At 39.5% G+C, this 71,207-nt stretch overlaps 1 pseudogene; it reads right to left on the bottom strand.

The window, feature by feature from the left end:
- Positions 1-15,178: 15,178 nt before the first annotated feature.
- Positions 15,179-48,379, bottom strand: LOC139449057 (sodium-dependent multivitamin transporter-like; annotated as a pseudogene).
- Positions 48,380-71,207: the final 22,828 nt, after the last annotated feature.

The following is a 71,207-nucleotide window of genomic DNA, read 5'->3' on the forward strand; positions in this document are numbered from 1 at the left end:
GTCATTAAAAGAAGGGGGATTTCAAAACTGTGATGTGTATTAGTTTGCATGATGTATTTGGATTTTTATTCGACTTCGAAGGGAGTGTTGAAGAGGAGGGACAAATATATATATATATATATATATATATATATATATATATATATATATATATATATATATATATATATGTCGCTGTGGCATTCAGGGGGTTTACACTCTAAAAAAACGATAACGTTGACATAACAACAGATAATGTAACTGATAATAATAACAAACAAACTCACAGATGAGGACGAGTTTGTTTATTATTTTTATTATTATTATTATTATTATTATTAATAATAAGTGCACGGTCCTGTGTTTCAAAATACATATGTAGGTGAACATTCGGCTGAAGCACGAGCAACTTATGAATGACTTACACTCAGGAAAGTAGGCCGTCATCTGACCTCAGGTCATCACCATGGATTAGCCAATCACGGGCCTGGAATTCGATCTCACACATATGTTTGATACCAGTTATCTCAAATGGGTTTCTCTCCCACAAGTGTGTAAAAAAACAACCTTTGAGATGATCCTGCAATAATGTTTTCATGTGATGCAACGCGAATTGACACATTTTGAAACTCGGATCACTTCAGTGACATTTAGAACTAGTTAACTTTCGTCTTAAATATTAGGTTGTTTACGACTGTTTATTTTGTAACTTTGGGGCAACAGTTTTCTCATTATTTGGCTTTGGGTTGAAATGGGCAAGTTGTGGTTGTTTTAGTGTTTCTGTTTAAGAAAATAAGGAAAATAGGTTCAACAGACTGTTTTTTCAGTGCGTTATCTAGTTACAGTTTAATAATTAAAAAAAATTATATAAATTAAAGCAGACAAAACTGATAAGATTGATAAACATTTCAGGCGTAGGAATACACACTGTGGGGTATGAATGTTGCAAGGGAAGTGTATGACGAGAAATCACGAGCTGCGGGTGTGTGTGGAGGTGACATTTATTCCATCGGACATGGTAAAGTGTACTGAATCAATGAGTGACCCAGTCTATCAATCTATCACCCCTGTGGCGGACACCAGGGTGTGTCTACAGACCAACATCATGAATATAGGATTATGGCATTGCTGCGCTATTTGTTGTCAATGTATTGCCGACCCGTGAAGATTCGGGTAGAGAATAGGTATTCAGCAACCCTTGCTTACCGTAAAAGGTGACTATGCTTGTTGTAAGAGGCGACTAACGGGATCGTGTGGTCAGGATCCCTGACTTGTTTGACATGATGTCAATCACTGGATTGTCTTGTCCAGACTCGAATATTTACAAACCGCCGTCATATAGTTGGACTATTGCTGATTGCGGCGTTAAACAACAAACAAACAAATCCACGTCTTGTCTGTGCAGATTTTATAAGCAGAATCACTGAAAGTGTACAAATGCAAAATAACAGGAATAGAATAACCTGTCCACCCTTAGATAAAATGGACCAACCGCTTCGACTCTTAACCCAAGCACATAAATCTTATACTAAAACTAATAAAGCTAAAAACTTCTTGAAATGAAAAAGCTAAAACAATATCCTTGAAAACGATACAATATCCTGTTACATGCATCAGGTAATTGTTCAATTCAAGCACATAACTTGACACGCCCACAGAGTCAGCAGCCAATCAACGATGAGAAGCATCAACCAGAGATCAAAGGACCAGTCAGGCAAGAGGCGAGAACAGCAAGTGTCACACTGTATACAACGAACTGGAACAAATATGTCAGAGAGAAGACAGCTGATTCAAATAACATGGTCAGTAACGGTCAGATTCAAACATTAGTCCCATGAGAATGGGAAGACACAGTTGGGAAAATGCGGGTAAGAAATGAAACCAGATGACATGAAATTTGTGGAATCAAGACGAGCTGTTTAATTCATTAATTCAAACTTTACCAGGAAGTCTATTTTTAAGTGAGTCTTAACGCAGAGGGAAGAGTTCATCCATCCATCGGATTAAATATCATTTAGTTTCGACCCCGCTGCATGGTTGTAAGGGAGACAACTCCTCCGACCCTCTGACCGACAGCGGCAGTTCATGTCCTCCCTCTGTTGGCGTCATCAGCCGAGGCCCCGCAAGATTCTCTGCACTCTACAACACACAATAAATATTGTCAATAAAGGCATTTATTACTTGCCCGTGAAGAGTGACAAGTGAATAGTTGTGGTAGTTGTGGTATCTGACTCGCTTTCATAAAAATTGGTATTACACGGGAGCTCGTATAGTATTCTATATATATATATTTTAAATAACTTCTAAACTTTATAACTTTATGCATTCTAAACTGCGAGGTTATGTTTGCTTCAATCTTTTTTCTCATTATTTACTGATTAAGCGACCCTAGAACGAAAGCTTAAAATTTGTCTCTCTCTGGGCAACCAGCAGCTAATGTCGACAACCAATAGATTATTAGCATAAATTTGCAAATTGGAAATACGTTTTGACCCGCGTAATCTGCACCACCTCCGCAGAATATATAGCAGCAGAACATATTATTTTACTGTCTACAACGGACAGTATAGTCCATTGTATTGTGTACGTTTTTAATTTTTCGTTCAAAAAATTTGGAGATTTGCATCTGTATATATTTTTACATACTATAGAGCCTACTCAACATAAAAACCAATGTTTCCAATTTTTGGGGTCCATAGTTTGCGAATAAATGACGCTCAAACTTGACCACTTGATGCCAGGGTAAATGACAGCAATAATGACTAGTTGTAGGTAAATATTATGAAAATGAGTTATCTCCCCTTGTGACATTGACCTTTCAAGTCAACATGGCTGAAACAACTCTGACAAGAAGAGTTTTTCCATCATCAAGGAAGGCTTATCATCAACCAAGACCCGCTGAAATTCATCTAAATAGGTAAGTGAATATTTATAGAATATTATGACGCGTGCTATCTATGTTGGTTCATTGATAATTATTGAGAAATTGAATGGCAATGATTTCTTCATAATAACATGACTGACAACATAGGCTTGATCTGTTTCATTAAAAGTACATTGCAACCATTTGCTACATGTTAAACTTAACTAGAAATGCTTCCTAGCGTATATTCAGTTTCAGGAAATTTCAATTTTAGTGTAAACTATCCTATTTAGCTCAAGTTATGCTACATAAAAGTTATATGATGTCTGATACCTTGGGGCCCGTTTAGGGATTCAGTATAATTATTTTTGTTAAATATTGCAATTATTCTTGTTTCTTAAATTTTTCATAGATAATTTATATACTTTTACGTAGCATGCCTATCTTTTAAACGTACATGTAAAAATTATATATGCGTGCATTAAAAACAATTTTCAATACATCCTTAAAAGGGCCCCACTGCAATGCTCTGTGCATGTCACATATTGTTGTGTCCAGACAACTAATTACTTTTGCTTGCAGACCTCAGCTGATACGTAAAATATTTTGGTAATTTCACTTGCAAAATAAAACCCATAAGAAATTGTAGTATACATGAAACATTTTTAGTAATGTTTTCCTAACAACTATGAATAATAACAAATTCTAGTATGAAGACTTGAAATGATTTTTTTTACTAAAGAGCACAAACACTTTTTAAAAATATTTCTCGACATATATTTTTAATAAAGGATGTTTGATTATAAAAACAAACAAAAAATACTATTTCTATTTTCTTCTATTTTTACTTTATGATCAGTATTGTTTGTTTCAGGAAAATTTCAACCTAAATGATGATATCATTACCACAGCTTGGGCAAGTGAGTCAGAAGATATCAACATCAGTCACTACAGATTGGAATCTTTGTATTCTGTGCCAAAAGAATGCCCATCATGGATCATCCATACTAGTATCGCAACCAAGATTGTATTCTTACGACCGCTTGCTCCATGTTTTGTTTGAACGAGCGAATGTCCATGATGGTGAATATACTGGTATATGGCGAAGACTTGAAGGCTGTGACAGAGAGACTTTATCATCTCACAGTGCTGCCTGGCATCGGACTTGCTACTCCAATGCTACCAACAGCGATCAAATACAGCGAGCACGAGACAGGACACAGAAAGAAATACTTGATGATTCCACACCTTCAAAAAAGAGAGGCCGTAAAAGGAAAGGAACAGATCTCCATGAGGAAACATCCGCACCATTTACACGGTCGTCTACAATGCCATTGGTCAAGGACTTGTGCTTCTTTTGCCAGGAAGAGGACAGACAGACACTTTTTAATGTCAGGACCTTAAATGCTGGGGAAGATTTAAGATATGCCGTTGAAATTTTCAAACAATCCTGCCTTAAAGTCCAGACTTTATTCATCAATCTCTCCAAGTGATGCCCATTCCATTGATGTAAGATACCACAAAAACTGCTGGACTACAAATGTATTTCATGTTTTGCGCCAGGAAGCCCTCAAAGAAAACAAGCGATCTGAATCTGGACATCAAAGTGCCTGTTTAACCGAACTTATTAATCTGGTATGTAGACAGACAGACAACAAGGCCTATCTGTCAATGGGAGATATTGAAGTTACATATATCAACATGCTGGGTGGTATAGACTGCTTGTCTGACCATGTACCTACTTATTCCAGGCAGTGGCTGAAAGATAGGATACTTACAGAATTACCATCCGTCAGATCTGTTCTGCAAAAAGACCGAAGAAAACCGGCTGTTCTCTACTCCCCTGAAGCCTGCGAGAAAGAGATGGTGCATGCTGCAATTGAGAACGACCAGGGCATGGACAACATGAAGGTTACACTACTGCCTAGAAGTTCATTCCCCTTACACGCATGGGCAACGCGTTACGCAACCAGTGTGCATCGGGTTGGTCACGCGTGTGATACCCGTGTGCAACGCGTTGCACACGGGTGTGCACCCCGTCCGCCACTCGTGTGCAACGCGTGACACACTCATTAGAGGGGGAACAAACTTTTGACCAAAGGAGGACCCGTCTTAAGCTGAACCTGGAGGTGGTAACAAGGAGAGAAGATTTTGTTATCCTGACGAAAAATGATAATGCACATGTATTTCCTAATGTCTCCTTTCTTTATGTGATTTTGTGGGAATAACATGAATACTGTTGTGATCAAATAGATGTGTTTTGTTTTATACGACCATTGCTTCTAAATCCGATGGTGTTAAGAGAATACATGGTCCTGGAACATGTTATTGCAATTGAAATGCTTTTATTGTGATTTGACATTAACCGCCTGTAGTACGACTTTCAGGGATAATATGTATGAGGTTTGGCGGCGCATTGTTTTTATTGGACCCTAATTACTTTATGATGACTTGGACTCTTTATCACAGCTCCATAGCCGTGAGGCTGGAAAAGAGCAGCATGTAATTAATGAGGGTGGGTTATATCATTGAGGATACACTTGAGGGAGAGAATACTAATTACCGTACTACAGGAAGAGACCTGTAGACGTAAGCGCGGGGTGGTGTTTTAGCTGGCCGTTCGATAATGGCCGCCAGAAGTGAGCTTTGACTGCGTCATCTAAAATAAATAATAAGATACAGCAGTGTTATTTTCACGGTCTGTTGAATAAACTCCCAGTGCAACGGTCAATGTATCTTCTACTTGATCCTTGATACATCATTTTGGCATTCACAATATATAGTATTTCAACGTACAAAAGAGCACTGATCTAAAGCAATTCCGCGGGAGTAGTTGTTACCTGTGCATTACTGTATTTTCTCAGTGAGTACCCGGATGATATAGCAGAAATCTAGACTTGTTCGCGACTTGTGCTCGCCATTCGTAAGCGCATTTTTATTGAAAGTAGAAGGACATATGGTCACACTGATCAACAAAAATGAAATACAGTTTTTGAAATGTAGGTATACTTGTGGGGAGCATCGGTAATGGTGATGCAGTTTTGATAAGTCACTTGCTTGGTAATTGTGCGATCTTCTGTACACTATTTTGACTTGCAACACAAAGTAAATATTTCATCTGCACATTGCTTATTTTACCGTGTGTATATGTTTACATTCAAAATGTAAACAGATTTCACTAAGGAAATGTATTAAACGCCTAAATATTCAGTTTATTTTACAAATTAACTGAAAAATATGTCCATCTTTATTAATATGACAACGAATTCCAAATATTTGTTTATGTTTAATATCATCACCAAGTACAGTTCTGTATTGTTTGGCTTCTTTTCTTAGCATAATTAATATATTGTGATGTGTTTAAGCTCTTTTGGTCGTCTTTATCATTTTTAGTCAGTCGGTTAAATAAATGAATGGATTATTCAGTCAATTTGTAAAATGACTGAAATATTTAGATATTTAATAAATTGCCTGAGTGAATCATATTTTACACATTGACTGTAACATATACACGCTTACAAAAGAAAATACTTGTGAAAACAACGTCTATCGCGCATCGAAAAACTTCCCAACCAAACGGAAAGGAACAAGAATGATTCTGTTCAAAGCTGCAGCGAATGAATGAAAACAAAATGCAAATATCATTATTACAACCTACCAAAGTTATAATGTATCCGGGAATATCAACATAAAGGAACAATATCCATTGCATCTGCAGCTGTACAAAAATACTTATTCGATGTCAAATGTCTATGTGAGAATCAAATACTTTAATAATAATTATTTGGAAACAATATTTGGAATATATATGAAATATATTAAAATATTTAAATATATCGTTTTTAAACGTTATTTAAATGTATCGAATATTATAACCCGTGTCTGTTTCTTAACTGATCACTTAGTTTGTTTCAGATGTTTCACATAGGTGCCAAGTTAGCTGAGAAAGCCCACGTGACAACTATTTTTATAATGTCCACGGTTCTTAAAAACATACATTGAGTTAGATAACAATGAACAACCAGTCAGTGTATTATCGGTTACCCTTTGAACAAAGTATGTTGTTTTTACATCTGTACTTCACGCCATGATATGAGTGTATTCCCTAGGTTTAGTAACCCTACCTTCACATGTAAACACTTACTTTTGACATATCCACTGTGCAAGATAACAGTAATTAATCAATCAACGTATTTCCTGTTGATCCTTTGATGTCTGGGAATGATCAGTTGATTTACAAAAAAAGTAAATCAACTGATCATACATCTCTTGCTGGGCTGCCACGTGCATAATTCACATTCCACCTCACTTCAAACCTGGATTTAGATTAAATAATTACCCCAGGTACAAGAAAGACCAAATTTGAACCTTTATCCGGTAATCTGAGTGGTGCTACAACTGAGTATACATAATATAAATTCATTAACTGAGCAGCATGTGAATTACGACAAATACAGAAGTGTAGGGTTATACCAGAAAATGTGGATGACAACAAGGGAGTAGTAATTGTATCATCCACGCAATCCGAAATCCGCAAATGCTTTCACTCAGGGATATTTTTTTTATTATCAAACTGTAACAATCAGGGGTATTTCCAAATAACGACATCCGATGAGCTTTCGCCGTTATTTGTCTGTTTGTTTAGGCTGAAGAAATTAATTACCATGCGCCCTTTGTTGAAATCTTCATAGATCACGGGTAACCAATCAGTTTTCAAAAATGCGTAAGTTTATTTAGCTGTCCTTGCAGACTGGTAGCCCAGTCTCTTGTCACGCTCGGTTGCGTTAACGAGCAAATTGACTCACGGCAGCTAGTAAGCCCAAGCGGAAATCCAAAGGTCGTATTACCTGAAGAATCAACCTTCATTTGCGAAATATCTACTGCTCTTAAAATCAATATTTCTCCCAATACTAAAATTCAGAACTTTCTAACCAAGGATTACCAGTTGAAACTGCTCGATGGCTGAACATTCCCAGGGAAGACAGCCAGTGTCCACTCTGTGATTCTATCGCTGTGGGAGATGAATTGCATTATTCATTCCGATGTGAAGCTTTACACCAACGGCGATATGAACTCTTAAATAAGCAATATCTTAAGTTTCCAAACATTTAAGAAAATTATGACCACTAACAGTGTAAGAAATCTAAAAGGCCTATCTAAATTCCTTAACAATGTGTACAATACAATTAGTAAATTGTATTAGTGTCCACGTATCCTATTTTTATTATTTTTGTTAAATTGTACATAATAAAAATTGTAGATAATTGTATGTCATGTTATTCTAAGAATAAATGAGTTTGAGTTTGAGTTCGACACCCGAGAAGAAGCCAGAGATTAGTGCTCCTTTTTGAATAGTTTACAATCATGTGTTTTAGGGTTAGCTGTGTTGGCTTAAACGTATTTTTATTTCAAAAGAAATCTGGATCGGTAAACAAGCAAAACTTGCTTATGTAATACCTCTCCAGGTAACAACTTAACAACAGCTGGATATATATATATAAGAGAGTGATGAACATAAACATACAAAACACACAAATGAAATACACGAAGCCAGTACACTGAAGCAAGTGGTGTCTGTGAAATAAGGTAATGCAGTTTTCCTTTACTACATGCATAAAATTAAGCTACTCAAACCTTTTGCTTTTAACAATGATGTCATGAACTGATTTAAGAAGAGTCATGTTTGTAGAACTGCTTAACTACTGCCACGTAATATCCTTTTTAGACCATACCCATGTGTGTAGAAATACACAGTGTTTCTGATATTATCGTATTTTTTAACAGTTATAGAAAAAGTGAATTGCATCTTCAAGGTGATATCCACAAGTGCAGTCTGGTATGTCTGATACATGTCGTCTAAACTTATCAGCGTTTAAGTCACTGCAGCCGAGCCTAAGGCGACAGTGGACAATTTGGCATGATCTATGAAAATATTTGAAGTCAAAAATATTAATAATTGCATCAGAACGATTAATTAAGGATTTGATTTCTTTTAATGAGCGAGCATTAGTTACTTCATCGGATAGAGGGTTCCGCAGGTTGATCATATCCAGAAGAAATGATAATAAGCATAGGTCTGTGTTCTACATTTGATTGTTTGTATGTTGAATCTTTTTCTAAGGTTATATTTGCTGTTATCAGAGAATTGAATATACACTTTTCAAATATTTTGGCTAAGCAACTTGTGAGTGCTACAGGTCTATGATTTGGGCATTCATGTTCATCGCTGACACTGACACCGCATCAGCCCGGCAGTGGACTTGACACAGCTATTTGCGCACTGATTATATAACTCCTACAGACAGGTGGGGTGGTTGTTCAAAGCGAAACGGACGACCCCATCTGTTATCTAATAAATGCAGTGCGGCGCCTTTGATCTTGCCTCCAACCATACACCTTATAGTAGTAAACGACGATCAGGATGGCCTGGAAATAAACACAATTCTGTCTGCCCAGTGTATCCACAATTAACTAGAATGCTTCATATCTACAAATATATATATAGAAAATTGCATCAGTGTGGTTTATCATGTACAATGCTTTCTTACGCTTGGTGAGGCAGACTGAAACTGAACATTAGGATAACGTCAGCAGGGATAAAAGAGGTCATACCAAAGAACTTTATTTACTAGTGGAAAAATCAGACATTCCGATCAACCACTACAAGCCCCGGCCAGATCTCAAGGTTGACCAGATCAACACCCCAAAGGAATATCTCTACGCCAAACAAGGAGTCCCTTTCGTCATGGTGCACAAGAAGGGGGGACAGGACATCGAGTAAGACATCACAATCTACACAGACTTGTACCACTTCTTCCAGAGTAGTGGCGTACCGACCTCAAACCACTTCGTCGCCAATACCGCCGCCCTCCTTGCCAAGAGTCTCTACCAGAATCCCGACACTCAGGATGAGAAGCTGACCAAGAGACTACTACAAGGACTAAATGTTTTTTTTTTGGGGTGGGGGGGGGGTGGGGTGGTGGTGTTTGCACTTCTTTATTTAATCATTACGCTTTTTTACCCTAATAGTATAAGTGCTTCCCCGTGTGCGAGATAGGCTAAAGTCGGAAAGCGCATGTTAAATCTACGAGGTACCTATCTACCAGAACTTTATTTGCTGTTCTGGTCATACATAAATATATGTAAGTTACGTACATTGGGAGGCTAGATTATTTACAGCTTACAGCAATATAGTGCAAATATTATGTTCAATAAAAGAAAACGTTGATAGATCTATAACACACTTTTTGTACTTTTAAACAAACTGTGGACTTTTAAGACATTTTCGCTTATTGTAATAACATCTAGCTAACCAATCATGTCTATCTATGAAATCTACAAGCATAGTTGCTGTCAAACCTAAAAAACATATACAGGGAGGTAAGTTTTGACTTGCCAAGCACCTTAAGGTGAGTTTACTTTTAAACTGTCAAAAGCTATTGTCCCTTCAATACTAGTATAAGTCTGGAAGCTGTCTCTCGGACTGTTATGAGTTATGATGTATTTTATGATATAACTGGGGAATGTTCAAATTAGTTACTGTCATTTAATCCAACGTTCTAACTGTCAACTGTCTCAACAGGATCATAGGTTTGGTTATGTATCTCCTCCCTGTCTCTATGTCTTAAGTTGGTAATCGGTAACTGCGGTCCAAATGTATCAACTTATTCATCTATTGTTGCAAACTTGACTGATTTAAACATATCTTATTGATCATGAACTACTCAGTCAGTCAAGCACCTGTATCAGAAATGTAAAACCAGCCATGTTTCATGTAGTCCCAATATCACTGAAAAATGCCGTGACATATAAATTTACTCACAGACAATATATTTTTCGTGAGAGTGAAGCACAATTTTATTAAAGTTTTATTAACAATTTCATAAACTATAATAATATTAATATTAAAATTCATCATCACTTGCCAAGTTTATGAAAATGTCCCCATTTGGGAGATGTCACATATAAACAAGGATTCGAACTAAATTTGATCGTCTTTGACACTGAGGTTTATCCCCACTTTGCCAGCAAACTGCAGAAGATTAACAGTGAGTGAGCATCGTTTCTATGTTTATACAAGAAAAGATGTCATGCCAAAAACGCTCACAGTAGTTAGTGAGTAAACTCACGACCTGTCATGACCTGGTTGAGTGACTTCCTCCAATCAACATGAAAGGATTGCCCACAGAGAAAGAAAGGATTAAAGTCACCCATAAATCTTCTCCTAACGTAGTACTCCAACTTCTAAATGCCTCTCAAAGAAGGATTAAAATCCTAAAGATATCCTATCTACGTGGTATAGGTACTCACAACCTCTAATAATAAACTGTTACGTTTGGTATCCCCAGCAATACTCACCATGGTCATTGGGCAAATGTAAAAATCACAAACCCTAACGAGATTCTGTCAACATGGTCACACCCGGTGATTGTGAAGATCTCAAATTCTATCAACTGTCAGACAGCATGGCTGTTCATATTCATTTACAACATCCTCTTATAATTAGTATAAAAGTGTCCCACACACCTTCTTTTATTTATTCTTTCAAAAAAACACACAGAAAGTGGGGTGTGGGGAAATGGGACATATTCCTACGTGAAATAATGAGACATTAGTAGTGGTGACGGCTATATCATAATTGTACTGTCTAAAGCATAAATTTGGCGAACGAAAAACGTTATATTTGCAATCAAATGGAATGACTCGTGTGGGCAAATGAATATGTTCGCAATCCACAAACAATCATTTTATTAATGGCGAACATTTACCAACCCGCGACAATCGTGTCAACACGGGGGTTCCCCTTGCAATAAACTCGCATCTAAATTCACTACTGTTCTACTGTCAGCTAGCCACAATGGCTAGACTGGACCCTAGTGGAATGGTTCATGCCATAAAAGTCTAGCAACCGAACACTAATTAAGATGGGCCGACCTTGTATTCACGGTCTGGTGAGCACAGCTCAATGGCCGCTCATTAACTCAAATTTCACATCTCACTGTTTTGTTTTATCTCACTATTCATTTGATAAATTTGTCAACTTCAACTGGAACCCGGTCCCGTGTTACACGCGTGGCACACGCGTGTGCAACGGGTTGCACACGCGACGCACACCCGTTGCACACCCGTGTCCAACGGGTGCTCACCCCGTGTGCAACCCGTTGAGCACCCGTGTCACTTGCGTGTTACACGCGTTCTCAACGCGTGTTAGGGGAATGAACTTTTAGGCAGTAGTGTATATACAAATCAGCACAGCTTGTACAAAAGAGTATAGAAGCCTTTGACAGAGATGACAAAATCAACAATCCCCTATCTGTTACAAGTAACATTAATGACGTCCCAATCGAGCTGTACACCCTGATACGCTGGATGATGGTGGGAACTGTTGAAAACCTTCAGAATGAAGCAAAAGCCAGCGTTGTTGACAGAACAGTACTGACTGTATGCCAGAACATAATGTACGGTTTCAAGTCAAGAAGACAAGTTAAATATACACAGAAAAGAGAAGGTGAAACATTCAGATCTCACAATGGAAGAGAAAATCCTCAAATAATAGGATTAGGCCTTACAGTCCACCATGACACAAGAAACAAGATGATCATGGATCTACTCAGTGCACACAACTATTGCATTCCATACAGACGTTCTCTAATGTTGGAAACAGCTCTGGCCAATGCAGTTGTGAAGAACACCAGACAGTTCCAAGGGTTATATGTTCCACCATTTCTGAGGAAAGGTTCGTTTGTCTTTTTTGCTGTTGACAACACAGACTTTGATGAGGACACTCATGATGGCAAAGGCACCACACATGGGACTATTACTGCTGTATATCAGAGCACTGGAGCAACTGGACAGCAGATATCACCACCCCTTGAGATCACTGAAGCAAACAGTCTCTCTGTGGCTCCCTACCATACCAAGATGCTTCACTGTGAAAAACCAAATCCAAGAAACCATCCACATTCAAAAGACAAAGAATTTATAACCAACAAAGCAGGTATTGGAAAGTCCTATCACTTGACACACTTTGGCTGGGTTGTTGCTTCCATGATAGCCAGAACAGATGATGAGAAAGAAGCTAGCATGATTCCTGGATGGGCTGGCTACATGTCTTTGTTGTCAGAGAGACAATCAACAACTAGAGTAGGTGCCCTACCACTCCTTCCAAAAGTAGCACATGAATGGTCTACACTGCTCACTGTCATATTGCAAGCTAAGAAGTTGAAAGAACTAGCAGTTGGAAATGAACATCCTACAGTCATCACATTTGACATGGCCCTTTATGAGAAGGTAATCAAACTCCTAGATGCTAAGCCTGAACTGAAAGAAAACATAGTGCCACGACTGGGAGAACTGCATGTTGTCATGGCTGCGCTGAGAGCTTTAGGCACGTCCATAGAAAACTCTGGCATTGATGATGCATGGATGGAAGCTGATGTCTTTGGCCCCACAACAACAAGACAGGTTCTTACATGTACGCATTACAAACGTTGTCTTCGGGCTCATATGTATACCTACATGGCACTCTATGAATTAGCATTACAAGAGTTCTTCAAGGAATATCCTCAACTTCAAGAAGTTTGTGTGGAAACAGCAGCTGAAATCGAAAGAGCATGCAGGAAGACTGATAAATCATCAAAGGCTGAAATTGTCAAAGATGAACATTCTAATCTGATTGGTCAAATTCAGAATGAAGAAGTCATGGAATGATTTCTGAAATGGGAGACTGAGAAATCAAAGAATGCTATGTTCAAATCACTGATGAATTATCTACATCGAGTTGAGACAACTCTGTTCTTCATAGCAGCTTCTCGCAATGCAGATCTGAAGCTTCATCTTGAGGCTGGAGAAGAACTGAGCGGATTATTCTTTGCTATGGACCGACTAAAGTACAAACGACTGTGGCCCCGATATATTGCTGACATGCATGCCCTGAAGATCAACTTCCCCGAGACTTGGAAGGAGTTTGAAGCTGGAAACATATCAGTTACAAAGAATGACATTCCATTTACATCCATAGGCGCTGATCATGCATGTGAACAGATTAATGAAAGTTCACTCAGGCTTGATTGGTATCTCAAACAATTCCAATGCCAGGCAGCGTTTCTTTTTGGCCTCTCCAGAACTCTCTCGTCTTGCTAGTGAGTACAAAAGTCAGTTTCATCGAGAGGCAAAAGATATGGAAGAACATCATGACCTTTCACCAGGAGTCATTTGTCGGGATCACACTGCAGTTGACAAGATCAAATCTGCTGTTCTGGATCATGGTAATCCATTTGCTTTTGAAGGTGACAAGATCTTTAACTTAATGACGCATGCCTATGTCCCTGAAGAGTTTGTGTATCAGATCCTACACATTGATGAAACAGGAAAGAAGCTCTATGAAGAGTACGTGTCTCAACGAATCAACGGGCCAGTGAGTCTTTGGGCACCAGTGAAGAGGGAAAACAACAAGATGTACATGTCAGGATGCCAAAATCAAACAGTTCGTCTCCGAGATAAGAATGTGGATCTCAGAGAAACAAAAGATTTGTATGGAAGGCTGATGGTTCTTGCCAGATCAAGTAGAGACATTGACTTGAAACAGGCAATTGGTAACTTTGAGTTCACGCTGACTCCAAGGTCACTGTTTTCACCAAGTGGATTACTGTTACCATGCACCGACAAGTCCAAGTTGATCAGCAGTCTTACAAAGTTTGTAAATGAAGAAGCAATGAACTTTGAAGCAAGTCAGCCAGAGAACACAGTTGATGACAGTGACACAGAACAAAATCAAACCTTCAACAACATCCCAAGAAAAATTGCTGTTATAGATGGGATGGTTGTACTTCAGAAGATGACAAAGTTACCAAATACAGTGGAAACAGTTGAAGATCTCAGTCAGCTCTTCAATGACAGAGTGATGAACCTGGCAATAGGGTTTGATGAGGTCATACTTGCTTTTGACACATACAAGCAAGATTCCCTCAAATCTGCAACAAGAGAAAAGAGACGCCAAGGAAGAGATCCCATTCAGTACCAAATTAGAGATGACACCAGAATCAAGCACATCATGTTAAATCGTTTTCTGTCTCATGACCAAACAAAAGCTGATCTGACAGACTACCTGGCAGAATAGACACTGGAGTATAATGCTGATTCGTCTCAAACCTTTATTGCATCTGCATCCGGCTGTACCAGGAGCAACAGAGACTTGGAGTTTGAAGCTAACAATCATGAAGAAGCTGACACACTCATGATATATCTTGCTATTTCAGCTTCACAGCGCAATCCAAGGAACTCGCAGTTGACAATCTTCTCTCCTGACACTGATGTCCTTGTTTTGACCATTGCAAATTACAGCAGTCTCCTGGAAAACACCACACTCTCAATGGCCTCAAATGTTCTTCCAATAAAGCCTCTTTGGACAGCCCTAGGTGTGAGGAAATCATCAGCTTTGCCAGCCTTCCATGCCTTCACAGGAGCTGACAATACAGGCAGATTTTCCCGAGTTGGAAAGGCAACATGGTTTCAGAAATACTTGAAAACGGATGATGATATTGTTAATGCTTTCCTTGTGCTGACTACAAGTGATGAACTCTGTGACAAAATAATTTCAACATTGGCCAGATTTGTATGCAGTGTTTACTGTCCAAAAGGCCTCTCTGTGACAGATATTCCAGAGCTCAGATGGTATCTCTTCTGCAAACATATGGCAGAGAGTGACAAGCTACCACCAACACTGGGTGCTCTAAAGCAGCACATTCTGAGGGTTCATATTCAAGCTTATGTGTGGGGTCAAGCCAATATCGCCCATCAGATCCAATTAGATCCACTTCAACATGGATTCCATAAGGACAAAGATAACCGGATCCAACCAACAACAATGGATGTTCTCCCAGCCCCCAAAGCTATTATTGAGATGGTGAGGTGTCAGTGTAGGAAAAACTGTTTGACCCAAAGATGTACATGTCGATCAAACAACTTGTCATGTACAGAACTCTGCCTCTGCACCTCAGTGTGTGAGAACGACGATGACACAAATATGTCAACTAATGATGGTGATGACAGCAATGACATGTTTGATGACTCTCTGTGAATATGATATCAAGACACATATCAGGAATTGTGACTTTATCATTCAAGACATCAAGGGACCTATTTTGGGGTAATGTGACTATGACAATTCTATGTGACATTTTGAAAATTTAAATGCCAAGGCATTGATACAGATGGCTCTTATGTTGCTGAGTTGCTGGAGAAACATATAACCATAGGTAATTATTGGATAAATGACAGTTTTTAAGGGGTCATATGATAATTAAGGTACAATATATTCGTTAACAATTTTACTTTGTGATAGACAGTTGTAACGTATAGGATTCTATCCACACTACTGATAATATTGCAAAATCCAACTAAGATATTAGAAAAGTTGAGGTAGTTTTTTGTTAAGAATGTGAAATCATTACCTTAAGCATGTCTAAATTACATATGAGTAAGCATAATATCACATATAAACAATTAAATGACAAAATAAACACCTCAGAAGCCTTAGACTTGACAAATATGGGCAAAAATGGCCGCCATCTTGAAAGCCAAGATGGCCGCCAAATGAATGATGGGAAAATTTGGAAACATTGGTTTTCTTCATCTGTACATTGAAAGCTTTCAGAATATGTATAGTTTTGCTAATCTCCAATTTTTTTCAACAAAAGTACATAAGGAACTGGACTAGTATTACATTCCATGCATTATCTGTAAATGTAAAATATTGCTGGTTTAATTTCAACGAATTAATTATACTCTTCAAAAAAAGAAACGCAAAACGGGTAATTAGCAGACCAAGAGGTGCAAAATGAAGAGGTTTAATGTGTTATAGTGTCAGTGACAAATTTCCAGATAAACCATTAGTCGGGAAACACGAACGATTCGGAAAAAAACGCACACAGTGCATTACTAAAAGGGCCATGGAGCTGCACGAACTGCACGTGCAGCAGCATTATGAACGGTATTGAAGTGCAGGGTTTTTGGTTGCCTGGCATCTGCATCAATCGAATAGTGACAGTTCAACATGCAAAGATTAACAGAAGTGCAAAGAAACAACGTCATAGGCTGCTTGCAGGCAAGGGAATCCCCATCAAGGTTTCCAATGTAGCGCCCAGCACAATCACAAGGCTATGGGATCGGTTTAAACAGCATGGGTCAACACGTAATCCGCCAAGGTTGGGACGACCAAGAGTAACCACCCCGCTTAAGATCGCTACATGCGACAGCTACGTGAAAGGACGATCACAGCCACCTCAACCGCATCCCAAATACCCAGACTCCGAAAATCTCCGACCAGACCGTACGAGACTGTTTAAGAGCAGCAGGTCTACGAGCAAAACGTCCTGTTTAACGCGTCATATTGAGTCGACAACATCGTCAATAACGACTGCCTTGGTGTCGTCAAATCTGGGTATGTCCTCAACCGCGATGGAGAGATGTCTTGTTCAGTGACAAATCAAGATTTCTCCTCTGTTGAGGGGATGAAAGAGCACGGGTCTACAGACGTCGGGGAGAACTTTACGCCGGAAACTGCGTACTGGAAGTGGACAGCTGTGATAGGAGTAGCGTTATGATGTAGGCGGCTCTCTCATCATGGCACGACTGGTTTGCTCCATATCCAGGGCAATCTTACGGCTCAACGATACATCAACGAAATTCTCCTGCCACACGTCCTCCCAATTGCAGCCAACGGCCATGGTGTATTCCAGCAGGACAACGCTCGACCGCATACAGCACGGATAACAAGAGCCTGTCTACACAACAACAACGTTGATGTTCTCCCCTGGCCCTCCAGATCCCCTGATATGAACCCGATAGAGCACCTGTGGGATGAATCGGATAGACGGCTACTCCGACGTCAACCACAACCCCAAACGTTGCAGTAGTTGGCTTTTGTGTTGCAGGCCGAGTGGGCGACCATTCCCCTGGATGTGATTCGCGTACTTGTCTTTTCCATGTGCAGGATATACCAGGCCGCTATCGGTTCCAACGGGATACATACGCGTTATTGATAGTAGCTGACCTTCACCTTGAACCTTTCCTATGTACCGATAACTGATGTTCTCTCCACAATATTTCGGCTCAATACCTAGAACGGTTCTTCATATAAATGTATTTTCCTACGTCACACAAATCTGGTTTTTCCGGTTTTTTCTTTGAAGAGGACATTTTTGTAAACCCCCCCCCACCCTCCTCTCTCTAGGAATATGAATTTGACACCGAGAGCTCACATAACACATTGTTGTAGGTTTGAATCAACCTTGACATACAGAAACAACATCCTCAGACTACCGTGATGCTATCGTCGTTTGTTCTTCTTGAAAGGAAAGCCCTGGTCGATCTGGGAAGACAGCAGCACAGTCTGTCAACTACAGGCACCAAGTACCTGGGATCTACTGGGCTGTTGCGATTAAAACCTGAAATTATGATCAGAGATGATATTCATACTGTATGCAGCGTGTTAGGGCGAAATAATCCCGTTTGACTTGGATGCACTGTTGTGATGGTAGGATCAAAACTATCCCTTTGAAAGTTTTAGATCCCCACATTTCTTCAGGTCCCTGCATTTCCTCACGAGGTGAGTAAAACAAGCAGTCGATGATTTTTTTTGGTCATTTTCGAAAATGAGCAAAACTTGATTAAAGTCGTATCGGCAATATTGCGACCACAAGACGCGATTACAAATTTGTTATCTGTTAAAGAAGTTAGCTCTATCCCCAGGTGTAATAAGTATAGGTTTGCCCTAAACTGCTTAGTAAATGCACCAGAACGCTTGCGTCCGAGTGCTTTGACGCTTGAACGTTTTTCTAAAAAAATTCTGCCTCAAGACTAAATACGGTGTAAGAATCTACATCGAAACCTTGCTATATGCAATAAATCAGAGTTGTCATCCATAAAGTTTATGTTTTGGTTTTCTAAAGGTCAAGTATGGTTTGAGACATGTAAAGTTTCTGAAAAGATTAGACGATCGCACAAGGCCTTACAGATATTCAGATGACAAGGCCACGTGTGCCAAGAGGTTACAACTATATGACGGGGGCCTCTAAATAATCGTGTCTGGACCAGAAAATCAAGTGACATGTATCAACAAAGTCAACGAGCCTGACCACCCGGTCCCTTAATTCACCTCTTAGGACAAGCATGGGTTTTCCTGATAATGTTGTTACCTGTACACAACTGCAATAATGCCGATGGGTGTAGTCAAACAAATGACAAAGCCATTCATGCGTCCTGGAAATATTATAAGAAGTAAACTCGTGTATGAGTAAACTCCAAAGTTAAGTTATCCAAGGTTTATCCGATAATGTTGTTACCTGTGATCCAACTGGCAGCGAACCCAGTGAGTGTAGTCAAACAAGTGCCGAGAAGTCCAAGCCACACATAAGAGAGCCGGTAGATTTCCTCTATCCATATGCTAAAACATGTTCACTCAAGATGCAAAAAATCCAAATAGTTATACAACACTCACATTTGTGTATGACAACAGGTGCACACATCGCTGTTGAATTGGTTATTTAATTACACCGATTCAGAGAATGAATTCATATGTCAGTTAGAAAACCACACGTCACAGTGGAGATTTCAAAGTAGACACAATTTATGGATAACAGCAATCTCATTAAAATCAGACCTTAGTTCTCGCTACCGCTAAACAAAGATCTGAAGACATCCCATTTGGGGTCACGTCAGAACGACATTCATCCGACCAATCAATGCGTCGCTTACCAGATTATGAAAGTGACAGTCGGAATGTGATTTCTGGTCATGAAATCTCGAAAACTTTAACATTGTGTATTCCGAACGATAGTTACGGGTTTAACGACTGAATCCTTACAATCAAGACCATTGTCAAAATATGTTGTGAAGCGTACTCGCCAATTTGAAATTTGTGCCGTAGGCATGAGAAAGCTACCTTCTGATTGGTCATTCCATTGGTCGGTCAAAGTTCGCGCAAGGTCGGCCTGACATGACCCACAATGGGATGTCCTCAGATCTTTCTTTAGTGGAAGCGAGGACAAAGATCTGAATTTAATGAGATTGGGATAACAACATCTTTTTTTTACTGTAATGGTGACGGTTTGGTATAGATCCTTATACCGTATATAAGGATCTATACAGAATCGTCGCTATTACAGTGAAATAAAGTTGTCCATAAATTGTTGTTGTCTACTCTGTCATCCGGCAACTACTGATCAATGCCCATCAAATAATTCATCAGTTGAAATTTGTTTCTCAGTAATATCTTCCCATGGTCGACATAGTCACCTTTCTCGTGCCGCATAAACTACCAAATGGGAAAATATAAACATAGATAATGCCAAATATTTAAATAGTTTATGACAAGATTACCCATTGTGAGTCAATGAACGACAATACAGGAAAATGGTATGCCATATGATCTCAGCGGTCAGCCTATTGTTCAGACGTCATGGACAAAGGAGGACGCCATGTCATATCATTTTCCACAATGGAACAATGTCTCGTCACGTGACCAGCCTTATTTAGAAACTCTAAAATACACGAATACTCCACATTCACACAGCTCGATCAGTCTACCTTACTTGTAAAAAAATGTACATTATTATCTGAACTAAATATTAATAATCAACTGGTTTTGAACACTCAGTAATACAAAAGCAATTTGCAATAAGAAGATAAATCTACCGTGTTTTGAAATTTGATATAGACCTGCTGTAAAGTAGATACTTCTTTTTTTTAATTTTGGTTTATTCAAAGGTATAAATACATCAAATTTCAAAACACTGTCGGTTTATCTCCATTCTACCATGACGGCAACAACGCTTTTAAAAACGGTGCTCTTTTAAAAAATCAGTGTTTTCAGATGGACTTTCAAATCCCCTCCTGCCAAATCCTTATGGTGATCGGCAATCATTTTTTTATGAATCTATTGTATAGGGTATCGATGTCTTCGTGCGCACGTTGTTTGTGTGAAAAGGCTAGTAAATTTAAAAGAGGTTTCCATAGCCAAAAGAAAACATCTTTTTAATCAATCAGAATCAAGCATTCTTCAATTTCATGGTAGAATATCATTTGAAGTTAAAAGGACATCACACCTGATTATTTTGCCAAGGCATGACATTCTGACTATAGTAAAATGAATGAATGATGGTCTTTAACTTCTTGTAAGTATTACATGTCACAAAGCTATTTCATTTCAGTGCTGTCTCACATGCTTGTTTCAATTGATTTGATACATACGGCTGTCGGAAGGTTTCGGCCACTGACGTGTTGTAACGTGATGTAACCGTCGTCCAAGTAGACGTGTTTGAAGCCACTGGTGGTGTTGCAGTCATGCATTGGTTAGTTGATGCAGGAGGAAGCCATGGTGTCGGCTTCACAACATCGGAAAATGCAGAACCCAGGCAGATCCACATCATGATTATTAAACCAACGAGTGTACCGGTGAATGCCCCCTGTCACATGCATAGAATGACTGAGTGAGTGAGTTGGATTTATTGCTGCCTTTAACAGTATGCCAGTTATATCACAGCGTGTTAGCTAAATGTTGGGGGGAAAGCTCGACATGATGCATGTGAAACCAACGAGCAAAGGTATGGTGCTGACAGGCCTAGACGCAGGCCTAGGTTTAATTTTATCTATTTGCATAATTGGGTTTGGTGGTTGGTATAAACTTTATAAACACGTTATTTCTGTATTTAATTATGTATAATGTTGGGTCTGTCACTGGAAAGGGTGTCAACTCAATGTGTGGTGTAAGCCCGAAGTGATGCAGGCCCTAGATTTCCGAAATGATCGTAGCCCTAAAAGTATCATTAAGTTATCGTATGGAAATCGTAGTCTATCGTAGTCTATATTCAAAACTATCGTAGCCCTAAGATATTGAAAGGTTGTCATAAATCTAAGATAGCCGCATACCTGTCATAAGTATACTTTATCTTCATCAAAGATGGCGGCATACTTTGCAAACAATTTTCAAAGTTCAATCTTTGACAAACCGTGGGATTCAAACTGACACTTCGAAAACACGAAGAAAGCATCAAAGGTTTCAAGCATCAAAGATTTCACGTCAGAAATGTTTTTAATAACAACAGCGATCCACATAACTATGGAGTCGATAGCTTATAATATATTTCTATCCGAGTCCATGCTAAAGAAGTGTGAAACAACATACTTTTTCGATAATTTGGGAAGGATATAACAGAAGGTGTCGGCAGGCTATAGTACTGACTGTGACCTTATTGTCAACTCAGAGTCAGCTAATCATACTCTAACTGAGAGTGGTTTCCCTTTGTGTTCGCCCAGCGAGACCTTGCTCAATGTTACAGTTTTCGTATAGCACAGAGTTCCGCTGTTATATTTTCTGGATTGCATATGTGACAATGCTTTTGTCTTTATTTTTTGCATGTTATAAATTTTCATCCATCTGCATATGTGAAATCAAGAAGAAAAAAAAATTCCCATGGGTTTAAAATATCATCATAAAGTAACGTATTTTGAACATTTTCCAAAAATCACTTTTCAATATATTTTCGTAGAAAATTTTCATTGAATGAAATTTAATGATCAGTATAAAATAGACATTTTCACCACGATCATCTTTGAATTTTGCATTCAATGGACCAATTTGAAAATAATAGTCGATGTTGGTCTTGTTAAAATTTAAGTGTACATTTGCTAGTTTTAAATTAATAAAATATAGGTACTTGAGACCGTTCAGACAATAAAAACATTGTAAAGGATAGGGTCACCGGACTAGTACTATTAGATGACCCTTAGCAATGCTGTCAGACAAGCCAAACGTCATCGAACTACGTTTGGGAATAGATATCACACGTTTACAATGTTGATTAAGCTGACACGCCGCAATATAACTGGAATACTGTTAAAAGCGGCGTTAAACCCAACTCACTCACTCACTCAAATCCGACAAATCCATTTATTAGCCCTACTTAATTTAAAATAATAGAAAAAGACTACATTATATGTATGTTCACGTTAAATTGTGGTATGTTCCATGAGACAACATAACTTGACAATTCCTAAAGTATTTCCCTTTGTGAACGAAAACTAGTGCCACTTTCAAATTTTGATAAGAATTATAGTTCTAGACAGATTTTCTTTTAAATTACATAATCTAAATACAAATAGATTGATACTGAATTTGAGTCCTTTGTTAATTCAAAAAATATATTGGATATGTAAACAACAAAAGAAACATATATTGTCATTATGGGTACGCTGCTTCCTGAAATATTTTTGTTTTGAGTGTTTCCAGATATAATGTTGGTGTTTTCTTGATAAACTTGACTTTTGACATATACGCAAAAAGCAAGCAGTATTGGGTTTGAAAAATGAATCTGCATGACACACGAATGCTATTTGTGTTTGGAGGGGTGGTCGGGTAGCCTAGTAGTTAAGGCGTTGGCTCATCACGCCGAAGACCCGGGTTCGATTCCCGACACGGGTACAATGTGTGAAGCCCATTTCTGGTGTCCCCGCCGTGATATTGCTGGAATATTGCTAAAAGCGGCGTAAAACCAAACTCACTCACTCACTATTTGTATTTGGGTAATCATGGCATCATTTATCATAAGAACAACACAGTTACATGAAGGACATTTGTAGGATTGTACGGAATGTCACTTAAATAGTTGCGTGTTAAACAATGTGACCTGACAATCCAACATTATTATTACTTTTGCAATCTCTGACACAAATGAGTCACGATAGTTATCATTTCTTTGTGCGATCTGCGACAGGTTTCTGATAGTTTCGAAAATAGTATCATATCTTTGAACGTAAGTTGTTCAGATTTATCTCAGCTCGTTTCGAATATCTAGACTTTTGGGCTCAGGCACAGGTGTAGTGCTGACTGGCCAAGAAACGTCTTCAGTGTGATTTGAGCTGGTAATTATTTGAATCAATCATTGAATTTGGGTTTGGTATAAACGTTCCCAACACGTTATTACTATATTCAATAATGTATGCTCTGGTATTTGTCACAGGAAAATTTAAGTATTTGATGATACAGTAATTGCTAACAATTGTAAAGAGTAAGAGTGGGTGAGTGAGTGAGCAGACAGTATTCAAGTTATATCACGGCATGTCAATATCACATTTTATATTACAAAAATGAAAATATGATGGCATAATAGACAAAAAATGACCTTTTCAATACAACTACATGGCAGCGATGACTAAAAGAGGATAATGTGGGAACTCTATTTTCAGTAATCCCTTTCTGATGAGATATCAAAAATATCTTTCCCTGAAAGGGGTCCACTTTTTCCTATTACTGTATATGTATTATTTGTATTATTTTTAATTTTTATATTCCCCATCGGTCTCAAAATTTCCAGTTTTGTCCCAAATTCAAAGTTAATTTGGACACATATAGGGTAACTCTGCCTTTGTTTCATGATACTGACCCTTGAAGATCTGGGGTACAATAGGTCTTCAACCAATGCTGGCCGTATACAGACCGCAGTCACATAGCTGGAAAATATTGCTGAGTGCGGAGTTAAACAACAAACAAACAATACCGAAACCTCATGATTCTCACAAAGTTTGCTCAGTCTGAGACATATGCCTGCTAAAATCATCACTTAAACGTTAAAGTGTTTCAGTTGACATACCAATGAGAGTACCAACCGTATGATGTGTGATCCGTACCTTTGCATTAGCCCAAGGACAAAATGCTCCCAAGATGAATAATCCACACAGAGGTCCGGAAAAGGCCGCTAGGACGCTTATGGTTATCTTCAATGACATATTCATCATTGTCAATAGTTATAGATGCGCTTTTCGCTACCAAGGATGCTTTAATTGCCAAAATAGTGCCTTGGCACTGTAGCTCAACGAAGACAGACACTTAACAAAATTTACAAAAAGTTGCTGCCAACATTGATATTAAATATTACTTCCTGCATAAACACACATAGGAGCCGGAACGAGAAAACACCTGTGACATTGGGATATCAATTTTTACTATTAACTGTTGATTCACTCTTTCAAAGTAGTCTTAAAGTGAAAATAAAGTGGAAATTTTGAATTTGTTGCGAATATAATAATCCTAGATACATTATTAATGAAAATCAATAGGGCTTTGAAGTTAACACCCAAAACAAAAACGTTGTGTATAGAATAGGTGGCGAAATGATTATCGTAAATCTCTGATAATCTTAATGTTTAAACATTGAGAATTGAGTACACAACTGCATCTTCTATGTTGTTACTAATTCAGAGCTCATATTGTGGATACGGTAATCAAACGAATGTGCAAGCAGAAAAGCCCCGTGAATGCGATAAAGAGATCAAGACGCCAACCGATCGTTGAAATATTGCACAGAACAACAAACATATGCTACCGTTTTTCAAATTTGATTTTAGTCAAGCATTTATGATGTTGCTATGTTATGTTTAAGTGTCCTTTTAACAAAGCTATATGTATGAAATAAAATTAAATGTATAAACTGTTCTCTCACGGGTGTTCGTGAATCCTGAACAGTTGTATGCAAGGAAACATTTTGGTGCCAATGTTACTTCGAAACATGGCAATTTGCCTTTGACCCTGTTACGGGACAGGGGCCATACAAAAACTGTGTCAATGTTTGCGCCTTGGGGTTGACAGCATATCATCGTCACAGTGACGACCAATTTAGCTTAGGTTAACTGCCTTTACTCTTGTAAACCAAATAATCTGTCCTGATGTGTTATATTCATAAATCTATGTATCTGCATCAGTGTTCAAAATGGACATCGGCCCATTTGCCCGAGGCCAAAAGATTTTTTCTCGGGCTCACAGTTTTATATTTCAGCAGGCCCTTACGACCTGCGGTTTATTTGAGACTGTAAGCATGGTAAATGAATCAAAACACTGAGATTGCTTGGAGAAACAGGACCCAGCTTTAATGTACTCCACTCGTTAACTCTTTCAATACCGTACCGGCCACACCGTAGCCACGTTAAAATAATTCATTTATTAAATCTATCACTTTTCACAAAGTCAGAAAATACGTATTTGATTTCAATTTTTCATATTTATCAATAGAATTAAAATAATGAACTATTTTCTGCCATGTTATTAAAAAAAATAATAATCTGGGACACATGCTTCGAAAACGGATCCATATTGAACATGTCAAAGAGAAATATAAAGACGTTTCAAGCAAATCGTAAATAAAGTAAATTAATGAAATCACCATTCCTGGTTGACTTGTTGTGTGCTGTTATTTATATTCCAAGACTACATGTCTTCCTGCTTCAGCTTAAATGTTTGGGCCTACATTTTTTCCAGTGGGCCTACATTTTTTTTTAAATGTGCTGACCCTTAAGGCTCTCAGTTTGCTCTGCTGAGTTTTAGACACTGATCTGCAGCAAAAAACCAACAATATGTTGAGGCGATCAGTATTCACGTTTTACCTGACAATACGGATCATTACTGCAACATCTGAACGATCATTCTCAAGTTTTAGGAGACTGAAAACACATCTCAGACGTACATAGCCCCAGCAACGTCTTGACAAAGTAGACACAATTTATGATGCTGTTGCACATTTATAAAGAGGACACTAATGACATATGCCTTATGGACATTGCCAAGGCATTTGCACATATAAACCAGAGATGTGATACCTTCTGTGGTGGCTTTGTATGGGAACTGTCCTACCTATCCCGCACTGCGATGAAACAAAGCATATGAATATGGAAGAAATAATTGTTAGATTTCAGGTATAACACCACCTCACTGACGTCAGTAATTGTTTTACTTTCAAAATATTCATACTAAAAAACCTGCACACAGGTAAGCCAATGCTGTCCTTCATTTGGTGATCACATGAACAGGTGGTGAGGTGAAATGGGGTTTAACGTCGCGTCTAAGATTATTGCACTTATATAGCGACGTGCATGCACGTGTATGTGTGTGTGGCTGCTTGTACTAGGCCGGACTGATGCTGATTTAAAGTGCTAGCACACTCACTATCACAGACAATAACATACTACTTTCCATCTGTCACACAAAATGTATGGGACCCTACATGGTAATAGTAGACAATATGCTCCCGGGCACAAATGTTTTGCCCTAGTTTTAATTACACGTGTACCAAACATTATATTACTATTTTAAAACAAATGTTTATAAACTGTCGAAAGTGTAAAATCAGATTCGATCCTAGGACACACAGGCCACAACAAAAGCTCACTTCTCTGGTGAGCTAAACAATAATAATGAATTAATCTTGTTTCATAACATGCAGATAACAGAGCCTTGCGATGAATCAACTTTAGAAAATCAACACTGTTTTTGAAAGTAACGTAAATAACTTTATTTCCCGGTTTGTCAAGGAACTGTCAATTGATTAAGTCCACACGATATTACGATGAGTTTTCATACCTGCAACAATGTTCCACTGACCAATGATATTAGGATGGCTACCCCAAAGGAAAACACTCCGTAGGTGATCACTGAAAGGAGATCACACATGTATATGATATATAGAGGATATCATACGAGTGTCATTCTTTGTTTGTGACACAAGTGTCTAAGTTCCCGTATTTTACTAGCGAGAACGAGTTTTTCTACAAGTGTGTGTTTGTTTGTTTCTTGTTTTACCCAACATTTTTTATCATGAATAGGGAAAATACTGATTTTGATTGGTCAGTCAGAGGTAATCAAATCACAATAACCCCCCTCTGTTTTAAACAACCGATTTGACGGCCGCATCACCGCGGAGGCTATATTGTTAGAATAGTCCTTCTTTTACTGTCAGTGTGAGTAGGCATATTTTACTAATTATATGCAGGCTACAAAATGCAAAGTTGCGGATACAACAATATTCATCATGAGTGCTAATATATATTGTGCAGAAAACACGACCGAAATATAGAAGAAGAATTAATATCAAGTTGTAAGGACAACAGAGAGCTTGCTATTTGGCCTTTGCCTATATATAATTACTGTGACGACATATGTTTTGCGTCACAATGAGTGATAGGACATGATAATTGTAACGCGGTGTAGAACTAAACAAATGCAAGGCTTTGCTCAATTTTCTTCAGGGGAGTCAACCTCATGTCAGCTGTCCAAGTTGCCGTGCTACGTGCTTTCAGAGCCTGTCATAAGTTCGACCTAAGTAATACGGTGTAAACAAACTCTTTGAGGGTATATAGCGCCATATGTAGTCAAAGGCTGTTATCAGTTTACTTTGTGTTGCCTATGTTTTGTGTCAGGGATGAAATCGCGATTGTTTTCGTTGTCTGATCGACTTGGTCGTCGCCTATGGTAGTCGCCATCTTTGTGAAGCTATACGATATAAGAACAGTGATCTGATTTGATATCGCGTTTTCATTACGAGGGGCTCAACTAGTGATCTGAGCCAAGGAAAGTGGCCTTGTTGTGGCAAGGGTAGAAACTAGGCTTTGATATAGGCTAGTGGACACGCTTGCCTCGGGAAGACGGGTATGGGTACACAAAAAATGACACAGACATAATTATACACACATATCAAACATGTGTTCCAAACATCCTACCTGCTGCTTTAGCTACAAGTGTTGCCTTGAAGTCGGAATGGTTTGGCAGGTGATGCTTGAGGATGTCTTCCCAGGTTGTGGCCGACAGACTGGACAGCCCAGAGGAAATAGTGCTGGAGGGATTATGTAAAATGTAGACTTCAATCTCAACAAACGCCATACAAAGAATTATTTAACACCTTAACATGTACACATAATCCATGTCGGCCTTTGTTAGATGACATCCTACATGGACACATACTATGTGACAATTTCTTCATGGGATAAACAACATTTGTTATATCTTCATACACAAAGCATTGCTACTTCTACTTCAGAGAACTGACGTTCAGCTGTGTACTGAAAATGATAGAAGCCAAGAGTCTTTACTTCCAGTTCTCTTTAGTGGGGCTGCCTTCTCCAGGCTGCAGTTGATAGAGTGTCTCCTCAGAAAGCGGACAGTCAGTGGTTCGATCCCTGGTCGCATCATTCCACAAAAGATGGAACTTGCTGTTTCTCGGGCCAGTGCTCGGTGTTAAGGGGATTGAACAAGGACTGGTCGTCTCAGAATCAATATGCTGTGTCTGAGTGAAATATCTATTTTAAGGTCCTGTATGATGTCTCAGTGGGCTAGCACTATAAAACCTGCATAAGTCCGAACAAGTACAGCATGCATGAACGTCGCTGTATTAGCTCAATGATACTGACCGCGACGTTAGACCAAGTTTTATCCCCCCATACCCTCACCTCAGTGAGGCACTACAGAGAGCTGCCACAAACAGTCCCAGCATCCCAGGGATACCTTTGAAGATGTCCACAGTCAGCAAGGGAAGTATCTGGAAAGTATCATTTGGCCCACAGTGCTTTAAACTGACATTGTGAAAAACAGATTTACAAAAACAGTTGGTGTTTTAGTATACCTATTAACGTCATCAGAGTGTATCGCTGCCATCTGGCCATCTTTCCGAGGCAGGGGAATTAACTGACTACAAAAGTCCAGTGTCTACCCTGGCCCAACTAAGCTGGAATTATCAAGTTATGTATTGGCTGGACTAGCGAGTCTGTGCATAGTCCAGTCAAAATCCTGTGACGAAATCGATGTCAGGTTTATAAATAGCATGGCAAACCAGGGTGCCATATTCGTTCGATCGCAGGATGTATTCCGTCAACTGGGTGTCGACAGATATTTTCAAAATCTTTTCATGTTTTAAACCAAGGTGCTCAAGTGATTCGATGCAGGCAGAATCCTCGTTTTATTACAATAAAGACCATTATTGTCGATGAAATCGTCTTGACCCGCTGCCATTTAGTTTAAAGCAAGTGCAAGATATATGAGAGGTGGAATCTGATTGGTCAGTAGTGGGGACATACAAGAGACATGATCGAGCCTAAAAATTCCAGCCAAGTTTGGCAAGGGTGGAAATTGGACTTTTTAAGTCAGTTAACTCCCTTCCCTTGGCAAGATTCCATCTAGCGTGATTCCACAGTTAGCTGACGTGCTTATAACACAACACCTCGGCGTAGTTTTTCCATACTATACACCTGATATGAAAGTAAGACACAGTAGTCAAAAATGGGTCAGTTCGAGACGGAAAACAGGTTTGAACCTGAGTTGGGTCGGTGATTTGGCCAGAAGCAAGTGGATCGCACCCCAGATGATCGTAATAGGAGTAAGCCTCGATACCGATGAGCATGGAGAGTGTAGAAGACAGCCAGAAGATTGGACCGGCGAGAAAGGTAACTCTGGAGGAGGAAGCATGTCACAAGAGTTATTACAAGATAAATTTGATCAAGTGGATCAACACGACGCAAAGAAATTGATATTGTATCATATCTGTCAATGAATGCTAGAACCTATAGTGTCATAAATAGCACACACGTGTAACCCAGAAGATAAAACAAACTGTAATTTGCATGTGGTTCCTTCAGAATCAGGAATGAGAATATATCACATTTCAGTATAAGTAGTTATGTTATATAAAAGTAAAAAACAAACATATTATGAAAACAAAACAAATATTTTGTTTTCAAAACAATGACTTCCTGAAACATGTGTTATTGTTTTCAAGGACCACGGCCACGTTGACACAATCGTAGTATAAAGGACACTGTTGACATCGACATATCTACAGTGTTAAATTTATTAATATTGTTTTTCTTTCAAAGTAATAATTACAATGTTGTAATATTATTTTATAATGAAGTTGATCTCCACATGGAGATATTGATAAATTTGAAACCCACAACGTTGTGATTGCGTTTGTTATTTTTAACCATGGACCATTCTTCTCCATGACAGTCCCCTCCCTAATGATCATTTCCTTACTCCTGTAGCCTGACACGTCAATCTATAATCAACACTGTATATTTAATGGTGCTTTGGTGCAATGATAAAATGACATTGGCTGTGCAATACATATGCTAAATAGGATAATATAGTCACTATATTTACTAATACACTTACACTCTTTAAAAAATGCACAGGTGGTATGTAGTTCATTGAACCTGACTACATAAAAAATCTGGAATATTAATTGAATATATGTTATTGGAAAATGTTTGTGGCCTTATATTCGACAAACGGTGCGTCAGAACACAGCCATTGTCGATATGCAATGTCTTAAACGGCACTGTTTTCATACTTGTTAAAAAGTGTCATGGAGGAAAACAGTAAAGCAAAATGTACGTGCACGTTATGGCATTCGTAACTCCTGGTTGTGGCTATAAAAAGGCAAGCAGATAATAATTTGTCATTCAATTGTGAACATTCGAAAATGCCGAGACTCAGCGCTGCCGATCCGATCATCGCCATAGGACGTATCCTAAGCGGGAAATCGCAGTCTGTTGCGCGCCACTTCAACGTCCACCACAACCCCATTTGCCGCCTTTGTGAGCGATACACACAGTTCAATTCCTCTGCAGACCGTCCGAGAACCAGCCGACCAAGAGTTACCGATCCTGCACAGGATCGCTGCATTCGACTGTTCCACCTACGTCATCGCAATGCCACAGCTACAGGTGCATCCCAGGTTTGAGGGGGATATCGGACCAGACTGTCAGAAACCATCTTTGCGAGGCTGGAATCCGACCCAAAATACCAGTTATCGTCCCCGTTTTGCAACAGATCCATCGACAGCGAAGCTTGGGTTGGTGCCATACCTTACAGCCTTGGAATATGCGAAACTGGAGACGAGTGTGGTTTAGCGATGAATCACGATTTCTTCTTCAACAGCCAGATGGAAGACAACGTGTTTATGGTCGTCGAAATGAGCATTTTGCCCCACATTGTGTACGCGAATTCGACAAATTCGGTGGCGATAGCGTCATAGTATGGGGGGACAGATCCTACACGACGCGATCTGACTTGGTTGTGGTCAGGCAAATTTGACAGAAAATCGCTACATGAATCAAATTCTTCAACCTCACCTTCTTCCAATTATTGACCACTAACAGGGCAACGCTCCACCGCACACAGCTGGTGTCATGGTAGAATACGCTTCATAATGCCAACCTCAACGTAATGCCCGGGCAGTCGAGATCTCCAGATCTCAACCCAATCGACCACCGCTGGGATGAGCTCGATCGACGTGTACGTCAACGTCAGAACACGCCGCACTCTCCCTCAACTGGCCAATGCCTTACAAGCAGAATGGCGCAAAATTCCGCAGGACAGAATTTGTACACTCATCCAGTCAATGCCGAGCAGATGCAGAGCCGTGAATGCTGCCTGGGGAGTTCAGCGCAAACTTGTGGCCTTATGTGACATGACAATGAATAGCTTCCAATGCCCTTGAACAACGACAACATGTGTCTAAATTTCATATTTGTATCTGTGATATTAAATTAAATATATCGACTTTATTAGGTTCATTCAATAACATGCATTTCATTTCTTACACTTTAATTACTAATAAAGATAGGCATCTTTGAAACTGATTGCCTTGTTAACAAGTAATACTTCTGTGCTCCCCTCAGCGTCTTCATTGAACATATACGCTGAACGGTTGATTGGTTGAATGACAAACTGAGTGCTCTTGCCAGTTACCCAAAGTACAGCCCCCAGAACGTGTGGCGCACAGTTGGGTCAGGGTCAAAGCTGTAAATTGATAAGATGTTAGTCGGTAATGCGTTCTTCCGTGATGTGATCTTGTCACAAAGGAACTAAGGAATCATCAATTTTGAGTTCGTTATAAACTTTCCCAACATGTTATTTCTATATTCACACATGTTTACTGTTGTACTGCTGTACCTGTCACAGGAGAATTTAAGTACTTAATACGGTAACAATTGCTAACAATTGAAAAGAATACCAGATGAGTGAGTGAATGAGTGAGTGAGTGAACAGTATTCCCGTTATATCACGTCGTGTCAGCTTCATAAGGGAGGAACGGCTGAAGTGACCACTTCTTTGATTGGCATTTAGAAGTTGGTGTGATGAAGGAAGACGAGTTCTATGGATGAACAACTTCTACATTACAATTAGTGAGACGTTTCGGTGTTTCGCTTGATAAAGGTGTTAGGATCTACACCGAAACGTCGCACTAATTGTAATACAGAAGTTGTTCATCCATAGAACTCGTCTTACTTGAAGTGACCACGTTGATGGAACCCACGACCTCGGGAATGGAGCTGAAAAACCTCAAATGGCTTAGAACCGGGAGTTAAGCCCACGATCATTGGTTTCTAATTTCCGAGGGACTCGACTTTGCACAGTGACTTGCGGCGTCTTACATTGCTTGGCAACCAGTGCCCCTACAAGCTATGAGTTCAGCTCATCGAAAGTGTTGTCAATTTGTGAATCGGTGTGTCTATTTATTTTGAGGGAGAAGCAATTGTATTTGGGAGCAGGGAAAGGCGTATATGAAAGGTAGTTCCACATTGAAATCGTAAGATTGAAAGACAACTGTTCATACTTTAACATGTTAAATCTTCCGCCTTTGGATGCAGCAGACCACACTTCCACCACTCCCCCGACATCTAAGGTACCCTGGAAAGTGAAACGTGGCGTAATGAGGACAATTTTGAAGCTGACAAGCCATGTTGTGCCTTTGTGGTTTGTTTGTTGTTCAACACCGCACTCAAGATCAAGATCAAGAGGTTTTATTGTACTTAAGGCCTCCGGCCCATACACAAAACAAGGGTACAAAGAGATAATATCTGTAGGTACAACACAGCTTTAGAGATGTGCTGCATACAATACACATACATATACAATACACTCAGCAATAGTCAAGCTATATGGCGGCGGACTGTAAATATCTGGGCCAGACAATCCAGACATCTTGAGCATCCATCTACGCAATTGGGATACGATCACATGCATCAAGTCAGCAAGCCTGACGATCCCATTAGTTGCCTCTTGCGACCGAGGTGCTATGGAGGTGTTCAAAAGTTTTGTTATCAGACTTTCATCATCTGTGAATTTTTATGAAAAGTGACACGTATGACCCCACATATGCTTCACTGCAGTATGTTAATTCACCCAAGTTGTATTTTAGCTTGTACGATAAATGATTGAACTTCTAAATGCATTTCAAATTAAATGTGTACATTTTTCTCAGTTCCTTTCCATATGCAACTCAAGTCGATGTATACTTTGATCAGTAGGTTATGTTCAGTAGAAACATATTTGTGTTTATCCACGAATATATTATGAATTAGCTTATCTTTATGCTTACCACACAGAACATTGAATGTGTACATTAAAAGCGATTCGTATTATTAATTTTTGGCATATGTGTTTTGGTAAATATTAAAAATAGGATGGAGGAAAATGACAGCCTACCTGTGTGATCATCAAAGAACATCTGAGTAGAACCCGCTAACGAGGAGTGCCCTATTCTAGCTATAGATACTGTCTTCATTAATCACCTGTCTGACAACTGCCTGTCTGACAAAAGGGAATAACCAGTGTTATCAATTACGTGCCGTATCCCTGTTAATGTATACTGAACCGCAAAAGAAACGTCTGCATGGATAGATATATGAGAAACCTTTTTTGTCCAAACACTGAAAACATACGTTCAGATATATTAAAAAGGTGAACCTGGCAAAACTGATCATCAAGGTTAAAATTAAAGTGTCAAATGTTCTTAAAGTGAAACACAACTCTAGTCTTCCTGAGAAAATGGCATCACAAGTCAGCATCTCGTGTGTCCGCCATGTACATTGACGACTGCCGTGCAACGTCGTTACATGTAATGGATGAGGCTGTTGATGAAGGCCAAAGGCACTTGAGCCCACACTCTGAGGAACGCCTGACGCAGTTCAGCTGAAGTTGTCGGCCTTGTCATTCAGCCGTCTTTGAATCTCGTCCCATAGGTGCTCAATGGGATTTAATTCGGGACTGAGGGTAGGCCACTGCATGGTTCTGATGCAAAACTGTTGGAGGAAGTCTCTTGTTGCTCTCGCAGCGTGGGCACGGGCGTTATCATGCTGAACTCGTGGTTGCGGCGACGTGCCGAATCAGGTATAGCGTGTGGTCTCAAGATGAATGTACCGAGCTGCTGTGACACCATTGCCTCTACCTGGACCGATGTTCTCGAAGACCACAGGGCTGGCCCTCTGTGCAAGACCAATTCCACCCCACACCATGATGCTCGGACCACCCTGCGAGTCTCTCTCAACAACACAAGCATCCGAATAACGTTCCCCACGGCATACAGTAACGGCTCTCGTCTGAGAAGAGGACTCTTCTCCACTGCTGGTGGCGCCAATGCTGGTGCTGTGTTGCCCACTGAAGACGGTCCCGGCGATGACGTGGTGTCAGAATGGGTCCACGGTGTGGCCTGTGACAGTGGAGGTGTCTGCTCGTCAATCGTCGACGCACGGTGTCCGCATTAATGTGTCGCTGGTGTGTCCCCATGGTCTGTCGAGCAGATTCCGCAGCAGTAACAAAGCGACCTTGAAGATGCTGTCGCACAATCTGACAATTCTGACGTCGGGTGGTCTCCCTTGGTCTTCCACTATGTGGTCGGTCATCTGTTGGGTTGGTGGTCTGGTACCGTTGCTGGAGCCTGTATTTGGTCATTACGTGGACTTGAAATGCACTTGCTACTTACCGGGCGGTTTGTCCAGCTTGCGATCGTCCAAGGGCTTGGTGTCGCTGATTTCTCGTCAATGTTGACATGTGGTAGCAATTCAATAACGAATGGATGTTATCCGATCAGGGTTGATTTTTATAGGGCAAGAAATAGGGGAACGTATGTGCATTTAAATTTGTACGGAACTCACGTGCATAGGGTTACCATGGCCGTTACCGTGATGCGTTTGGGCGATCGGTTTTATTGTCATCTGCTTTGGGTTTTTTATCATCAGATTTCATTTTTCCTGACAAGGGAATGTTTAATTTTGGAAAATTTGACAAACATTACCCAGATATTTAAATGACAACTTTTCATGCAATGTTACTTTGGGTGACGTTTCTATTGCGGTTCAGTATAGTAATTTAATCTACAGCTGGGTACAAAATGGGTTTTAAGGAATGAATATTTTTTTTGTGATTCATAAGCATCTGCTCATGATGTAGTGTGAATCGGAATCGTACAATGGACTCGACTTTTTTTAAATTTTTGTCACTTATATTGACACATGTCAGTGCAACAAAGGAAAGCTTATCAAGATTGTTATTATTATAACAATCACACAATGAATATCGAAATATATGTAATGGTCTTAATCGAATTTCGTTAATTTCTTCGCCAAGTCAATGGTGTTGCTCAGCCAACTCGGCATCAGGTGAAAGCAAGAATCATATTGACCATGATTTATCATGTAGTGCCCACCGTTCAGCGAGAAAAATTGCAAAACAAACAAGTCAAGCCTAATTGGTTACAGGTGAGAGACAATTAGGACATCAATAATACAACGCCCTTCACCTGTGTGATAACGCCAACTTCGAAACTACTGTTTCTTGGTTGCTTGAAAATAGAACAGAACGATGTCACTGATTTCGTACTGTTGTGTACATTTTGTGTGTGTGTGTTAATCATTAAAAAAACTGTCTGTGATGTAATTATTGTTGACTATATTTATTTATGAGAATAGACTCCAATACTTGCGTTTATGGACATACATACAAACATACACACACATATATATATAAGATAGCTCCGCGATAATTCGCAAAGAGCAATGACGAAGTGTGGTTCAGTTCACGATGAAACATTGTTCTGTCATGACGTCATTTCTAAAGATTCGAACATGCACATATGAACTTGATGACGTCGTATATTGTATCTACCTAGTTGTTCCCCATAGGTTTAAATGCAGTGGCCAAACAATCGGATCGAAAGTGCGAAAGATATGACACTTGGTACTGGGATAAAAGGTACAGTTAATCGATGTGAGGATTGTGAGAACATGCGGTAAATACCAATACCAATGCCCACCTGTGAAAGAAATTAACTTGTCCAACATTGCCGAGGTCGGATTCTTTTGAGGGAGTCAACATTATTCAAATACGAGAAAATATTTTTAAAGTTTGTACATCCTTAAAGAAGCTGTACATTATGGTGATATGTTATATGAAAAACCGGTGAGCACACTTTTTGTAAATGCTCGCGTAAGTCAATTTATTCATATCTCATCTTAAATCAGCAAACACAACCCACGGCATTTTATTCTTGAAAACAGTAATATCACTTGTGTTTACTACCTCGTATGTCAGGAAAAGATTGGACTTGTCAAAGGTTTGTTCCCTCCCATATGTTGGGTCACGTGTTGCAAACGAGTGGTTGCCGGGTTGCATACATATATGGTTGACGGATTGCACACGTGTGGTTGACCGATTCAACATGGACCATCGACCGGGTGCTACCGTTTGGGACACACGTTGCCCATGTGTGTAAAGACACTCCAGGAAGTTTTACTCACCTTAATGATAATGACCAGGATCCCGAGGGTCATAATGAACGTCTGCAAGACATCGGTCCATACAACTGCTTTGATACCACCCTATGCATTAAAACAATTTTTACAGCAAAGTCCTCACTCACTCATTAACAAAGCAACAGCCTCACGCAAAAACACATTTAGGTGGGTAAAGAACATGGGGTATGGTGGTTGAAAATGGACGCTGATCATGGCGGTCTGTAAAAAATCGAGTGTTGACAATCCAGTGATCTACATCATGAACATCGTTCCATGCAATTGGGATACAATGACATGCATCATCCAAGTCAGCGAGCCTGATCACCCGATCCCGTTAGTCGCCTTTTACGACAAGCATAGTCGCCTATTACGTATGGGTTGCTGAAGACGTCTTCTAACTCGGATCTTCACGGGTTACTTGTAATAATGTGTCATCTTTCACATTGCCTCATGGTTTCAAATGATAGTGGCATACGTAAAGCCTCGTCCACAGTCGAACACTACTTCACGCTGATATTATTAACTTGAAGGGATATTCATTTCATAGATTCATCATTCACATCTTAACACTACCCATACACATTTGCTTGTACAGTTTACCATTGCTGTATAAATGATGGCAGCAAAGATGGCGAGGAACATTGACCACACTTTGGGTATACCAGTCACTGAAATAGAGATATGTTTGCCTGGGTATAATTTCAAAACAGTTTTACTTGAGTCAAGGCTATGTTAACTCCATTGTTAGCTTTAATAAATACACATGGAAAGGCCAACCGTGAACCGAGCTATTGGCAAGAATTAAATACCACACTATTCAACTAAAAATGAATGCTGCACATTTTTTTAACACAAAGGTCCATGCCACAAGTTACCATAATAACAAAGCTTTATAAATTAATCATTTTTCCGTTTGGAAGGCACTGATCACAAAACAGCTTTATTATTACCAAGCCAATTAGATATGTATTGTTTGGTTTTCAAACAATTATATATTACAAGTGTGCCATTCTAAAGCTGATGCATAATAATAAATAGATAACAGTACATACGAGATTATACGGATATTTTGGCCATAAAAGCAGAATTAGCGAACAAAGAGATGCAAAATGAAGACGTTTAATGTGTTATAGTGTCAGTGACAAATTTCCATGATCAAAATGATCACAACAAAGACATGCAAACCATCAGTCGGGAAACACGTACGATTCGGACAAACGCACCCAGTGCATTCACAAAAGGGCCATGGAGCTGCACGCACTGCACGTGCAGCAGCACTATGAACGGTATTAAAGTGTAGGATTTTTGATTGCCTGGCATTTGCGTCAATGAAATATTGACAGTTCAACAACATGTCAAGATTAACAGAAGTGCAAAGAAACAACGTCATAGGCCGCTTGCATGCAGGGGAATCCCGATCAGCTGTAGCAAGGCTTTTCAATGTACCGCCCAGCAGTGAGTGAGTGAGTGAGTGAGTGAGTTTATGCTTTACGTCACATCGGCAATATTTCAGCCATATCGTGACGAGAAGTTATACAATATTTAAACATATATGTAAACCAAATAAGAACCTGTCAGCGAAGGACAGTAAAATTACTAGAATATCACAGATTGAATGTTTAAAACTAGCATACAACAATAAAAAGATATCATTAGATAGTCATGAAACAGTACAATATAAAAATGGGCTGTAGATCGCCAGCATCTGAAGGCAGATCACCATGCTAGGGTCCATGGGGACTTACATTACTTTTGCTACCTGCATGGACCCCAGCCGGATTTACATCATCCCATCAGCTGTTGGCGATTATGACAAATTGAGCCAAAGGTAAACGAACATATATACTACTATTAAAAATGTGGCCAAAATAAATATACTTTGAAAGACGTGGTCTTACATACCCTCTCAGGGGGACAATAATTTTACACTACTTCAACCCCCGTCGAGGATACAGCCACTAACAATCTCAGTTAACAAATTTATTTTACCAATTATAAAAACTATACTATATACAAAACATATCAATCAAAATTTGGTCAACAATTCAATTTCTTTTAAAAAGTTAATAATTAAATGAACACTGATATTAAAAAGATCCTTTAAGGATGAAACTTTGAAATATTTATCCCTTGTGATGGAAAAATCAACACAATCAAGCAGGACATGCTTGACGGTGATTCTTTCATCACAAGGGATACAAAATGGAGGATCCTCATCTTTTAAAAGATATTCGTGTGTATACCTGCTATGGCCAATACGACATCGTCGTATAATGACCTCTTCAAATCTGGACTGACAGCCCAAGTAGGTGTAACCGATATTTGGTTTAATTTCATGTAATTTATTGATACCTACTTGGGCGTCCCACTTCTGTTGCATAAGATCTCGGATGTAAGATCGAATCATGGGTTTAAAATCAGTGTATGGGATCAGAAGTGGTGTCACAGATTTGTTGAGGGCTGCTTTTGCAGCAGCATCGGCCATTGTGTTACCAATGATACCAACATGGCTTGGTAACCAACAAAAGACGATGTCATATTGGCCAGTCGCAAGATCATTAATTACTCAAGAATTTCAATTAAAAATGGATGTTTACATGACATATTTTTAATAGCCTGAAGGCATGAAAGTGAATCTGAAAAAATAATGAAGTCTTTAGATTTTGATTTCTTCTTGATATATTGTAGTGCTGTTAAAATTGCGTGCGCTTCTGCTGTGAATATGGAACTATTATCGGGTAAACGTGAAGATACTGTTCTGGATCCAATGATGGTGGCACTAGCAACTGCGCCACCATCCTTGGATCCATCTGTAAATATAGATTTATATGTGTCATAAGTGTTTCTTAATTGATTGTATTCTTGTTTATAAATAAGTGGATTTGTATCAGATTTCTTAAGTTTAGTTAATGTGAGGTCTACAGTTGGTCTTACCATCTGCCAAGGAGGCGATGAAAATAGTTTTGTGGGAGCTATATCCTGAAAGTTAATGTTCGCAGCAGAAACGACTGATTTAATTCTTATTCCTAGGGGTGGAACAAGAGATGTTTTCTTATTGTAAATATCTTCGTACAGAGGATTAAATACGCAATTAAAGGCTGGATTTGACTGATTGGAATATAATTTAGTGATGTACTGTAAAGATAGTTTCAGACGGCGTTGTTTAAGAGAAGGCTCATCCGCCTCAACAGACAGACTTGGAATAGGAGAAGTGCGAAAGGCTCCAAGGCAAAGCCTCAGTCCTTGGTGATGGATAGTATCAAGTTTTTTTAAATTACTTTTACAGGCTCCACCATAGACGATGGAGCCATAATCAAGTTTGGAACGGATCAGTGACCTGTATAAGTGTAGGAGGGTAGTCTGATCCCCTCCCCACTTGGAATTAGAGACAACTTTCAACAAATCGAGTGCTTTCAGGCATTTAGCTTTAAGAGATTTAATGTGTGGTAAGAAAGTTAAATGGCTATCAAAGATGAGTCCCAAGAATTTGGCCTCTTTAACAACTTTGATAGGGGTGCCATTCAAAAATAATTCAGGGTCTTTATGCGGCTTATATTTTCTGCAGAAGTGTATACAGTTAGTTTTAGACATAGAAAATTTGAACCCGTTTTCGAGAGACCATTTATGAATTTTATTGAGACAGATTTGTAACTGCCTCTCTATGGTATGCATATTTTTACCACAACAAGATGCATTAAAATCATCCACGAACAGTGATCCATCCACTGAATTACTTAAAACCTTGGACAGACTATTAATTTTAATACTAAACAAGGTGACAGACAAGATACTGCCTTGTGGGACACCCTGATCCTGATTATAATGATCAGACAGGGTTGTACCCACTCGGACTTGAAATTGCCTGTCTGTTAAAAACTGAGATATAAAATGAGGTAAACGACCTCTCAAGCCAAAATCATGTAAATCCGTCAGAATGCCATGCTTCCAGGTAGTATCGTATGCCTTCTCAAGATCAAAGAAAATGGATACTACGTGTTGTTTATTAACAATAGCATTTTTAACAAAGGATTCTAACCGTACTAAATGATCAATAGTACTTCTATTTTTCCGGAAACCACACTGAATATTTGTGAGAAGGTTATTGGTTTCCAGATACCAAACTAATCTATTATTCACCATTCGCTCCATGGTTTTGCAAACACAACTGGTTAACGATATAGGGCGATAATTTGAGGGATCTGTATGATCCCGGGCAGGTTTTGGGATGGGGACCACAATGGCATTATGCCACGAGGGAGGAAAATGCCCTGAAGTCCATATTTGGTCAAAGATATTTAAAAGTGTCTCAAGACATGATTCAGGCAAATGCTTCAATAACTGATAATGGATATTATCAGCACCCGCTGCGGTATGTAGCTCATGCAATGAAAATACTTCATTGTAATCTTCACCATTAGTAGAATCAAAATTAACTTTTTTCTTTTCCTGTTGTTTCTGATATTTCTGAAACTCAGGGACATAATTTGTTGATGAAGAATTTTTGGCAAGAGTTTCGCCAAGTTTATTTGCAATATCTAATTTATCAGTTATTAATCTGTCACCTTCTTTTAGATGATGTACAGAAGATTTTGAACCTTTGCCTTTAATTCTTTGAACCATGTTCCACACCTTGGAAATGGGTGTACGTGAATTAAGTTTTGAGACATAGTTCCTCCAAGATTGACGCTTATTTTGTTTATAAGCACGTCGTGCCTTGGCATTAGTAATTTTAACAGTATTCAAGTTGTGAACTGTAGGATGTCGGCGAAAATATTTTTCCGCTTTTTTCCTACACTTTCTTGCTTGTTTGCAATCATAGGTAAACCATGGTTTACGAAGATGAGGAGTTGCAGAGGACTTAGGGATTGTTTTGTCAGCAATATCATTGAGTTGATTCGAAAATAACTGGATGGGATCAGGTACATGTATGAAGTTGTCAGGTTGTAATATATCAACACATAAACTTTCATACAAGGACCAGTTGGCCTTGCTAAAATTCCATCGTGATGAAGTCAGGTCATCATCTGATGTTACAGTTTTTAAGACAGTAGGGAAGTGATCACTTCCACATAGGTCGTCATGCACAGACCATTCAAATTCATTGTAAATGTTTGAATCTGTGAGGGACAGATCAAGTGCAGAATAGGTTCCAGTAGCAGGATGTAAGTAGGTGTTTGAATCATCATTAAATAGACATAAACCATTATCAGAAACAAAATCTTCAATAACTCTCCCCTTGTTGTTTGTACTTGCACTTCCCCACAGAGGGTTATGCCCGTTTAAATCGCCCATGATGATGCAGGGCCTAGGGAGCTGATCATATAGATTCTGTAGATCAGACTGTTGAAGAGCAGATGAAGGTGGGATATACAAAGAGCACAAAGTAAATGCAATGTGCAAAGTAATACGGATAGCTACAGCTTGAAGATTAGTATTTAAATGTACAGGACTGTGAATGACGTTCTGTCTGACTAAAATAGTAGAGCCTCCGGTCGCTTTATCACCTGGAGGAGAAAATGAATGATGACAGTTGTACTGCCTGAGATCAAACGTATCAGTGTGCTTAAGATATGTCTCTTGGAGACATAATGCTGACGGGTTATAATCTTGAACCAACAGTTGTAAGTCATTAAAATTCTTTCTTAGTCCTCTGCAATTCCATTGAAGTATATTAGGCGAATGAATCATGGTGGTTCAATAGGGGATCTCTCACGCGAACGTGAGGAGGAAGAACTCCTACCAGAATTCTCAGACAATGGTGTTACTTCCATGTCCAGAGCACTATAGGAGTTTTGAAGAGGTACCTCTGAAGGAGAGGGATTCCTTGGTAATTGTTTTTTAGCTAACTTTTTTCTTTCCCGATTAGACCGCTTGACACTTGCAGTTGTTGTTGGTTCAGGTGGAGTCTGACTCGCTGCCTGAGAAGTTGAAGGTGGTGCTGTTGTTTTTGCATCAGATTTGTCATGCTCGATGACAGGAGCAGTTGCCAGGGGTCGGTCAGATTTGACCCATGTCAACTCTGTCTGACACGAGACAGATGAAGATTGGACTGGCTTTGAGACAGCAGCAGAGTAATTTAGTGTCGACTGAGGTGGTGATTGAGACTTAAACAGTTGTCTTGCATCTCCAAAAGTAATGTTCTTTTCACACTTTATCTTTAGTATTTTTGATTCATTTTGCCAAATAGGGCATAATTTGGAGGAAGCCATATGTTTGCCATCACAGTTCGCACATTTGAGGGCTTGTTGGCAATCAGTACTCTCATGGTTGTTGCCACAGCGTTGACAAACCACAGAACGATTACAGGACTTAGAGCCATGGCCAAAATGTTGACATCTAAAGCATCGGAGTGGATTGGGGACATACACCTCCACTCCGATGTTGACGTATCCAGCTTTAATTGATTGTGGGATAGAAGATCTGGCAAACGTAAACAAGTACGTATTTGTTGGTTCAAAAGTTGAATCGTCCTTCTTGCGGGAGAAACGTTTAACAGCAGATACTCCTTGAGTTTGAAGCTCTTCAGCAATTTCTTGTTCAGACATGTCCGACAAAGAACGAGTCCTGTCACGGACAATGCCTCGGCAGGAGTTGAGTGTCCTGTGTTCAGAAACAACAACCTCAATATTGGCAAATTGACTGATTGATAACAGATTAATTGATTGTTGTTTCCTTACACATTCAACAAGAAGGGAGCCAGAGCGAAGTCGTGTCACGTTTTTAACCTCTCCACAATATCCTTGAATGGCTTTAGAAATGGCAAAGGGGTTCAGTTTGATGGGTTCATGATCTTTAGCCTCGATCACAAGGAAACGAGCCCAAGAATCAATATTTGCAACTGTCTCATCAGATGAGCCTAATTCTATATGTCTACGCTTTGAACCAGGATGATTAGAAGCCATGGTGAAAGAAAAGTATTCAGCAACCCTGCTCCCCACCCACCATGGAGTGTCAACAAGGACAGTGTTACATTGCACCGGATATCCAGAATGCAAACACCAGGGATACAGGGTTGTTATACTCCAGCGAATAAGACACGAATAGCTATATTTATCTACCAATTCAATGTCAGACTGGTTCTGCCCTAGACAAGAAATTGGAGACATACATTACTCGGAGGTCAACATCACCAGATTGGCCCATGAGCCACCGCCTTCTGGCATAAGACTCTAGGCAATTAATTCCATCACAAATTGTGAGTACATACAAGTTTAACATGACCAAGACCAAAATATACATTAAAATACATCACAGGTGTGCAGATACAATATTACGCACAGGGCCTGGCATGACCAGCCGATTGATAAGACCGGGCCCATCTTACCACCCGTCTAGGCGAAGTAAGGGTCGAAGTAGTGTGTTGGGCAAAGGAACACTGTTCCTGGAACCAGTGCCCTCAACTACCAGACTCCCGTCCTCCGCCGACACAGGGACGCAACCCACGGCAAACGGGCTGCCCACTTTGGTCGCCTCTTACGACCAGCAATGGGGTGCTGTGGAAATATTCTGCCCCGGTTCCACACGGGGGAAGAGCTATTAGCGCTACCCAGCACTCACCACGAGGAGGTTGCTCTTCACGAGTGCCGTACCGCCCAGCACCACCACAAGGCAATGGGATCTGTTTCAACAGCATGGGTCAACACGTAGTTGGACGACCACAGCTACCTCAAGCGCATCTCAAATGCCCGGAGTGCGCAGAATCACCGACCAGACTGTACGAAATCGTTTAAGAGCAGCAGGTCCACGAGAACGACGTCCTTTGTGATGCGTTATACTGAGTCGACAACATCGTCAATAAAGATGGGATTGGTGCAGACAGGTTTGGTTGGGGTAGCGTTATGATGAGGGCGGCTATCTCTAGTCATGGCACGACAGGTTTGGTCCATATCCAGGGCAATCTTACGACTCAACGATACATCAACGAAATTCTCCTACCACACGTCCTCCCAATTACAGCCAACGGCAACGGTGTATTCCAGCAGGACAACGCATCCGCATCCAGCACGGATCACAGGAGCCTGTCTACTCTCCTGGCCCTCCAGATCCCCGGATTTGAAACCGATAGAGCACGTGTGATGAATTGGAGAGGACGCTACGCCGACGTCAACTACAACCCCAGACGTTGCAGCAGTGGGCTACCATACCCCAGGATCTGATTGGAAGATGTCAGACAGCTATCGATTCCAACGGGGAACATACACGTTATTGATGCCAGCTGACCTTCACCTTGGACTTTTCCTATGTACCAATAACTGAGATGACTACAATCACCAAGAGTTCTATCCACAACATTTTGGACCAACACCCTGTACGGTTTCTCCTATAAATGTTTTTTCCTACCTCACACAAATCTGGCTTTGCGTTTTCTTTTTTCAAAGAGTATATATAATTACCTTCTTCGAGACCTATGGCTGTCCCAAACACTACTATTCCAATGTAGAATACCTACAAATACAAATATAAGTAAGAGCATGATTAAGTCTTTAGAATTAAAAGAAAATGTTTCTATTTCAGTATATTTTTGTTTGTATGAAAAAAGCAATTTATATATCCCAACGTCATTTGTTTCGGGTCTCATCCTTTTCGAGGTCCTTAACAATATTTGACCACGCCCTTAATGACGTAATCAAGGTAAATGCTTTAAATCCCAATGAAGACATCAATGTGTTCACCTATTGTTATGTTGCGAATTAAGAAACACGAGAAAAGACATTCAATAAGTAAGGAAATAACACATCAAAACCTAGTTTTTAACTAATGCACATTTTAATCAAAATTGATCTAATGGTATTTGTGCACCACAACGATCGTATGCACCGATGATGAATCTGCTGTTGTTTGTAAATTTCCTGTAATGTCATGTGACTGATCATATTGAGCTTTTATCTTTAACTTGACTGTAATGGAGGGGCTCGAAATCATGTGACAGAAATAAGATGGCGCCTGACTGACTCGTCTTGCTCAGCTAGGCGATGCCACTTTAAAAATCACGAAACCTTGTCATTTGACCATCCAAATGGTGACAGAAATAAATGTTTTCCAAAATAAGACATTTTTAGTGTATTTGGATTAGTATTAGACACGTTATCAGAAATACTTCGTAGGGGCTCGAAAACACATCACGTTAGGATATATATAATTAATATACTATTTCTTTATGATACGTTAATGGCATAATAACGTATTTGGGACAGTATGTTTTAATGTCATAGATCCATAATATAGGAAAAGTAAAACAATGTAACATGTTGTGTGCATGCAGTACACGAAATGGAAGCAACTCGGAACAGACCCTTGACCGGCATATTTGACATAACATTTACAACCAGGCATGCAATAAATGTAATGACGTACGTAGTATAAAAGACCAAGAAAAGTTCCAAAGAGGCGGACTGCACGGGAATTGAAACGCCTTTGTATATACTGAAACATTAGAACATAGTCTTACGATTTGTATTAATTTTGCATCCAAATATATCAGACTTTGATTATTTATGTCAACTGGACTTCCCCGACTTCAAGTAGCCCATGCTCCGAAACAGCTTATATTCTTAGAAGTCTGACATAGCTTGGTGTGGTGTCTTCTTAGCCAATTAACATTTGTTGATATTAAGTCATATATATGGTGAATACACTGAATATTGTTCAGCCCTAAACCCCTTGTTATTGGTTTACAGGGAGTTAAATACTTGAACTGTTCAATGTTTAATTTCAATGCTGTATCTTGGAAAAGGGTGGCCATTTATCTCAGTCTCTCATGAAGATCTGACATTGAACATCTATATATGTAGAATCACTTGATAGTCCCCACAGAAAATACATCCTTCGTCAAAGATTGACGTGAACGTTTTAACTTCAGTTCTGCTATATTTAGGGCTCTCTCTTGATTGTTCATGTTTCGAATTTGCTTTGCGCCACTCGGCATGATTGTCCATGATCCATTCTATCAAGTCCCCCTCTTTATCTCTTTATGCCTGGCTGCTGAACAATTTTAATACCCCCCCCCCCCCCCCCCCCCCCCATATATATATATATATATATGTTCACACACAATCTTTCCACAAACAACTCTTCAAAATGCTCATCTTCTTGTAAAAACACCATTGGTTCTCAAATGCTTTACAGGGACAAACCCAATACAGCCGTATATGAAGAATACAATTTTTTTCCACAGTAGCTAAAATTAAATATGAAATTAGACGTCAAGTATCACTACCTAGCTGATGAATTGTGAAGGGAAGCAATTAACAATATAGTGATTAAGTGAATCAAATAACGGCATCATATGTTTAATTGAATTTCCACAATCAGCCTTCTTCTCATTCAGTAATTTATGATAATAGTGAATGTGTATTTTATATTGTTAAAAATTGGATGCTTTCTAATACAAAATAAATTTTCTACATTAATTTAGTAAAAAATGCAGATTATTCACATCATAAGATTGACACCTTGACAAGACAGCAAAGTATACCTTTGACTCTGCGAAGGGGATTTGATAAACTCAACAAGTAAGACCTTCATGTGAAATAGTTTGTATGTGATGTCAACATTATTTGTAACAAGTTTGGTATGTTAATTGTTCGTGTCACGATTATCTGAGAAAAGGACCAATGCTACTTGACAAATGGTATATTTAGCAACAAAAGACTATCCGGCATAACGACACATTGTATGCACATGCTAAGATGCAAGATTAATACTAATAGCTAACATTTAACAAATAAGATAGGCAAATTGCTTCAAGTACCTCATTGTAGACATTATGTTAACAATTTAATTATTAGGTATAGTAGTGTTTGCACGTACCTCATTAACAGACGTTATCTTTAGTGGATGCATCAAAGGCACAACCAGTAGTCCAGTAAGAAAGAACACCGTCAAACATGAACTGAAGCAGATGATCCAGACCTGGGCGCCATACACGTACACTTCAGCTGGATAGCCAAGGATCATGATGGATGATTCAAAGGACACCACGAGCGACAACGCGACGGGGATAATCTGCATGTTGCGACCTCCAGCCAGAAACTCTGATGTAGATCGCTGACGTCCGCCAGACAGGGCAAAATACAAACCGATGCCAAGTGACATGAGGATGGTGGCGCCGAACACCACATAGTCGACGATGCTGAAGCTGTTCATGATGATTTAACCGGGATTGTATCTGTACTGAAAACACCCACAAACAGATTTGCAGAAAAATATCTGTGTACCTGAATAAATAACCAGGTACATAATTAGATACATTGTTTTAGCCTAAACAGGGGTAAATCTTCACAAAGAGTACGTTTAAAGTCACACCAGCGTTATTGTGACTAGACGGTTTCATATTCTTTTTAATTGTGCAACCTCCTGTAAGTTCAAATATTGGGTGGTCAGGTTTGCTGACTTGGTTGATGCATGTCGAATTGTGCAGATCAATACTCATGATATCAATCACTGGATTGTCTGGTCTACACTCGATTATCTACAGACCATCGTCATATAGCTGGAATATTGCTGAGTGCGGCAAACTAGGGAGATGGTGTTTACACAGCCTGAAGCACATATTGAGAGAATTAAGTTCTCACCTCTCCTCCATCATAGGCAAATTGGCGGACACGAACCTCTTATATTTGGGTCTCATCATTGGTGGGAAGGAGTAGACGACAGTGTCAAATAAACGTGAAATATGTAAATGTCGCAACCAACGGAGCCGCACATCTAATTGTTATGCAAACACCTTTCTTGTACATTTAAATCTTGTAAACGACCCAGTTATGGCCGTATACCTATGCTTACTCGGCCGAGTATATATGGTAACACCGGGATCCCAGAAATGCTCCCACACTGCCACCGCCGACAACGACGACGGACAACCAGGCCATGGTATAAGCTCTTTGTTGACTTTCAGTCAAAGTGCTACATATCACACGTTTCTGCAATCAAGGTCACTCGGTATGAAGCAGACACCCTCTAAATCTTTTGTACACGATATTTATACCTGAAATTTGATAACCACGATATCCATGAAATTCATGGCTTGGATTGAAGGCAAAGGTAATTGAATTAAAAGAGGAAATAACTTTGTTAGTGTGGTAGCTACAGGCGAAGGCTTTTCTGTTTCAAAGTTATACTGCATTTGGGCAAATGCTTTCTTGAACCGAAAGTGATGTTACTAAACCGGAAGTGGTTATAATTTTGTTTTAAAGGAAGCTAGAGACATAGGATTTTCTCTGTCAAAGGTTGTCTATTGTAACATTGTTTCGCAGGTGTACTTGTAGCCTACCTGGGTTTGATATAATGTCCCTCAGGTGTACTTGTAGCATAACTCGAGGTGATACATTGTCTCGTAAGTGTACTTGCAGCCAAAATCGAGGTGATACATTGTCTCGCAGGTGTGCTGGTATCCTACTTCGAGGTGATACATTGTCTCGGAGATGTACTTATAGCCTACCTTGAGGCGATGCTTTGTCTCGCAGGTGTACTTGTAGCCTGACACGAGGTGATATATTGTCCTGGTAGGAGAACTTGTATCCTACCTCGGTCTGATACATTGTCTTACAGATGTACTTAGGTCTACCTCGAGGTTATGCTTTGTCTCGCAGGTGTATTTGTATCCTACATCGAGGTGATACATTGTCTCGTAGGTGTACCTGTATCCTACCTCGAGGTGATACATTGTGTTACAGGTGTACTTGTATTATACATCGAGGTGATACATTGTCTTATAGATGTACTTGTAGCCTTCCTCGAGGTGATACATTGTCTCGCCGGTGTACTTGTAGCCTACCTCGGTGTGATACATTGTCTGGTAGGTGTACCTGTAGCCTACCTCAAGGTGATACATTGTGTTACAGGTGTACTTGTATCCTATATCAAGGACGTTTTAGTGATCGTCGTCATCACTTTTAATTAATGTTGACTAAAGGAAATTGATTTTGTTTTTCTAGCCGCGAATAGCTGGAATATTGCTGATGTGGCTTAAAGCAACATTTACTCACTCACTCACCTACATCAAGGTGATACATTGTCTCGTAGGTGTACATATATCCTACCTCGGTGTGACACATTGTCTGGTAGGTGTACTTACATCTCCCGCATCTCGTTGTGAACTCTTCCTGTATTTCACAAACCTCGTACAGCTGCTTTTTCTCAATATGGTCACATTTATACTTTTCACAAGAGTAAAATATAAAATTAATCCACTACCGCTGATTTTCGTGCAGGACGTTATACCGATAGTGTCCTCTTCAGGAGCTGCCCGTGTTCACTGTGTATTCCATGTGCATGCATCCATCACTCCATCACTGCATCACGGCTTCACCAACGTATGCATTCGTTTACTGAAGCGCTATGTTATTTATTCGGAGATAAACATGCTGTTTTCATAATGAAGCGGCATGGGTTGAGTCCATTGTGATGAGTGGGTTGTTGATTTGAATTATGGAATCACCAGCAACAGCCTTTTAAACAGCCTTTTAAACAGTGTTTAAACAACCTATGGTGCTGTTTATGCTCAAGCAGTTTGTTTACACCGTAGTAATTCACTCAAACATATCACAGAGGTTGAAAGCATATAAGGACGGCAGCTTGGTAAGCTAACATGAGGTAGGCATCACTAAAGAAAACTAAGCGAGCTTTCCAAAGCCTTCGTTCTACACCGCACGTCGCCATTATGACGTCATATCGCTCATTGTGACGCAAAATATATGATTTCACAGTCGTATATAGAACAGCGCCTAATTCCGAAATCTCTCTTGTCCCCAAAACTTAAAATGCCTATTCTTTGTAGATATCTATCGTGTTATCTGCACGAAATGTATTGCCACACATCCTTTGAATATTGTAATAACTACAAATTTGCATTTTGTAACCTATATTTGCATATATAATTATTTAAATATGCCATCTGACAAACAAATCCATTCTATCAATATTAGTTTCCGCGGTGATGTGGCCGTCAAATTGAATTTGTTGTTTACATACATGAACAGATTCCAGGGGTGTACAGGACTGACGCATTCATCAATTACGTGTATGTTTTTATAGAAACCCATGCCCACAAACACCCTATCCTCAACGACCCGTGAAGATTCCGGGGTAGAATAGGTCTTCAGCAACCCATACTTGCCGTAAAAGGCGACTATGCTTGTCGAAAAAGACGACTAAAGGGATCGGGTGGTCAGGCTCCCTGACTTGGTTGATGCATGTCATCGATCCCAATTGCGTGGATCAATGCTCATGATATTAATCGCTGGATTGTCTGGTCCAGACTTAATTATTTACAGACCGCCGTCATATAGCTGGAATATTGCTGAGTGCGTCGTTAAACAACAAACCAAACCAAACCAAAACCAAAACCCTCTCCTCAACCATGTTGTTGTAAAGACCCGGCTGTATAGCTGGTTTCTGCTCACATGTAGTAATGGAAACCGCCTCGCTCTGCCGTCATTATTTACTCCGAGATGGTACTTGTTGATCTGTCCCTGTGGGGACACGGGGAAGGTAAACACGAATGTGTCCTCAGCCCCCAATGCTGGTCGACCGAATTGGGCAGCCTGTTCTCCCGGGCTGCGACCCTGTGTCGGCAGAGGAAGAGATTCTGGTGGTTGAGGGCGATGTAGCCGGCAATAGTGCTCCTTAGTCCAACACACCACTTCGACCCTAACTTTGCCTAGACGGGCGGTGGAATGGGCCCGATTCTATCAATCGCCTGGTCGTGTCATGCCCTGTGCATACAATATTTCGCGCACAATTTTGGTATTTAAAAATAAATGTATTCTAAATGTATATATCATATCTATCAATGTATAAAAGTTCCTTGGAGTCTTATGCCCAGAAGGCGGTGGCTCATGGGCCAATCTGGTGATGCTGACCTCCGGGTTCTGTACTTCTCCAATTGATTGTCAAGGGCCGAACCAGCCTGACCATTAATTTGGTAGAATGCTATAGCTCTTCGTGTCAAATTTGCTGGACTATACCAACCCTTTATCCCCGGTCTTTGCAGCTTGGAGAACCGCTGCAGGATAAGACTGTCCTTGTAGACACTCCATGGTGGGTGGGGAAAAGGGGTGCTGAATTATTTTCCTTTCGACATGGCTTCCCATCAACCTGGTTCAAAAAGACGACATATGGAGACTGTTGAATACACTACGCCCACTCGATCCGACTATTGGCCGCGTTTCTTGGTTACTGAAGCTTGAGACAAAGAACAAATCAAACTGAATCCATTTGCTATCTCCAAAGGTATCATTGGTATCTGCGGTGAGGTGGCAAATGTCACAAAGCTTCGTTCTGGCTCTCTCCTTTCAGAATGTGCACGGAGACATCAATCTATCAATCTTTTCAATTTAAATGAGTTTGTCAATATCAAAGTTGTTGTCTCAGTGCACAAGACACTGAACTCGTGTAACTCCATCTCCACATGGTACCGATAGGAGTACTACAAAGTCTTCCTCACGTTCGCGTGACATTTCTCCTGTGGAAGCACCACCATGAATCCACAAAACATTATACAATGGAATTGCAGAGGTCTAAAGAAGTTTTATAATAAAATACAACTTTTAATCCAAAATTTTAAACCGTCAGCTTTTTGTCTCCAAGAAACGTATCTAAAAAACACAGATCTATTTGCAATCCCTCAGTACAGTTCGTTTTCCCCTCCTGGTGATAAAGCTACAGGAGGTTCTTCTGTCCTGGTGAAGCAGGGCATTATCCATAGCCCTCTTCCACTCAATACTACTCTACAAACCGTTGCTGTCCGTGTTACTTTGAACATAGTGTTTACATTATGTTCATTGTATCTTCCACCTTCCTCAACTATCCGTCAATCAGATCTTCAGACTTTGTACAATCAGCTCCCGAAGCTCTGTATCATCATAGGCGATTCAAGCAGTCATAATCCCCTATGGGGGAACACTGACACAAATAATAAGGGAAAAGATTTTATCTCAAACAATGATTTATGCATCTTCAATGATGGTAATATCACATATCTTCCCGCCACAGGCACATACTCTGCCCTTGACCTCTCACTGACAGATTCAAATATTTTAAATGAATTAGAATAGTTGGTCCATGATGACCTTTGTGGAAGCGACCATTTTCTAACAATACTTACAACTATTAATCCGTCTGACGAACCACCGTCAACAAGGTGGAACTTTACAAAGGCCAAATGGTCTTTATTCCAAACACTTTGTTTTGAAAAACTAAAACCCAACAGTTTCAGGAATGTTCTTGATCCTATACAACTTTTTTCAGGTATATTGAATGTTATTGGAAACAAAAGCATTCCTAGGTCCTCTGCAAACCCTCATATATGTATACCATGGTTCGATAATAATTGTAAACAAGCTAGGAAAAATAGGAAGAAAGCTGAAAAATATTTCGGACGACATCCAACTCTCCACAATTTGAATAACATTAACATCACGGGCGCTAAAGCGAGACGTAACTTTAAACAGAATAAACGTGAATCCTGGAGGAACTTTGTATCAAAAATCAATTCCCGCACACCCATGTCCAAGGTGTGGAACATGATTCAAAAGATAAAGGGCAAAGGATCCAAATCTGGAGTTCACCATCTCAAAGATGGTAATACACTTTTAACTACTAAATCCGAAATTGCCAACAAACCTGGTGACACTTTGGCAAACCATTCCTCCTCATCAAACTATAATCCTCAATTTCAGAGGTTTCAAGAACAGCAGGAAAATAAAAAAGTCAATTTAACTCTGATAACTGTGAGGACTATAACGAAACATTTTCCCTCCATGAATTATATACTGCCCTAGGGCAATCTCATGACACTGCAGCAGGAGCCGACAACATCCACTATCAGCTCCTGAAACACTTGCCCGATTCATGTTTGGAAACGTTACTTAGTATATTTGATGATATATGTACAACCGGAAACTTCCCTTCTTCGTGGCACAATGCTATTATAACTCGTATTCCAAAACCAGGACGGGATCATACAGATCCATCCAACCACCGTCCAATATCATTAACTAGCTGTGTTTGTAAAACCATGGAGCGCATGGTCAACAATCGATTAGTCTGGTATTTGGAGACCAATATCCTCCTGAGTGACATCCAGTGTGGTTTCCGAAAAAAAACAGAAGTACCATTGACCATTTGGTGCGTTTAGAATCGTTTATTAAAAATTCCATTGTTAACAAACAACATACTGTATCAATCTTTTTCGATCTAGAGAAAGCATATGATACAACGTGGAAACGTGGTATTTTAAAAGATTTGCATGAATTTGGATTGAGAGGCAGATTACCTCAGTTCATATCTCAATGTTTAAACAACAGACAATTTCAAGTACGAGTGGGATCTACCCTGTCTGATCGTTTCGATCAAGATCAGGGCGTCCCCCCAGGCACCATACTATCAGTCACCCTTTTCAGCATCAAAATTTATAGTCTCACTAAAGTATTAAACAATAGCGTTGATGGTTCACTTTTTGTGGACGATTTCAACATTTCTCATCGTGGTAAGAAAATAAATACAATAGAAAGACAGCTACAGCTCTGTCTTAACAAAATTCAAAAATGAGCAAACGAAAACGGGTTCAAATTTTCTAAATCCCAAACAAACTGTATTAACTTTTGTCGTAAATACAAACCACACATGGATCCAGATTTATTTTAGATGGTACTCCTATCAAGGTAGTGGTCCACAAGTGAAGATACATCTGACAAGGAACCACAGTTTCTTAAAAGTGAGAAAGGTTATGATGAACACGAAACAAAACAAGCCTCAAGCAATACTACACAAAGTGTGTTTATTAATACTACACCAGATCCACAAAGGCAAAGTCAAGTAATGAATGCTGACAGTGAAGATAATTCATACTCAATTACAGAAGACATCAGAAACAACAATGGTAAGCAGAATACTACTTTCAACAACAAAATCCTATCAAGTCAATCTGAGGCAAAAGGCTCAGCGAACAGTATCAATGTTCGAATCTCCAAGGATCAGTGAACTGCAACTTGAGATGCTCCAACAGCGTTCTATGCTGCCCCTGCCAGATTCAAGACGTGTACTACATTGGACGCATCAATTAAATCTGTTCAGAACACAGTATCAGAAATTACATGAGTGAAGGCGGTGTAACAGTAACACATTTACAGCTCTTCAACAGGTCTGAACGGCACTTTGCTTCAGCTCAGCTAAATATTCTTGCTGAACATAGACAGATTGTCGAAAATGTAGACTTCTGGCCACTAGAAACATTGTGAAACCATGGTTAAGCCGATCTCAGTTCTGGCAGAAGATACAGGGGAGATGCAGGAAAAGTGAGGGTACTGGAACTAACGATCACATGTACGGAAAGAAAGCGTTTCACTCATGTGCTGGAACTGTCGGGGAATTATGACAAGTGTTCCTTATTTGAATAAATGTCTTAAAGAATATAATGTTGACATATTAGCGTTATCAGACCATCAACTTAGAATACACAATCTGAACTTCCTTGATTCAGTAAATGAGCATTATTGCATGATAGCAAATCCTGTCACTGAGGCCACCACAAGGTTAAGGGCCTCCAACAGTGGAGGCACAGCAATTTCATATCACCAAAGGCTTGACGCATTTGTTCGTGAAATAGAAACAAACTGTAATCGTATTACTGGACTGGAACTAACATTGAACAACAATCTGTCAATATATATCTTTGCTGTGTATTTGCCACCATTCATCCGATCAAAAGAATTGCACACACATTATTTACAGATGCTTCAAAGCTTTATTCTGGCATACAGAGATAGAGGACATGTTATTTGTATGGGAGATTTTAATGCCAAAATTAAAGGATCCAGAATGACAATTCATGATGATGACCGCAGTGTATATTTGGAAAAGTTTACTAAAGAAAATGGTCGGCTATCAGTTAATATGCAAGAAATATGCTCCGGGCCAGTATGCACATTCTATGCCTATGAAGGTGGTCCCCAGTCACCAATAGATCATATCCTCATCCCAGAAGAGTTACAGAAACTAGTTAAAACTGCTACAGTCAAGCTTCTCTTAACAACAAAGTCGTTGACTACACTTATGCCGTCTCAAACTATCTCTGGGGAGTCATAATACCAAAAGAAGACTGTAACAGTAAAGCCATAGAAGAACTATACAAAGCCATTGTGACAGCATTAACTGAAGCGGCCAAGGAATGTCTGGCTAAACGCAGATTTAACCCTCACTTGAAGCCTTACTGGAAACAAGATGTTAAAATTCACCATGATACTATGCGGAGAGCAAGGCATTTGTGGATATGTAATGGCAAACCTAGAGGGATGCAGTATGAAAGTTTTAGTAACTACAAGGCGGTCAAGGACAGATTCAGAACAGCTCTGAGGTGTGCAGCTGAAAGTTACGAACTAGAACACTACAGTAACCTCGATAAGCTGTGTGACATTGATCAAAAAGCCTTTTGGTCAATAATGAGGAGAGGCAAGAACAGGAACAAGATCCCAGCTATTAAAGTCAGTGATACACTTATCCAGGATTCACAGCTGATTTGCAATGCCATAGCAGAACATCTCAGCCATATGCACAGCGATACAGAAGAACCCCACTTTGATAACGCATTCAAGAACCAAATTGAAGAGGATGTCAAGTTCTTAAAACTGGAAGCAGATAGAGAATACCCAGACGTATCCAAACTTTTGACCTCCACGAATGAAATCCGAATACTATGCCAGTCATTAAAGACAAATAAAGCTGCTGGTCTTGACGCGCTTCAATATGAACATTTAAAGCACGGTGGAAACCAGTTATACTTTTACCTATCGATTCTGTTTAACGGAATCATAATATCTGGTTACATGCCAAAGTCATGGATAAGTGGAACTGTTATTCCAATTTATAAAGCAGCTGGAAAACAAAAAACGTCACCAGACTCCTATCGAGGAGTTTCTCTATTGCCTGTTATCTTTAAGTTATTTGAAACAGTAGTTAGCAAAAGACTACCTGATATTTATAACTCTAAGTCATTTCCAGACGCACAGCAGTGCGGATTTCAAAAGGGCGTTTCATCTTCTCACGCTTCTTTTCTAATCCAGGAAACTGTACACCATTATTTAGAAAGAAAAGATAATGTCAAAGTGCTAAGGCCTTTGACACGGTATGGCACTCTGGACTTCTCTGGAAACTTTATCATCTTGGCATAAACAAAGCATTATGGAAACTGTTTAACAACATGTACAGTGGAATGACGAGTTGTGTCTCAGTAAACAACACCAAATCATACTGGTTCAAATTGGACAGAGGTGTCAGACAAGGCAGTGTTTTATCTGCCAAACTGTATTTGGTCTATATAAACGCTCTCCTAAGTGAACTGTCATCATCTCACAAAGGAGCTATGGTCATGGATTTGCATGTTGCCTTACCAACTCAGGCTGACGATATTACTCTCATTAGTCCCATCACATCATACCTACAAGAAATGATCCAGATATGTGAAACATATAGTGCAGAATGGCGATTTTCATTCTCAGCAGCCAAAAGTAGTGTAATGACATTCTCAAGTTCTAAATCAATGAGCCCTTGCCATCTTTTACTATACGGCAAGGACCTTGTGCCAAACATGTTGGAATAGAACTGGATCACAATATGAATTCTTGGGACAGAACCATCAATGCCTGTTCCAAATTGAAAGCAAGCACCATGGCCCTTCAGCGACTAGGTTGTGACTGTAAAGGCCTCAATCCGCTGACAAGTTCGAAATTGTTAAAAATTGTGTCCTTACCCAAATCTATGTTTGGATGCAAGCTCTGGTCAGATTTAAATAAAACGGAATTAATTGCTCTAGAACGTGCTCAGAGATTCTCTGTAAAACTTATTCAAGGCCTACCTAAAACAACGCAAACTGACATCTGTAACGCTCTGATAGGATTCTATCCGACTGAATCTTACATCGATGCAAACAAGTTGCTGTTTCTGGGACAACTGTGTAATAACCCAACACACCACCTCAGCAGAACATTGTTCACTACACGCTTATTCCTGCTCAGAAATTGGTGTTCCAAAAGGTCTCGTGGCTTTGTACCAAACATTGTTCAGATTCTACAGAAGTACAACGTGTTTGAGCATCTAACAGCATTCATGGACACAGGGCAGTTTTGCGAACCATCACTTTGGAAGAAAAAGGTCAAGAGGCAAATCGAAGAACATCATGACTCGGAGTGGCAACAGCGTCTACAAACAGATCCGGACCTACACCATTTTCTCCAAAATACACAACAAAATCAAACCTCACAAAGCATGGACAGACTCCTGCAAATTTGTTGTGGACATGTGCGCACTCTGGAGGCCAGGCAGAGTACATGGTCACTGCGAACGTTGTGACAAAGGTTATAATGATCTTCTGGTCCATATGATATGCCACTGCAGAGCATCAGAATTCATCAGTGATCGTATGTGGTGTGAAATTGTCAACTGTTGTCCAGTAGAATTGAGCGTTACCATACACTCCATGTGTGACGTTGACCTAGTGTGCAGTTTGCTGTCATGCACACCTCCTGTACAAGCGAGTGAAGAAGACAATGAGCTGTTTGCAAGAACTGTGATCCAGAACATACACCAACTGTGTTTGACACTATATCCTGACCCTTAACCTAATCCTGTTATTTCTCGTGTTAATATCTGTATAACCGTAATGAATTAATTGTAACTCCCCTATGGAGGAAAAAAGATAAAGATGATAATAATCTCAAGGCAAAGTGCCTGAAGGCTCTCGATTTGTTAAAAGTCGTTTCAAATTCCGAGTGGGGAGGGGATCAGACCACCCTCCTTCACTTGTACAGATCGTTAATACGCTCCAAACTAGACTATGGTTCCATTGTCTATGGTGGAGCCTGCAAAAACAATTTAGAAAAATTGGACACTAGACACCATCAAGGCCTAAGACTCTGTCTTGAAGCTTTTAGGACCTCTCCCATGGACAGTTTGTATGTAGAGGCAGATGAACCTACAGTCGAACTGCACCGCATTAAACTTTCACGGCAATATATCACTAAATTGCACTCAAATAAATCTAATCCAGCGTACAGTTGTGTTTTCAACCCTCAATATGAAAACCTGTTTCAAAATTTATCAAACCTGGTTCCACCACTTGGAATCAGAATTCAACCACACATCACTGCAGCTAAAATAGATTTAAATATTATATCACCTCACTGTCTTCTCCTCCCTGGCAGATGGTGAAGCCAGAAGGAGACCTCACTCTAACCAATCTCAGAAAGTCGGATACCAGTCATTTGGTATATCAACAATCATATAACCAATTACGCTCCAAATATAACTCTCACAGGTCCATTTTTACAGACGGGTCCAAGGATGGTTGCAAAGTTGAAAGTGCCACCATCATTGGATCCAGAACTGTCTCCTCAAGAATCCCAGATTTTAGTTTACTTTTTACTGCTGAGGCCAAAGCTATCCTAACAGCTTTGACCTATATTCAACAACAAAACCAATCTAAAAACTTCATCATCTTCTCTGATTCGTTATCTTGCCTTCAGGCACCTGGAGTGTCTCACCATATCACCCTATTATCCTTGATATTTTAGAACTCTATAATGATCTTTCTACTGGCCAATGTGACATTGTATTTTGCTGGTTACCAAGTCATGTAGGCATAACAGGTAACTCAAAAGCCGTTGCTGCAGCCAAAGCAGCTCTTGACAAAACGTTTTCTCCACTACTGATCCCTTACAGTGATTTCAAACCAACTATCAAATCTTATACTCGGGATCTCATGCAAAAGAGGTGGGACACCCAAGTAGGAATCAATAAACTACACAAATTGAAACCAACAATCGGTCATACCTACTTGGGTTGTCAGTCAAGACATGACGAGGTCGTTTTACGACGATATCGTTTTGGCCACAGTCGGCTTACACACGAATATCTGCTTAAGACCGATGAGGACGAACCTCCTAAGTGTATCCCTTGTGATGAAAGGTTCACCGTCAAGCATGTAGTGAAAAACTAAAAGATCTCTTTTCCCATGTCAGCGGGCATCTCATCATGAATTACTTGAAAGAAATTGGTCTGAATGATAAATTTTAAATATGTATGTGAATAATAAATTGCTTGTTTTTAACTTTGGTGTGATGCTACTATTAACAGACATTATTGAAGGCTCTGTCCAGGTGGTTAAAGTACCGTAAAAATATTGTGACACGTAATCCTATCATAATCAATGTAACTATCATCAACCAGTGTTTTCAAGCCAACTCATTGATGAGTATTTTTTAATATTGGCCAGCATTGTGCACAACTACCAGTGGCTAAAGTGATGACGTAAATCCTGCTGGGGTATCATGCAGGAAGCAGAGGTACTGTAAGTCCCCATGATCCCCAGCGAGGTGGCCTAGCTTTGGTTACTGGTTGCCTATAGCCCGTGTTTTAAAACTGTTTATATAATATTGTTAATGCTCGAATATGTTTCATGAATTGTTTCTAAATATAGTATGCTCAAATATGTTTGACAACTTGTTTTTAAACAAAACTTTGCATAAATGACTAAATTGTAAATATATTAACTTGGTCTCGTCGCTATATGGCTGAGATAATGCCGATGCGACGTTACATTTTTAACTCACTCACTCACTTGTTGATCTGTACAACATAGGAAGCCTACCTGCCACAGGTAGTCCGCTCCTGTTGTCGTACCCTGAACAGCAACGCTTATCACGTCTTGGACTGGTACCACACACCCGCGGGTCCAGCGACAGCAATCCTCAATATCAACAACGTGTAATTCACTCAATCGTGCGGCAGTGACGATATCGTACTGCTTGGCGAGACTCTGCTGTGCACGCCGTGATGTGTTTAACACCAAGCACAAATGGTCTGCATGGAACGATGAAGCACCGCTGTCTGGTATTTTATAGCCTGGCGCATAAACGAGACAACATGTGCAATAACAGATGTTTCGTTGAATTTAGAGATGTATAGCGTGTCATCTATATACTGTAATACATTATGTGGATGATTCAAATGATAACAGATGTCATGCCAATAAAATTTCATGTATATTAAGTCAAGCGATGAACTGACATTTCGAACTGAGTTGATGGAGTCTTTATTAGGGTCCACCAAAAATGGTGTACATAGACACAACAGGTTTCCGAGGGCACCAACGATAGCGTACATTCATACCAGAGGTACCCGTGGCCACCAAAGGTAGTGTACATACATACAACAGGTATCCGAGGCCACCAAAGATAGTGTACATACTTACAACAGGTTTCTGAGGCAACCAAAGATAGTGTTGTGCGGCGTTAAACAACAAACTCACTCACTCAACTCACTCCAAATTAGGCCATTATTAGAAATAACATGTATTATCATACACATGAATATGATATAGAAATGGCTTAATATGGTAATGTATAAAATTATGTACATGAAAACATTGAAATATTCAATCAATACATGCATTTATGTCAGAATCTGTTAGATTTAATCAATATGGTAATATACTTCAATTATCTACTTACAATTTAATAAGTACATTATTACGTTACTGATAGTATTTAACTTGTACTTTATTGTAATTAATACTTTTTGTGTATTTGATTAGCATATAGATAGGCAATCAGATTGTTTGCAAATCCATTACATTTTGAAATAAATATGTTCAAAACAATAGTAGTACATATTATTAAGAAGATGGCAATACTTAGGACATGAAAAGACATTATGTGTAGGATCCTCAAAATGGTATCCACGACGGCAGGTAGTAGAAACATGTTGTGTTTGTTGTTTAACGCCACACTCAGCAATATTCCAGCCATATGGCAGTGATCTGTAAATAATCGAGTCTGTACCAGACGACCCAGTGATTGACAATATGAATATTGATCTAAGCAAATGAAGCGGAATCGTGAATATTCACCTAATGAAGGAGTAAGTATATACTCCGAAATGTTGTGATCCTCATAATAAAGAAGTTGACATCAATACATTCTCCCCCTTTAAGTTCCTTATGTGTATCACTTGTAAATAACTTTCATAGACTTCAAGAATATATCTGTGATATATGTGTGCACTGCATCCTTACCTGAGGCAGGAATAGATAATTTGACAGAAACCATAGTCAAATTTATAGCCAAATACAGGTATTTGAAGATTTTCAGTGGTGGCGACACTTTCAGTGAAACCCATACAGTATTTCATTTGTAGTAGTTAACTGTTCTAGTATTTTCTGTCTGTAGCTGTAAAGAAGTTCCGAAATTGTAGCGAGCACCTGCTCAGACATTAGAGAAACAAGATGACATACATATTGAACCATTTGTAAAATTTACAGCCTGAAGTATGTTTGTTGCCACATATCAATAAAATAGTTCCATATTGGTTGATTTTTTTCTTGTAATGTAAGGGCAGGAATAGAATCAGCATTACTGGCAAATATCTCTTGTAAAACCTTTCAACATGTTCAAATGACACATCGAAAGGCCATTGTGAATAATTGTGATCTGACAGCACCATGTTAAGATTCTAAAATACAGTTTCAGCTTATTATTGAGTACTTTAAACTTCAAAGCGTATAATATATTCACAATATGTTAGCTGCGTCTGCCAATCAGAGTCAGCGAGTAAATTGGAGTAGGGGGCTAATTTCTAAGGTACACTTGTTTTTACGTTTCACAACTATTTGTGTTTGTATGAGACAATGTGTGTTTAATTCCATTTATTTTACTTCAAAGCATGTTATCACAATAAATTGAGTCGCGTATAGGATAAGTTGGAGTAGAGGCTAATTTCTAATGTAAACTTGTTTTAACATTTCACAATTATTGGTCTTTGCAAGTCATCAATCCAAGTTTAAATTCATTAATTATACCAAGGTAAAAAAAATAAGGTGTCATTTCCGTCAAGTAATAATCGCCGTTTTCGCTTTCGGCGAGGTTTTCGCCAATCGGTGACGTTTTGCGAAGGTGTCGTTTTAGCTATAATCCACTTATTGCACATTTTAAGTACTGTGACCTGTTTGAAAAGTGTGTGGTACCGTATTCTAAAGGAAGGTCCAAGATTCTAGAGAATCCAGTGATTGATATTGTGAACAACAATCCACACTGTCAGATGGTCACAGTCACTGGTCAGTCAGATGGTCACTGTCAGATGCCATGAACCAGGTCGAGCCTGATCACCCGATCTATTAAGTTATCTCTTATGGGTGAGGCTAAAACGGCACCTCAGCAAAATGTCACTGATTTCTCGGGCGAAAACAACACCTTGTTTTGGCAAAAAGGGCTACTAATAGTCGGTGTCTGTTATCAGGAGAGACATACTTGAGATGTTGGTTCCTGTCAGAAAGGGGAGATATATATATGAAATTTCTATAAAATTACTATTTATTTCCTACTAACATACATATGAAATATATAGTATACCTGTAGTCCAATTTCTTGACATTTTCGCCAGACTCAGTTTCAGCTTGAAATTGAGCTAATCTGAGTAAAGCTACTTAAAACTACAAAGCATGTGATCTTTCAGTGATTAGTTTAGTTGCACCTCCCAAATCAGAATCGTGAGTAAATTTGAGTAGAGGCTAATTTCTATTGTAAACTGTTTTTAGGTGATTAACATTTCACAATTATTTGTGTTTGCAAGTTTAATTTCATTTATTTTCCTTCAGAGTAATCAAAGCATGTTATATTTTGACAATAAGTTTAGTTGCATCTCCAAATCAGAGTCGGCGAGTAGAGGCTAGTTTCTAATGTAAACCTTTTTGAACATTTCTCAGTTATTTGTTTTTACAAGTGACCATGCGAGTTTCATTTCATATATTAGAGCAAGTTCAGAACTAAGTTAAAATAAATAATTAGGTGATGTTTTCACCAGGCAATAGTAGCTGTTTTCGCTTTTGGGGAGGTGCCGTTTTCGCTATATAATATAACCCTCTCTTACATCTAGCATGGGGACCAATTCCAACCCGGAATCCCCACATGAGTGGGTATGGTTTTACGCTGCTTTAGCAATATTCCAGCAATACCACAGCAAGGGACACCTGACATGGACTTCACACATTGTACCAATGACATGAATCGAACCTTGGTCTTCAGCACTTCAACCACTACGCTATCCCCACCGCCAAAATTCCCAACATGATAGTTCAAATGAAAATTTCCATACCTTTCAAATGTCCTATCTACCACTTCACTTTGTTCACCGTTGCAAAACTTCTGTCATTTAATTTGTTCTTGATTCTTCACACCTGCAAAAGTAAGTTTAGTCTATTAATCATTCTCATAGATTGGTGAGTACCACAGATTGATTTGTCGGTACAGTATGAAATAAGAAAATGAGTCAGAGTAGAGTATCAAGTTAAAGGAATATAAGTAACCAAACATATTTCTACATCATATACATTAGCAAGGATTAACATATTATAGATAGGCCGCTTGTCCTACAAAAATAAAATCAGACAATTACTAAGATATATAAAAGTGAATATGTCATAAGTGGTTTACAGATGATAAATGACTTTAATACGTGATCAATATTATTCACATATTCCCTACATGAATCAGAGACCATATAATAATCTATAGTCACGTCTTCAGCACCCTGCAATCGCCAATTTTGACGAGGTTGTGAAACATTTCTGCTGTAGGAATATTACGTCCGATGGGGTACCCCTTGTCACACTGCCTTATCTAGGCATGGTAAGCAAACACATATTCCATACACGCCGTAGATATACTTCCTAATACACACTGTCGAAATCCCCGCGGCTCCCAATATGGCCTGTATGAACTGTTATCGGCAATCCTCGCCTCTTTCCGTAACTGCTGCAGAAATGACCGCACGTCATTCGTGACCAACTCGTGTTATTCTGGGACAAGCAAGTTTACCCATAACTCCCTGTATGGCAGAGGGAGCCATTTTGGAACACAAATGTAAACAAACACTCAGACCTCGTGTAATCGATGTACACCTGATGCTTGGTTGCGATGTGCTTACCTCGTGTGTCGATACTTTGTTCTCAATCACCTCGAAATCCGTCTGAGCCGCCCACAAAGAGGGCGTCAAGTATTTCAAAAACTCAATTGACAGCCAAAGGAAGGAAGAGCAGCTTGCGGATGCCAGGTACGCAGCAGGGCTTCGAGACATATTGTTCCATGATTTCTATGCAGAGATCTTATGGAATGGATTGATTTAGTTATTTCCCTGATCTCCATGTTTTACTGTAAACGTCAAGGGCGTTTTAGTTTTGTTGTGTTCGGAAACCTTTTGTTATTATTATGATCAAGTGTTTGTTTTGTTTGGGATTTTGGCTTGCATAAGAGCTACAGGTGTAGAACTGTTAAGGGTCGTTTTCTTATGCTCAACATAACGCTGGGATTTGATGATAAGGGTTACTTACCAAAGGTATAAATCTGGCAAAGTGCATGTCATACAAAACTTGGCATTCAGTTCCAATCATGTGTTGGCATCTGAACCACCTGAAAGTGAGATATGGATTACAATGAAATATGACAGCTTATCAATCTTTAACAAATTCACACTGAAACTTTGAAAGGATTAAGACAAGTTAGTTGTTTTCTGTTTCAGCATGTTCAGGGTTTGTGGGGAGGTTCACACAGACATCCTCAGGGAGGATACAGAATATTGAGTAAGTATTTTTGTGTGTGATAATTACAAACTACTTGTTTTCATCATGGTATGTTTCAATGCAATGTGAAACATCACACTCACAATATTCCAGCTGTGATGGCGGCCTGTAAATAATTGAACATGGACCAGGCAATCTAGTGATTGTTATTATCAGCAAAGATCAATACCCTCAGAGTATGATGACAACCGAGTCTGACCACCCGATTCATTAGTTGATTAGTGTTTGGATGTTGTTTTGTCGTGTGTGTGTGTGTGTGTGTGTGTGACTTAAATCATGAATCTTATACTTGTTTCTCTGTGCTTTTACAATTTAACCTAAATTTCCTCCGGAATAATAAAGTATAATCTTATTCATATCATTTCTGAACAAAGTGTCATATCAAGGTTAGATCTGTCAAAAGAGTGCCATGGAAAAGCCAGACAAATAGCCTAGAAATAAAAGTAAATACTGCATTGCATTAATCTGCATTTCAAGAAAATTTTGCAATGATTCATTGAATGATATTGACCTCGGTGAGGATCTTTCTGCAATGTCGAACAATCGATTCCTTATGTAATGTATATTTTGAATGACCCTGACTTTATTGTCGAAATATTGTTTTGACATTTGTTAAATATAAATGTCATCTCTGAATGTTTGACATGAATTATTATAATTAGGGCAATTCTAAGTCGGAATCACAACTGGGAGTCTTTTCATTTGAATCAAATGTACAACATGTACAGTTTGGACATTTCTGTGATGTGAATGCTACTTATGTTTGTAGAATGTTCGGATGAATAAAAGGGATGGTCATCTGTGCAGCATCAATGGAAAGAAAGACCATAGAAGAAAGCAATGAGGAACAAGAGAAGAGCAACAGTGAGTGATAAATATTTTGAAATTATTCTGTGCAAATATTTCTTCAGTTTGTTCCTTATCGCTGTGTGGGCACTAAGGCACTACAATTTTCTGTGCAGAGTTGCATCTCTTGGCCTTAGCAGAAAGCTATAGTCATGGTTTCAAATCCTGGTTCGCCCCTATTATGTTGCTAGGTTTGTCAGCGTTAAGCCCATGCTCGTGGGATTCATCAAAGACCTGCATCACTTAGCTTGATGTGGGAAGAAAGCCCTAACAGGCGGTGATATATCTGGAATACTGTTCAAAGCAGTGTGAAACCCAACTCACTTATTTAACACCGCATCCAGCAATAGTTTGGCTATGTGACAAGGATTGTAAATATATATTTTTTTCATGTTGATGAGTTGAAACAATCACTAAATGACATCTCTTAAAAAGATTCCCAGCAGTCTATGCTTGCCATACAAGCCAAATTAATAGATCAGGTAGTGAGTAGGCTCATTGATCGAATGTAATCATACCACAATGATGTGGGATATTGTCAGTAACAGTTATAGACCGGTGAAGATTCCGGGGTAGAATAGGTCTTCAGCATCCCATGCTTGCCGTAAAAGGTGACTATGCTTGTCATAAAAGGCGACTAACGGGATCGGGTGGTCAGACTCGCTGACTTGGTTGATGCATGTAATCGATCCCAATTGCGTGGATCGATGCTCATGATATTAATCACTGTATTGTCTGGTCCAGATTCGATTATTTATAGACCGCCGGCGAACTGATGTTTGTTCATTAAATAAAAAGAACAATATATGGAATTGAACAATTGTCTTCTCCTAAAATGCATGCCCATAGATCTGTTTTAGGAGGATTTACCAGAAACAAGACATGAAGAAAAATTTGCATCCAGATACCTTCAGCAACCTTCAAATTTCTTGGTATTTTCCAGATACCTTTTATATGTGTTTCACACTTAAGTGTACAAAATGCACCCCCCAAATTTTGCATTTTTTTTCAGGTTTCCGGATAACGGAAACCTACACTTTTAATCCCATAGATGTTCAATAGGCGATAGATCGGGTGACAGGGCTGGCCATGGAAGCAGAGGCACATTATTGTTCGCTAGGTACTGTGTTGAAACACGTGCTGTGTGCGCTCTTGCATAATCTTGCTGGAAGGTGTGCATATTCTGGTGCTGATGAAAGAATGGGATGACGTGATTTGCCAATATGTTATTCCTGTAGTAAAGGGCATTAACTCTTCCACGACAAACATGGAGCTCTGTTCGATGGTTATGACTGATGCCGCCCCACATCATGACAATCCCTCCCCCCATCGATCTGTACAACGCAGTCATTGTGGTAACGTTCTCCACGTCGACGCCACACTCGCAGTCGACCGTCAGCATTCCCTAAATGAAAACGGGACTCAGAGAACAGCACACCATGCCACTGCTGCAATCTCCAATGACGATGCCTTTTGGCCCAACGCAGACGTTCATTTCGATTTCGATCAGTGAGTATGGGTCCAACATATGGACGTCGAGCACGTAGCCCTGCTGAGCGGAGACGTCGACGTACGGTGTCAGCACTGATCAATTCCATCGGCCTTGTACTGTTGCTGCAGTCCTGGGAACCGGAAGTGTACGACCACGAAGATGCCGGCGAACAATATGGCGATCCTGACGTGGTGTAGTTACACGACGTTGACCCGGACGTGGTCGATCTCTGGTGGTTCTTGCCTGCTGGTATCTGCTCAGTAGCCTGAGGACTGTTGAATGATGGCATTGAAACCGTTGTGCAACGACTCTACTTGACGTACCAACTTGAAGCATGCCAAAGGCACGTTCACGTTCCTCTGCTGTTAATCTTGGCATTTCTTGTGTCAGTAGGGGCGGTCGGGTAGCCTAGTGGTTAAAGCGTTCGCTCGTCACGCCGAAGACCCGGCTTCGATTCCCGACAAGGGTACAATGTGTGAAGCCCATTTCTGGTGTCCCCCGCCGTAATATTGCTCGAACATTGCTTAAAGCGGCGTAAAAACCATACTCACTCACTTGTGTCAGTATCCTTTACGTCTGCAGCAACAAGTGATGTGGCTTTTAAAAGTCTGTCTTTTATGGCCCTATTCTGCATGCTTCCCGTGAAACAAAACACGTTTTCCATGATGCGCACGCAATATGTTGCGTTTTGGCGATTTTGCTCAAAAAAAGAAATAGGAATGTGTTTTGACGAGCTGTTCTTCATGCTTCGTCCAGAACGTCGTTTATTACTCATTCACTTATATATTTTCATATGACTTAAGGCCGGATAAAAATAAATCCAGTTTCATGGAGGTGCGTTTTCAATGTGGTTCAGTATATATTTTGGTATAAATTTGTTCAAGAGCAAATTTTAATTTAATTCAAATGGAGATGCAAATGTTATCACTTTTGACAGCGATAAAATATAATCAGTAATTTTATTATTTCATACTTTTCAGAATGAAGATTTGTGTCATAATTAGACATTGATTTCTTACCATCAGTTAGCATTACCATACGATTTCATACAGCACAGACTGGATAATGGTTTTAACCGACATGCATACCATTTATCTCCCACCACATACCTGTTTGTTCATATATCTGCTGCTCACTGATGTTAGCTTCGTACATGGCCGCAGTTGACCGGAGTGAATGATTGGTTTTCTTCCCTGTAATTCCGGCCATAGCACAGATCCGCTTCACTTTTGTCTGTATGGAATTGTGCCCCATGGGCGCTTCAAGATACCATTTTCCGTCCTTCATCTTCTTCAAGGGAGTGAAGTAGAAAGCGTTTGCTCGTGTTGAAGAGGGTGGATTGAAATATACATGTAGTTCTGCACATAGTGTCAACATGAAAGTGGTAGATCTGGGAATGAATCTAGAATTATATTAGGTGATCTCTTTACTTTTTATAATGGTGTTTTCAATTAAAGTAGCATGCATTTACTGATTATTCACAACAATTGCTTCTGTAAATATCATTGCATGATTTGGTTTATTAGTGTCACTGGGGCGGTAGGATAGCCTAGTGGATAAAGCATTCGCTCATCACGCCTGAGACACGGGTTTGATTCTCCACATGGGTACAATGTGTGAAGCCCTTTATGGGTTACCCGCCGTGATATTGCTGGTATATTGCTTCTCACTATTAGTGTCACTACTGTTCTGTCTAGTGAATCAAGCTTATTTCGTTACTCAGGCCACATGGCCCACAGTACAGTTGTAAGATAAATTATATTTTAGGTCAGATCTTTGACGATCTCATATTTAATAATATACATAAATATAAAGTGAAGTACATTAATATCACATGACTTAAATAAACTTGCAAACGTCATATTACCTTTATAATATTTTTGTGATGTGGTAAAAAACCTATTTATCCAGTGAATATATTTCTGTAATTTAAAAGAAGGACATTGTATTCATCCTCTACTACATGAAGGTCACATTCTTTACATATAGATTCTGTATGAGGTATACTTAACAATGACCTTTTATGAAATAATGTTGACTCGAAAGATGTGAAGAGATATTCGAAATTACACATTGCTGTAACTAATCGTTTATCTCTTGAGTACAGTTATATATATAATTCGGGTTACAGAAGAGATTTTATATCCGAATAATGCATTAAAAGAGTAGATGCCTTCAAACGGTAATACAATGTTTGTTTGTTTTGTTTTGTTTGTTTGCTTGTTATTTAACGAGGCACTCAGCAGTATTCCAGCCATATGACGGCGGTCTGTATATAATCGAGTCTGGACCAGACAATCCAGTGATTGACATCATGAGCATCGATGCACGCAATTGCGATCCATGACATGCTTCAACCAAGTCAGCGAACCTGACCACTCGATCCCGCTTCTCACGAGAAGCATGGTCGCCTTTTACGGCAAGCATGGGTTGCTGAAGACCTTGTCTACCGCGGATCTCCTGAAACTGTGGTGCCATGATTAGATATAGATATAGATATCCAATAATTAGATCCTAGTCAGGGGCGATTCAAGGTATTTTTGAAGGGGGTGGGGTTGGATTGGGAGGGATTGATAAATGAGAAGCTGTTCAACCATGCACCCCCTAAACCTTAATGTAGAACAATACAAAATTACATTTCTGTGCTGATCTTAGTTTAGAACTTTCTCAAAACAACAGAGTTTATGTGGCTGTTGGTGCAAGTGTATACTTAAGTTCTGAAAAAAAATAGCAAACAAGTATAGTCATTGAACCTCACCAAAATAGGTCCTATCAACCAAGTAAAATGCCACCAATGTATTTAAGTAAATCATGCATCAGAGAGTTCCTGGTATTTTACGACCGCTTCAGATACCGTCTATTTCGTAGCCGGGCAGTCGGGGTCAGGTGGGGGAAATTTGGAAACTTAATATGGCAATAGGGTAAAACCATTTGTTCCAATAAATAAAAATTATGCGGATAAGTTGATGAAAATATAATGGTATAGTAGCGTAGATAAAGGACATTTGCTA

The sequence above is a fragment of the Haliotis cracherodii genome, unplaced genomic scaffold (assembly GCF_022045235.1).
Source record: "Haliotis cracherodii isolate W230 unplaced genomic scaffold, xgHalCrac1.p SCAF_7, whole genome shotgun sequence".
Lineage (NCBI taxonomy): Eukaryota > Metazoa > Mollusca > Gastropoda > Lepetellida > Haliotidae > Haliotis > Haliotis cracherodii.